Genomic DNA, 72089 nt, shown 5'->3' with positions numbered 1-72089 from the left:
TATTATAAGGTATTCCGTGGAGTTTCAGGACTTTTGGAATTGTGCAGAATAGGTCTCTAATATTTGCTCCTTTTGCAGCCCAGAATTCCAGCTGCCGGCATTCTCCCTCCTTATGTAAACCTTGTAAAATAAGAGAGAATAGCCATAAGTATTGTGACATAATGTGAAATAACAGCCCATAATACAATAAATATCGATATAAAAGCATGATGCAAAATGGACATATCAACAACCATAAGCCAAGGAGGTACGTAGTACTATGAATTCCATTTTCGCTCCATACCAATCGTTCTAAAAACTACTTACTACTTATAACGCGCCATTGAAAATCGGAACTCTTAACCCCTCTAAAAACGATATTTTAAACATGGCTACTCGATCTGTGGCAACTGGCGAGCCACCGCGCTCGAAGTCGTTCACCTATGGTCCCGACCATCAACTCCTACGGATCAAATTATCACGCGAGCTGACTATTCCTACAAAGGTGCTCCACCACGTACCCGGTACCCGCGAATGCAGCAATCGTGCACCTAGGGTTTTAGGGTTTATTTGTTAACGTCGCCTTTACGTAACACTCATGTGTGCGAGACAGCGAGAGGCCGACTGCGTGCATGCGCCTCTTCTCTTTGTATATGTACTCCACCGTTTGTCTGGTGTCCAAAAAATTATAATAACTACTAGCAATGTGCCAATGCGTTGCCACATGATCAAAGTGGATTAATACATATTCACCGATTTGATAGAGAAAAAAAGTCTAGTTTTGAAATACGTATATCACTAAAAATATGTTATGTTTCACTCAAAATATATTCCTTTGGCGGTTTTGATGAGATAAGGGAGGAATGTTGTTGGTTTCAAGATTCGAGAAGTGGTATATGTCTAATTTGTACTCTTACTAGCAAGATGCCCGTGCATTGCACGGAACATCAAGATCTTGTGAAAAGGATGAACGAGGGAAGGCCTTATCTTCAAATGTGGTGAAGAGTGCGGGTAAATTGCCATATTTTCCTTCCTATCCATCAGATATAAATCAGACGACCTACATTGCAGGATGGCAGGCCCACCTTCATCACCAACTCTACTTTTTATCCCTACTCTTATAAAAAGCATTGTTGGTGATGATCGTGTGCCTGCCATCCTGCAATATAGGCCGTCCGATCTATATCTGAAGGATAGGAAGGAAACTATGGCAATTTTGCAAAAAGATACCCACACCCCTCTCCACATTTGCAAATAAGGCCTTCCCTTGTTCATCCTTTTCCCCCACAAGATAAACTACTCATACAAATGCATCTTGATGTTCCATGCAACACATGGGCATCTTGCTAGTTGTTGCAAAAAGCCCATGTGTGTGTGAGAGAGAGGGAGAGTGGAGGAGGACGGAGTGCATGTGTGACAAAGACACAAGGAGTGTGTGTGTGTGTGTGTGTGTGTGTGTGTGAAAATAGGTATCAGCTTAAAATGAGGTGATAGTGTGTGTGTGCATGATCGAGAGGGCGTGTCTCAAGAAGGGAAGAAAAATCTACATAGATACAAGGGGCGGGAGAGAGACATGTATGCGATGGTGGAAGCACGAGTGTGCGGGTGTATAAACCTATCTAGAGGCTATCTAGTCGATAAATGTTTGTGAGAGAAATACGAGTCGGGGTGCGAAAGCGAGAGTTTTGTGTGTGTGAGAGAGAGACGGTAGTCGGGAAGGGGAGTGGAAGCAGGAGTTGTGTGTGTGTGTGTTTGTGAGAGAGAGAGAGAGGAGACGGTAGTCAGAGTTGTCTGATCGGTAAACAAATGAATAATGTCAGTCTGGGATGGAGACGAAAAGGAGATCGCAACAAATGTTGTGTCTACGGGAGAGAGAGGGAGAGAGTAATTTTAGTGGTATGAGTCATATGTAGAGACATATAGGGTGTGTGAGAGAATCCCATAGAGAGAAAGACAAAGTGAAAGACGAGTGGAGACTGTGTGTGTGGCGGTGAAAAAGAAAGCTTAGGTACCGAGTGATACCAGAGAACAGTAGAGACGTGAGAGATAATGAAAACCGTGTAATGTATAATGATAGGGAGAGTGTGACACTTCTCAAGGGAGACGTCGAGAGACCATGTTTGCGAGGATAGGAGAAACATGAAGTGAGCGTGCGGGTGAGCTGGAGAAAAGAGAGTGATAGCTACCTGAAGGAGCATGCATGCGAGAGAGATGGGCGTGAAAGGAGTGAACAAAAAAGGGATTCAAATATTTGAATTCGAGATGATGATACATGTAATCCATACTCGAACCAAAATTGATCTATCAAACATGCATACTCATATGAATTCACGCACATCTATGTTATTTAATATGTAGATATTACTGATCCATACATTTTAGTAGAACATAATTTGGTTAAAGTTTTTTGAATTCAACCTTAAGATTTCGAGATCGTTGTATTTGTAAACATATTATACATATAAAGGAGCAGAATTCTTTGTTGTGCTTTTGAAAGTATATATAAAAAATGATGTATATAGAATGTAATTCCAATTGAAAATGGATCCCGCCCGAAAAAATATAGAATACAAACGGGATTCGAATTGAGTTGGCACGGTAAATGTGCACTCTGCAAAATTTGAATGAAGCGGGAAAAGTCGCAGTAATCGCCCAAAACCAAAATCTGCGAGATGGAAATCACTACTGCCTATCCCTGCCACGCAAAGCCTATCTGCTGGATTTCTATAGGTTTTGATAGGGGTAGGTTTGTAATTTCACCCAAACGTGACGTAACCGCCTCTCACCCAGATTCATACACGGTGGGCGCCAAAACACAGTGTGTCCTCGGCCGAAATCGACTCCCTCCCCGATTCATATTCATACACGGTGGGCGCCAAAAACAAACCCTCGTCGGCAAATATTCGGTGTATGCGAGATTACCGTCCTATCCCCAACCGACTAATGTTGTTGTGATGTAGTAGAAATTTGAAACGGGGGCTAAGTTTGTAAATTTCCTCGCATTTGAGACAAGTGCGCCCTGAATACATGGTTCCCCCTTTCCTCTGTACCTCCCTTTTCCCCATTCGTACTCCGTGGGCGCCAAAACAACCTCTCCACCCCACCCTCCTCCGTCCGCCACCGTCCGCCACCCCATCCACCACCGTCCTCCTCCACCATGCCGGAGCTGATACCCCGACGCTGCCGTCCATTACAAGAGATCGACCTCTCTCATCCACGGCTTCGGACCGGGATCCTTGCATCCCGTCCTCTCGCTTCATCCCCGCCGTCGTCCACCTTGCCGGCGCCGCTCCCACGACCGTCTCATCCACCGCGCCCCGCTGCCACCGTCTACCCTCCTAGATCTGCTTCCACGCCGCCAACAACCATCGCTACCACAGCACTGTCAAATTCTCAACAGATGCGTACACGGCGCCGCACCAGAGGCAGTACTCTTTCGTATCTGCTCAACTTATTTATCGTAGCAAGAAAATAGATCGCCACTGCTTTACTCTGATTTCTTGTCTTGGTTGCGAAGTTGCCTTTGTTCGGTTTGCACCTTCAGATCCGTCATGGCACGCTCAACACTATACTCCCAATGCTTATGGTTTTCCCCTTTTATATTCCACACTAGTTAAATCACAGTAGACTAAATTTCAAAATTGGGTCAGTCGATTTTTCAGAGCTCGCCGGAGTTCGCCGGTGCGATCGAAGGGGCTCGGGTGGTTGTGGGGCCTCGCCGAACAAAGAAAACTCGATGCGGGTGGGGGTTGGGGCGGGGGTGGGGGTGGCGGAGGAACACAGACGATGGGGGCCGGTGGTCCGGCCGACGGCCCATGCGGTATTCTATATGGGAAGAATCAGAGACGAGGAAGAAGAAGGGTTAGGAGACGTAGGATCTTCATCCAACCGCCTGAAATGGTTGAGAGACAGTTGGGAGTTGCATTCTTAATGCGCTCTGGTTCATCATGTGTGGGCACTGCGCAACCAACATTTTATTATCCAAAATCTGCTTGCTCTTCTTTACCATGTTCCTCTTCCGCTCTTCTTTAATATGTACTCTCTCCATTCCTAAATACAAGTCTTTGTATAGATTCCACCATGGACTACATATGGAGCAAAATGAGTGAATCTACACTCTAAAATGTATCTGGATACATCTGTATGTGATCCATAGTGGAAATCTCTACCAAGACTTATATTTTGGAATGGAGGGAGTATGATAGTACTCCAGTATGTTCCTTGTACTGAAGATGAGTAGGGACATTTGCAGTGTAGAGGTCTATACGGTCGGTTGTGATGGACACTTTGAGCCTCTTTGATTCGTAGGATCTTGTAAACATAGGAATAGGATTTGTAGTGGCCTGCCCACTTGAATCCTATAAGAATAGCAAGGAAATGCGGGGAGTTGTGTCGCCTTTGAGAGTTACACTGATATTAACAGTACCGCACCTTCACTTGAAGAGAGCTGGTATCTGAAGCCTTTCTAGCCGTACCGGCAATACTAGCACATATATTCTAGCAAGTTCCACTTTGCTGATTTTACTCCGATGCTTAAGGTTTTCCCGTTATATCTACACTATGATCTGTGTAGCTGCTTTGTGTCGCACTAGCAGCAGTCCACTCTTGAAGCTAAACACTGCAATGACTTACAAAATTGGCACCAAGGCATTGAGTGCCATTCTGGATGCAATGAAATTCATACGCTCCCCACCTGTTGATTCTTGTACAGAATATGATCCTAATGACTATTCTAACCTCGAGGAGTCAAAGGCAGATGGCCTGTCCTGTTCATCCATCAAGGTGCATGTTTTAATTTGGCAATGTTTTATTGATTGCGGGTGTCTTGCATATGTTGTCTTGCATTTCTTCTACTTTGTTGCACCGCCATCTGCTTAGTTTACTCATCATATATGTCGAGATGCCATGCCCATCCATTATCAATACATATTCCATCTGTCATCATACCATGTTTTTCCACTCAAATGTTGTTCTTGTGCATCAGACATCAAAAAGGAAGAGGGTGATTGCCGAACCTGAAGGAGTACCAGCAAAGTCCTTGAAAAACGTGGTGGTGCCGAAGAAATCTGACAGCATCCCACTTATATTGGCTGTACAACCAGTGACACAAAACATAGGACCGACTCCAGCAGACTGTACCCATACTTCACTGGCCACACCACTAGCCCCACCACACAGGACCTGCACTCCAGCAAAAGGTATACCGATTTCATTTGCCATAGCAGCAGTTGTACCATAGAAAAATCCCATTCCAGCAAAAAGTACAGCAAGTCCACCGGCCGAAGACCTATCCCAACTGCAGAGACGGCCAATTCCTGCAGATTGGAACCCCATTCCATTTATTCCCAGTTTAAAAGACAATGCTTTCAATATTGTTAGGGACTACGTGCATATATTCCCATCATGGGAAGATTATTGTGAAGACAAACACCATTTTCACATCTTCTTGTCCAACTTATGTGTAAGTGCTATTATTCATGGTTATTATTTTCCTGTTTTCTGTTAATTGAACACATCAATGATTTGCATTACATTGTTGTAACTAGGCGAGGGTTAATCTGGATAGTCATGATGAGCAAAGCTTGCTTGTGCTTTTCAAGGAAGCATTGCAGCAGTATCGGTGTTACCTAAAGAAATCACACTTTGATGGCAAGTCTATAAACGAATTTCCGGTGAAGTCTCATGTGCTAAATTTAGAAGACATTGAATGGAAAAACCTTGTTATGCACTAGTCTCGTTCCCAGGATGAGGTACTGTCTATGAAATCACATGACAATTTGAACTTCTACTTTTCCGCATGTGACTTACGGATCTTTTTTGCAGGAAATCTGCTCGAAGAAGAATTCCGGTTTGACAAGAACGACAGGATATCGCAAATATGATGCCCGCTGCTTTGCTCTTGTTAGTACCTGTTGTCCTGTATCAATGTACTTACATACATACCTGGTTCATTATGTGACAGCAGTATGCATGATAGCTTGCTTATCAATTGTTCGCTCCAAATTATCTGATCTGTATGAATGGTTACATTAGTGTAAAATATATCCAATGCCAATGTTTTTTAGCTCTGCGTTGTTCTTGTAAGTACATGTTGTCCTTTATCAGTGTACTTATAATGGCAGGTAGTTGTTCATGTACCATCACTCTGTAGCTTATTTTCCTTTGCCCTCCATTTTCTACACATCAGATCTATATTTACTCTTACCATAAGATTGGTACTGAAGAAGTTTAGTTGTGCATTGCTCTTGGCTGTACCTTTCGCCTGTATCGCTGCACTTACATTTATAGCTACTTGGTTATGTAGCATCACTCTTCATCTTATCTTAAATATTCTCCATTTTTTCGTATATTATCACATCTATATTTACTCTTAACAAAATGTAGAATAAAGGCAATGCATTTGAAGAAGATTCTGTGGTAAACTTCTTGAATTGCCCCCCCCCCATCAGCATGGACAAGGTCTTTATAGAGCCTGTCTTCACCAATAATGTAAGTTTGTCCATCTCAAGCCTTTGAACTTTGTTGTATATATTTGGTTAGGCATGACTGCAACAGCTGTTTATTTTTGGTGTTTGCATCAAATTGCTTGTTTAAAGTTTATTATGTAGTTCATAAACAAAAGTTTGTCCTTTCTCAATTTAAGTTTTCAGTTGTACAACCAAGTTCCTCCTTCATACCATGTAAATTAAACTATATAGAGCAAGTGATCTTCTTTTGCACTGCATGTATGCTTCTGTTCTTCATCCGTAATCCAGTGGTGTGGTGAACCTACCCACTACAGCACAATGTCATATTCTGCAATATCTTAACTATGAACAATGTCATATCATTCTACTATTATTTAAACCGTATCTTTATTTGCCAATCTGAAATGGTATAAATTGACAGCACACTAACCATTGATACTTATGAGTTCTTGATCTGTAATCCAGTGGTGTCATGAAGCGGCCAACTCCTTCACAATGTCATTTCCTGCCATGTCTTGATCTGAACAATACCATATTGTGTTAATGCAATTTTAAACTGTGTCACTTTATTCGTCAGTAAGAAATGTGATGAATTGTCAGCACTGATACTTTGATGTGCAAAACCTATCATCTGTCTACTTGTTTATCTTTCAGAGTGAGGAAGTTATAAGTGTTGAACAAGCGCAGTCTCATCATCTTGCTTAGCTGCTTGCGCTGCAGCTCCCCAGCAGGGCTAACCTTTCTTGAACTCTATTGAAGTGCTGTCGGTTTTGTATATTATTTTGTTGGCGTGTTTATTTGCACTAGTGGCGATCTTTGATGCCCAGTGTATGTAATCTGCTGTCTGCTTGTGCTTTATTATCATAGTGGCGAACTTTGATGCCCAGTGGATGTAATATGCAGTAATTTCTTTATTGTATAGTCTAGGTTTTTTCTTATTCACAACGCTGCAGTTATTTTACTGTATATATATCCTGTCTTCGCAGTAAACCGGCCAAACCGTAAAATTACGGTACATAATTGGGCCGTCATGCAATCACGATGTAGGTTGGGCCTAAAACGTGCCGAACAGCTCACGGGCGGCAGCAGCCCAAAATGAACCCCGGCCCATGATTGTGCGAATCAAATCACGGGCTTTTAACAGGCCAAAATTGTCTCGGTCCTTATTTGGCCCAATCAGATATTGGCTGCGAGCAGGCCGGATGCAAACCGAGTCGTAGTTAGGCCCAGCTATATGACGGGCTTTTAACATGCCGAAATTAATATAGGGCCAAAATGTTAAACGGGCCCTTAACATGCCAAAACAAATATCATGCCGAATTACTAAGTGGGCCTTTATAAAGTGGGCCCAAAAGCATAGTGTCCAGTTGACGGGCCGAATCTGATATGGGCCATAATTGAGCCCAAAGCCTCTTAAAGGGCCGGACCTGATCTGGGCCGTAATTTGGCCCAGAACGTGGTAGGCTTTTAACGGGCCGGATCTCATATGGGCAACTATTAGGCCCGGAGCGTGGCAGGCCATTAATGGATCGGATCAAATATGGGCTGACATTTGGCCCAAAACATGGCAGCCAGTTAATGGGCCGGCCTACTAGGGTCCTCAAAATCTTGTGGGCCTACAGCTGGGCCGGCCCATTAATGTCGGCGAAATCTCGTGGGCCTTTAGCTGGGCTGGCCCATTATGATCCGCAAGAATCTTATGGGCCTTTACCTGGGCCGGCCCATTATGGCACACAAAAATCTTGTGGGCCTTTACCTGGGCCGGCCCATTATGGCCCGCAAAATCTTGTGGGCCTTTAGCTAGGCCAGCCCATTATGGTCCGCAAAATCTTGTGGGCCTTTAGCTGGGCCGTCCCATTATGGTCCGCAAAATCTTGTGGGCCTTTAGTTGGGCCGGCCCATTTAAACTTGATGGGCCGGTCCACGTGTCAACATATCATAGGCGCGTCTCGCCCATTGGATGAGTGACACCTGTGCCAACGCGGACCTCACACATGTCTCCTCCAGCCAATGATGATTTTACACGTGGAAAATCCCTATTGGTCGGGGCTGTTAACGGGTTATCGGATCCAAAACCCGACCCGATAGCTTAACGGCGTTTCGTTATGGTGGATGCCACGTGTCGGTCACCCTTGACGAAAGCACTTCTGTGACGCGCGATTTATCGTCATGGAAGTGGACACTTCCGACAGCATAGGTATGACTATCTTGATTCTGTCATAAAATCGTCATGGATGTACATGCATGACAGAAAACGCGACCTACTGTGACAAACACGTATCATCACGGAAGTGTATTTTTTTTGTAGTGACCATTTCCTTCTGCTCCTTGTTGGGTTCGACACTCTTGCTTATCAAAAGGACTATGATAGATCCCCTATACTTGTGGGTCATCAAGACTCTTTTTTGGCGCCTGCCGGGGAGTGAAGCGCCTTTGGTAGGTGGAATTTGGTAAGGAAAAATTTATATAGTATACTGAAATTTACTGTCACTTGTTACTATGGAACATAATCCTTTGAGTGGCTAGTTCGGGGTATCTTCACCCCGGCTGGTAGAGCAAAGAGTTGGTCCTCAACCTACTGAACCTATTGAAAATGTTTACTTTGAAATTCCTTCGGATATGATAGAGAAACTGCTAGCTAATCCTTTTACAAGAGACGGAACATTGCATCCCGATTTGCACTTAATCTATGTGGATGAAGTTTGTGGATTATTTAAGCTTGCAGGTATGCCCGAGGATGTTATCAAGAAGAAGGTCTTCCCTTTATCTTTAAAGGGAAAGGCATTTACATGGTTCAGGATATGTGATGATATGGTATCATGGAACTACAACCGATTGAAATTGGAATTTCATCATAAGTTTTATCCTATGCATCTGGTTCATCGTGATCGTAATTATATATATAATTTTTGGCCTCACGAAGGAGAAGAAAGCATCGCTCAAGCTTGGGGAGGCTTAAGTCAATGTTATATTCATGCCCCAATCATGAGCTCTCAAGAGAAATTATTATTCAAAAAATTTATGCTCGGCTTTCTCTCAATAATCGCTCCATGCTCAATACTTCTTGTACTGGTTATTTTATGATGAAGACTATTGGATTCAAATGGGATTTATTGGAAAGATTTAAATGCAACTCTGAAGATTGGGAACTCAACGAATGTAAGGAGTCAGGTATAACACCTAAGTTTGATTGTGTTAAATCTTTTATGAACACTGATGCTTTTCGTGAATTTAGCACCAAATATGGACTTGACTCTGAGATAGTAGCTTCTTTTTATGAATCATTTGCTACTCATGTTGATCTCCCTAAGGATAAGTGGATTAAATATAATCCTCCCATTTAAGTAAAAGTAGTTGAACCTATTAAAGTTGAAGAAAAGACTATCACTTATAATGTTGATCCTATTGTTCCTACCGCTTATATTGAGAAACCACCTTTCCCTATTAGAATAAAGGATCATGCTAAAGCTTCAATTACGGTTTGTAAGAGTAATACTAGAACACCTACACCCTCTGAGAAAATTAAAGTTGAACCTAGTATTGCTATGGTTAAAGATCTCTTGGCCGACAATATTGATGGGCATGTTATTTACCTTTGCGATGAAGCTACTAGAATTGCTAGACCCGATACTAAAAATAAACATAGACCTGTTGTAGGCATGCCTGTTATTTCTGTTAAAATAGGAGATCATTGCTATCATGGCTTATGTGATATGGGTGCTAGTGCTAGTGCAATACCTCATTCTTTATATGAAGAAATTATGCATGATATTGCACCTGCTGAGTTAGAAGGTATTGATGTTACAATTAAGCTTGCCAATAGAGATACTATTTCACCGGTTGGGATTGTTAGAGATGTTGAAGTCTTGTGTGGGAAAGTTAAATACCCTACTGACTTTCTTGTTCTTGGTTCCCCACAAGTTGACTTTTGTCCCATTATATTTGGTAGACCCGTCTTGAATACTGTTAATGCTAAGATAGACTGCAAAAAGGATATTGTTTTTGTTGGTTTAGGGGATATGTCTCATGATTTTAATTTTGCTAAATTTCGTAGACAACCCCATGATAAATAATTGCCTAGTAAAGATGAAATTATTGGTCTTCCTTCTATTGTTGTGCCTCCTAATGATCCTTTAGAACAATATTTGCTAGACCATGAAAATGATATGTTTATGAATGAAAGAAGGGAAATAGATGAAGTATTCTTTAAACGGGGATCTATTTTGAAACACAACTTGCATGTTGAAATTCTAGGGGATCCTCCTCCACCCAAGGGTGATCCCATGTTTGAGCTTAAACCATTGCCTGATACTCTTAAATATGCTTATCTTGATGAAAAGAAGATATATCCTGTAATTATTAGTGCTAACCTTTCAGAGCAAGAAGAGGAGAAATTATTGAAAACTCTAAAGAAGCACCGTGCTACTATTGGATATACTCTTGATGATCTTAAAGGCATTAGTCCCACTCTATGCCAGCACAAAATAAAATTGGAAAAAGACGCTAAACCGGTTGTTGATCACCAACGATGTTTAAATCCTAAGATGAAAGAAGTGGTAAGAAAATAAATACTAAAGCTTCTGGAGGCAGGTATAATTTATCCCGTTGCTGATAGTCACTGGGTAAGTCATGTCCATTGTGTCCCTAAGAAGGGAGGTATTACTGTTGTTCCTAATGATATGTCAGGACCCCGATTCCAAGTCACATCGATCTAGCCGGTAACACCTCATATCACATTGCGGCCTCACGCACGGTATCCCCACGGGTGTCGCCTTACCATGGCCCGGGACCGTTTGCACCTTTTGGCTCACGTATATGATAGTGTCGCTAGCATTCATATGACAGAGAACCCGGGCCGACATGGCTAGTCGTGAACCCAAAGCGGCACAGACCTATGGGGACAAGCATACATGAATCACATCGAGCATGTCGGTCATTAGCGTGTGAATCCGGGCTGTAGCACTGGGCTAACAGGACTCCGGGAAACCCGGGCTGTAGCAGGCTAGGCAGGACTCCGGATGTCACCGCATGACATTTCCCCAAAGGGACAGACATAGGAACGAAGTGAAACACATGCCGGCCAGTCAAGTGTCCTGAGCAGTAGTGCTGGGCTAGCAGGACTCCAGTGAACCGGGCTGTAGCGGACTACTATGGCTCGAGGAGCACTAGACTACATTTCCCCATAAGAAAGGCTGCCAAGGATAAACAACTAGATTGTCGGATCCCACACATACCAAGCATTTCAATCATACACACAATATGCTCGATATGTGCAAATACAACATGGCATCACAACAAAACTCTACAACTCAAGTACTTATTTAAAGGCTCCAAAGAGCCATACATAACATGTTCATACAGGTAGGGGTCACATGACCCGACACTCAAGTCATACAAGCATACAAGCACATGCAGAAGCAACTAGTCTGAGTACAGACACTAGAAAGAAAGAAGGCTTCTCGAAGCCTGTCTATCTACATAGGGCCCTCCATGGCCAGGATCACCACCTGGGTGGCTAGTCACTCGTCGACATCAAGGTCTACGTAGAACCCATCAGAAGGGGCGGTGTTGTCGTCTGAAAACAGTAATTAAGCAAACATGAGTACAAAGGTACTCAGCAAGTCTTACATCAGAACCTACTATAGATGCTCATTCTCAAGAGGGTGGTGGAGTTATTGCAGCAAGCCAGCTTTGACTCTTGGCTAAGCTATCCTACGAGACTCCACTAGTAAAATAGTTTTCGCACACGAGTCCACTACTCACCAACAAAATACTCCACCGGGGATCTTCCCTTGTCATCCTACGAGAGGGACATCCTCGGTACTCACACTTATCTTGAGTCTTTTAGTAGTATCCATTAACTTGTCTATGAACTGTATAGGCAACCAAGTAGTCCTTTACCGCGGACGGGGCTATTCGAATAGATTTATACCCTGCAGGGGTGTACTTCATCACACATGTTTCCACCACTTAGCGTCTGCACACGACATGTGCTCGGCAGACTTCAAGTGAAAACCGACGTGGGTGTAGACCATGACCTGACTAACCGCACAAGTCTCTAGTCCAGGTTTATCGCCTATTCAGGTTCCATCCGCAAGGAGATCCGGCCGGGGTGTCCTCAATGGCCCCAAACGATGTGTGCAGGGTTCCCGAGACACCAAACGGTCGACTCGGTACACCGTGCCATGGTGTATCTACCGCATCATAGCCCACCCCTAGGGTCAGCGCTACGCACGGCCGCCAACACATAACCTACAAACACCAGAAACTAGTTGCAACTCCTGGACAAAGGACGAGAGGGGTCATTAAGTCGAGCGGGGTCATATTTCAGGGCCCAGTGTGTGGTAGTAGCTGAATCTTAAATCACGCATACAGATCTCAGTTCTTATGGACGGCCTCAATGAAACAGCCCGCCATGTACTCCTACATGGCCTCTCATCGATACCTTTACCAAAACATGTTCAACAAATCCCTCACATTACCGACATAATCATTTCACTCTAGCCCATCACCCAGATGAACCAGACCTGACACAACTCTATGCATAGCAAGCATAGCAAGGTAGGAATCACATACATGGCTCAATCAACTCCTACACATGCTAGTGGGTTTTATCTAGTTACTGTGGCAATGACAGGTCATGTTGAGGATAAGGGTTCAACTACCGTAGCACAGAGCAGTTTGAATCGCGTTGTCTTAATGCAGTAAACAAGAGCAGAAGCGAGAACATGGGTTTGTATCAGAATGATCAATGGGTTGCTTTCCTGATGTAGTGGTAGTAGGGTACTGCCCTTTAGACGGATACTCAGGGTTATCCTCAGAGGCAGAACCTACCACGAAAGACACACCGAACATAATCAACAAATGACAATATGCAACAATATGATGCATGCTATGACATGGCAAAATGAATGTGTCTTGGCCTAATGCAAGCTAAGACAGAAAGGAATGAACTCATTTGAATCAAAGATTCAAATGTTAGTTCATTTAACATAGCCTTATTAGTGCATTCTCTTATTTTGCTTAAACAACAAGGTTAACTTGTTTTGTCATGCATGAAACCATTACAGATGGATAGATTGATTTTTTTCTGATCATTTTTCATATATAATTTGTTTGATTTGGAGCTATGGTTGATTTTCTATGATTTTTAGAAGTTTTGGCTATTTTCTGGAATTTCCTATATAAAAATAAATCCAGAAAAAGAATAAATGCGTCAGCACTACGTCACTATGACGTCAGCGAGTCAAAGGCACCAGGGCCAGTCAAACCTGACTGGTGTGCCCTGTCTGTCAGTGTCTCAGCTAATTAACAGGATTAAGTTAGTACTAATTAACTGTCAGTGGGGGCCTGGGCCCACATGTCAGTGACTAAACTAATTAAAATTAGTTAACACTAATCCTAAACTAATTAGCAGGCTGGCCCCACCTGTCATAGGCTCGGGGGGGAAGTCAACCTGGGCCCACGCGTCAGTCTACGGTCAAAAAGTGGTCAAACTCGCCGGCGTTTAGCCACCGGCGAGGCCAGACGCGGCGGAGCAACGCGAGTTTTGCACTCCGGCGACCAAAAGGACGGCGGAGACCATCTACGTGATGCAGGGAGTGAGCCGCATCGAGTGGTGGTAGTGGGTGGAGCTGGGGGGGCCGGAAACGACGGCGGTGAGCGCGTCCGCGGCGGTTAGTAAGGCCAGAGGAGGAAATAGACGGCGGGGAGCGAGGGGTTCGGTAGAGGAGCTCACGTCGGTTACAGAACGCGTCTCAGCGGGCTCGAGGGAGGTCGGACTATGTCGGGGCATTGCCGGCGATCTCGGTTGCTCGAGGTAGAAGACGACTGCGGTGATGACGTTTGGGGGCGTCCGGGGCGGCGTGGCTCGGCGGAGAGGACGAGGGGGTCGAGGCGGAGCCTCTAGGCCGGTCAAAGAAGCGAGGGAGAGGCGGTGGCTGCGGTGGTGCTTGTCGGCGGCGACGGCTGCGCTCGGCAGGGGATGGGGACAGAGCCAGAGGGGTAAGAGGGGCACGGGGAGAGTGGGGAGAGTGAGAGGCGAACGAGGGGGAGTGCGTGGCTCTCGTAGGCGCGCCCGGGGTGTCGGCAGAAGCAGGAGATGGCCGGCGTGTGGCCGCGGGCGCCGGCCACGCACCTCTCGTCCTCCTGGCGAGAGGAGGAGGACGACTAGCAGGAGCCAGTGGGCTGGGCCGAGCTGGGCCAGGCCAGGCGACAAGTAAGTCCTCTAACTCTCTCTCTCTTTCTGTTTGCTTTTATTTATTTCCTGCTATGTGTATTGAAATAGAATAAATACTATTTCATTTCCAAAAACTATGGAAATATTCAGAGACACATTTGGGAATATTCCCAACTGCCTAAAAATGCTTCCAAGATTATTTGAGCACTTTAAAATATTTATAGCATTTAAAATGCCCAAATTCAAATACTTATGGCTTGTTCAAAAAATCCAAAATGGCTCCATAAATTGCAAGACCATTTTTGGCAGAGGTTTTAGTCAAGACCAAAAATGGTGGGCTTTTATGAAGGGCATTTTGGGTTCATTGAAATTCCAATTGCTGGAAATTAGCATTTTCAGGGGAGGTGTTGGGGTTGATTAGCCCCCATTTCAAGTTTAAAATAAATTTAAACATGATGCACATGTTCATCCAATCCTAATGCATGACTAAAAGCAGGGATGTGACATGATAAAGATGAATTGATCCCACAAAGAATTGTTACAGGTTATAGAATGGTAATTGATTTCCGCAAACTAAATAAAGCTACTAAAAAGGATCATTACCTTCACATTTTATTGATCAAATGCTAGAAAGATTATCCAAACATACACATTTTTGCTTTCTAGATGGTTATTCCGGTTTCTCTCAAATACCTGTGTCAAAAGAGGATCAAGAAAAGACCACTTTTACTTGCCCTTTCGGTACCTTTGCTTATAGACATATGCCTTTTGTTTTATGTAATGCACCTGCTACCTTTCAAAGATGTATGACCGCTATATTCTCTGACTTTTGTGAAAAGATTGTTGAGGTTTTCATGGATGATTTTTCCGTATATGGAACTTCTTTTGATGATTGCTTAAGCAGCCTTGATCGAGTTTTGCAGAGATGTGAAGAAACTAATCTTGTCTTGAATTGGGAGAAGTGCCACTTTATGGTTAATGAAGGCATTGTCTTGGGGCATAAAATTTCTGAAAGGGGTATTGAAGTTGATAAAGCTAAAGTTGATGCTATTGAAAAGATGTCGTGTCCTAAGGACATTAAAGGTATAAGAAGTTTCCTTGGTCATGCCTGTTTTTATAGGAGGTTCATTAAAGACTTCTCAAAAATTTCCAGGCCTCTGACTATTCTCTTACAAAAAGATGTTCCTTTTGTCTTTGATTTTGATTGTGTAGAAGCATTTGAAATACTTAAGAAAGCTTTGATTTCTGCACCTATTGTCCAGCCTCCTGATTGGAATTTACCCTTTGAAATTATGTGCGATGCCAGTGATTATGATGTAGGTGTTGTTTTAGGACAAAGAGTTGATAAGAAATTAAATGTTATCCAATATGCTAGTAAAACTCTAGACAGCGCCCAGAGAAATTATGCTACTACTGAAAAGGAATTTTTAGCAGTTCTATTTGCTTGTGATAAGTTCAGACCTTATATTGTTGATTCTAAAGTAACTGTTCACACTGATCATGCTGCTATTAAATATCTTATGGAAAAGAAAGGTGCTAAACCTAGACTTATTAGATGGGTTCTCCTACTACAAGAATTTGATTGGCATATTATTGATAGAAAGGGAGCTGAGAACCCTGTTGCAGACAACTTGTCTAGGTTAGAGAATGTTCTTGATGATCCACTACCTATTGATGATAGCTTTCCTGATGAACAATTAGCTGTCATAAATGCTTCTCATACTGCTCCATGGTATGCTGATTATGCTAATTACATTGCTGCTAAATTTATACCACCTAGTTTCACATACCAGCAAAAGAAAAGTTCTTCTATGATTTAAGAAATTACTTCTGGGATGACCCGCACCTTTATAAAGAAGGAGTAGATGGTGTTATTAGACCTTGTGTACCTGAGCATGAACAGGAACAGATCCTATGCAAGTGTCACTCCGAGGCTTATGGAGGACACCATGCTGGAGATAGAACTGCACATAAGGTATTGCAATCCGGTTTTTATTGGCCTACTCTCTTCAAGGATGCCCGTAAGTTTGTATTGTCTTGTGATGAATGTCAAAGAATTGGTAATATAAGTAGACGTCAAGAAATGCCTATGAATTATTCACTTGTTATTGAACCATTTGATGTTTGGGGCTTTGATTATATGGGATTGTTTCCTTCCTCTAGTGGGTATACACATATTTTAGTTGTTGTTGATTACGTTACTAAGTGGGTAGAAGCTATTCCAACTAGTAGTGCTGATCATAACACCTCTATTAAGATGCTTAAAGAAGTTATTTTTCCGAGGTTTGGAGTCCCTAGATACTTAGTGACTGATGGTGGTTCACATTTTATTCATGGTGCTTTTCTTAAAATGCTTCCTAAGTATGATGCTAATCATAGAATTGCACCTCCATATCATCCATAGTCTAGTGGTCAAGTAGAACTGAGTAATAGAGAGCTTAAATTAATTTTGCAAAAGACTATTAATAGATCTAGAAAGAATTGGTCCAAGAAACTTGATGATGCATTATGGGCATATAGAACTGCATACAAAAATCCTATGCGTATGTCTCCATATAAAATGGTCTATGGAAAAGCATGTCACTTACCTCTTGAACTAGAACAAAAGGCATATTGGGCCATTAAAGAGCTCAATTATGACTTCAAACTTGCCGGTGAGAAGAGACTATTTCACATTAGCTCACCTGATGAATGGAGAACACAGGCCTATGAGAATGCCAAACTATTTAAAGAAAAGGTTAAAAGATGGCATGACAAAAGGATACAAAAATGTGAGTTTAATTTAGGTGATTATGTATTGTTATACAACTCTCGTTTAAGATTTTTTGCAGGAAAACTCCTCTCTAAATGGGAAGGTCCTTACGTTATCGAGGAGGTCTATCGTTCCGGTGCTATAAAAATCAACAACTTCGAAGGCACAAATCCAGGGTGGTGAATGGTCAAAGAATCAAACATTATATCTCAGGTAATTCTATAAATGTTGAAACTAATGTTATTGAAACCGTAACCCCGGAGGAGTATATAAGGGACACCTTCCAGAATGTTTCAGCCTCCAAAAAGGAATAGGTATGTGGTACGGTAAGTAAACCGACTCCAAAACAGTTCTAATAGCAATTTTTCTCTGTTTTGGAATATTTAAGAAAATAGGAAAATAAGAAGCAGTCCGGAAAGGACACGAGGCATCCACGAGGGAGGAGGGCGCGCCCTACCCCCCTGGGCGCGCCCCCCGTCTTGTGGGCACCTCATGTGCCCTCTGGACTCCATTTTCTTGCACAATACTTCTTTTGGTCAGTAAAAATTCATTATATAATCTCCCAAAGGTTTTGACCACCGTACCACGCGGTTATCCTCTGTTTTTGTTTCGAGCTGTTCTGCTGCAGATTTAGATCAAGATGTCTTCTCAAGAGTCGGCCGGGGAGAGCCGGGTGTCTCATCCGACACTGGGACGAGGAGCAAACAGTGATGCTGACCACTTTGGGCCATCAACGGAGGAAGAGATGGAGGCCAACTTGAAAAGGATAGATGCCATGGAAGAGGATCAAGAAGTTACTTCTCGTTTCTGAGCCGGATTCATGATGGGGGAACTATAGAGCTCAGCTATTCCAAACTTGGTCATCCCTTCCAATGTTAGATTTCTTTCTTATGAAAATATGAAAAAGAGTGTTACTTGTTCTCCCGTAGCTATGCAACACCCATGGGTGAAAGGAGCTTTAGCCGTCATGGGCAAGCTCCGTAAGGAAATAATGGACCTCAAGCAACTAGTTAATAAGCTCGAGGAAGAGAATCGCATCCTGAGGGGCATCATCGCCAAGAATATCACATCACCATCTCCGAAGAAAGAGACATAAATACATGGGTATGGGCACTCCCCTTGGCAACTGCCAAGCTTGGAGGAGTGCCCCGGTATCGTATCACCATCACACTTTTATCTTTACCGTTTCCCTTAGTTCAGTCCCTTTAGTTATATCTTGATCTAGTAGAATGAAGTTTTAGTATGATCTAGTTTTGAGTTTTGCTTTATGATCCTTCTATGTAATTGAGTCTGTGAGCTATATTTATAATAAAGATTAGTTTTGAGTCAAGGGCTTGGTTATCTTGCTATGATCTTGAGGAAATAAAAATAAAATAAGAGAGAAAGAATAAAAATAAATAAAGAGATCATATGGATCTTATGGAGAGTAATGACTTCACATATAAAGAGTATGATGAATAAAAGTTGTTGAGAGTTGACAAACATAGTTTTGGTCATCGTTGTAATTAATAGGAAGTAATAAAGAAAGAGAGGTTTTCACATATAAATATACTATCTTGGACATCTTTTTATGATTGTGAGCACTCATTAAAATATGACATGCTAAAAAGTTGATGTTGGACAAGGAAGACAACGTAATGGGTTATGTTTTCTTACATTCGAAATAAATTATATTGTCATGGATCATTGAACATGTTGAGCTTTCCTTTCCCCCTCATGCTAGCCAAATTCTTTGCACCAAGTAGAGATACTACTTGTGCTTCCAAATATCCTTAAACCCAGTTTTGCCATGAGAGTCCACCATATCTACATATGGATTGAGTAAGATCCTTCAAGTAAGTTGTCATTGTTGCAAGCAATAAAAATTTCTCTCTAAATATGTATGATTTATTAGTGTGGAGAAAATAAGCTTTATACGATCTTGTGATGTGGAAGAAATAAAAGCGACAGACTACATAATAAAGGTCCATATCACAAGTGGCAATATAAAGTGATGTTTTTTTGCATTAAGATTTCATGCATCCAACCATAAAAACACATGACAACCTCTGCTTCCCTCTGCGAAGGGCCTATCTTTTATTCTTGTCTTATACTTCATACAAGAGTCATGGTGATCTTCACCTTTCCTTTTTAATATTATCCTTTCGCAAGCACGATGTGTTGGAAAGATCCTGATATATATAGCTAATTGGATGTGAGTTTTCATGAACTATTATTGTTGACATTACCCTTGAGGTAAAAGGTTGGGAGGCAAAACTATAAGCCCCTATCTTTCTCTGTGTCCGATTAAAACTTCATACCCATAAATATTGCGTGAGTGTTAGCAATTGTGAAAGACTAAATGATAGTTGAGTATGTGGACTTGATGAAAAGCTCTTATATTGACTCTTTCTGATGTTATGATAAATTGCAATTGCTTTAATGACTGAGATTATAGTTTGTTAGTTTGCAGTGAAGTTTCAGATTCATACTTGAAATTGTGAATGAATTGTTACTTTAGCATAAGAAATCATATGACAATATATATATGGTGTTGTTCTAAGAATGATCATGATGCCCTCATGTTCGTATTTATTTTATCGACACCTCTATCTTTAAACATGTGGACATATTTTTTGATATCGGCTTTCGCTTGAGGACAAGCGAGGTCTAAGCTTGGGGGAGTTGATACGTCCATTTTGCATCATGCTTTTATATCTATATTTATGGCACTATGGGTTGTTATTACACATTATGTCACAATACTTATGCCTATTCTCTCTAGTTTTACAAGGTTTACATGAAGAGGAAGAATGTCGGCAGCTGGAATTCTGGGTTGGAAAAGGAGAAAATATTAGAGACCTATTCTTCATAACTCCAAAAGTCCTGAAACTCCACGGAAGTCAGTTTCAGAATATATAAAAAATATTGGGCGAAGAAAGCACCGGAGGGGGCCACCAACCGTCCACGAGGGTGGGGGCGCGCCCTACCCCCTAGGTGCGCGCCCTGCCTCGGGGGCCCCCTGGCAGGCCCCTGGTGCCCATCTTTGGCTATATGAGGTCTTTTGCCCTAGAAAAAATCTGAAGCAAGCTCTCGGGACGAAACTCTGCCGCCACGAGGCGGAACCAATCTAGGGCTCCGACGGAGTTGTTCTACCGAGGAAACATCCCTCCGGGAGGGGGAAATCATCACCATCGTCATCATCATCAATCCTCTCATTGGGAGGGGGTCAATCTCCATCAACATCTACACCAGCACCATCTCATCTCAAATCCTAGTTCATCTCTTGTATCCAATCTTTGTCTCAAAACCTCAGGTTGGTACCTGTGGGTTGCTAGTAGTGTTGATTACTCCTTGTAGTTGATGCTAGTTGGTTTACTTGGTGAAAGATCATATGTTCAGATCCTTTATGCATATTAATACCCCTATGATCATGAACATGAATATGATTTGTGAGTATTTACATTTGTTCCTGAGGACATGGGAGAAGTCTTGCTATAAGTAGTCATGTGAATTTGGTATTCGTTCGATATTTTGATGAGATGTATGTTGTCTCTCCTCTAGTGGTGTCATGTGAACGTCGACTACATGACACTTCACCATTGTTCGGGCCTAGGGGAAGGCATTGGGAAGTAATAAGTAGATGATGGGTTGCTAGAGTGACAGAAGCTTAAACCCTAGTTTATGTGTTGCTTCATAAGGGGCTGATTTGGATCCATATGTTTCATGCTATGGTTAGGTTTACCTTAATACTTCTTTTGTAGTTGCGGACGCTTGCAAGATGGGTTAATCATAAGTGGGATGCTTGTCCAAGGAAGGGCAGTACCCAAGCACCGGTCCACCCACATATCAAATTATCAAAGTACCGAATGCGAATCATATGAGCATGATGAAAACTAGCTTAACATAATTCTCATGTGTCCTCAGGAGCGTTTTCCTTTATATAAGAGTTTTTCCAGGCTTGTCCTTTGCTACAAAAAGGATTGGGCCATCTTGCTGCAGCAAGCAGCTTGATGTGTGAATAAGATAGGCCATCCTCCACCATTCCAAGTTTGTTAGCCAGGGGATTGTTCCACAATATTCCTCTCGTGCGTCCATTCTCATATTCATTTTAATCATGTTCAATACTTGACATGCATGAAAACATAAAAACAAGTGAGATTATCTTTGTAATGCAAAAGTGATTCTAATCCAATACTGCCTCCCTGTAAACCCCTTTGTGCTATCATTGTAATTCTTCTGAGAGATGCCATGCATGCTGTAATTTGGTGTGTGCATTAATATAGTGTGGCTTACTACTCAAAATATGAGAGCTCCAGAAGTGATGATACTTCGCGGATGACAGCTTCAACATATAGTAAAGAAGAACAAGTCGATCTGACCTAACAGATTCAAAATATACTAAGGGAGAACAACTCGACCTGACGAGTCGACCGCAAATGTCTTTGCTACTCTTCCCAACAAGGAACATACTTATTAAAGAAGAGAAGAGGATCATGTAGCAGAAGAGCAGAAGAGCAAGCAGATTGAATATATTACAAGTCTTTCTATACAATGTCTATTGCCCACCCATGATGAACCAGAGTGCACAGAGAAATACTATTCCTTCCGGTCTCTCCATATGTGGCTCACATGCATTTCAAAACTAAAGTAGGAACATTTAGCTGGACAATTAAACATGTCTCAGTTTTACAAATATCAGCATAATATCATATTCGAATTTGTACAACTAAGCCTGTTTAGCTCAATGGGTGGAGCAGTGCTATTATGACACGAACCACGTAGGCTGATCATGGTCATCATAAAATGGGGAAACCATAAGCATGATGAGTATAGTGTTGACCGTGGTAGTGGGATGACAGATTTGAAGCTGCAAACCGCGCAAAGGGTAGTTAGCAACCAATGTTTGCTTTGAAATAACAACTAAGATTTGGTATGGACAATAAAGTACAGTCAACAAGCGACAAACAAATGCAATTCTGTTGTCCCTCTATATGTCGCGTCATGCATTTGGAAACTCAAGTGGGACGTTCAGCTAACCAATTAAATGTGTCTGTTAACTAATATCAGTATCATATCACAGTCATATTTGAACAACTAAGCTTTGGAATTATCAGTGATGTTTCGTTTAGCTTGAAGGGTGGAGTACTGCTAGTACGACATAAAGCACCTACGCAGATCATAGTAGGGTAGATAAAAGGTGAAAACCCTAAGCATCAAGAGTAAAATCAGGAAAGTGGAACTAGCTGGACCATATGGGCTTGTATTGCCAGTACGACAAGAAAGGGTTCGGAAAGGCTTCGGCCCCAAAAGGGGCAGCTCTATTCAACTAAAGGCCCAATACTGTTACTATCAGTCTAGACTATCAAAGATGACATAGCTCCCAGCATTTCTCGGATATTATAGCAGACCATCTAGAATCATTGAAAGCATCCATCTAAAGCGACCCAATAGACCTGTCGACTGCAAATGTCCCTGCTCCACTTCCCGACAAGGAACATACTGTATGATACGTCTCCAACATATTTATAATTTTTTATTGTTCCATGTTGTTTTACTATCAATCTTGGATGTTTTATATTCATTTTATAGTCATTTTATATCATTTTTTTGGTACTAACCTATTGACATAGTGCCAAGTGCCAGTTGCTGTTTTTCCATGTTTTTTACATCGCAGAAAATCAAATATCAAACGAAGTCCAAATGCCACGAAACTTTACGGAGATTTTTTATGGACCAGATGGAATATATTGGGCCCTGGTTGCACCTGGGGGAGTCCCGAGGAGGGGAGAACCCACCAGCGCGCGCCAGGAGGCCCAGGCGCGCCCTTGTGGGTTGTGCCCACCTCGGGTGCCCCCCGGACCGCCTCTTTGCTCTATAAATACCCCAATATTCCCAAAACCCTAGGGGAGTTGACGAAATATTCATCCAGACTCTGCAGAGTCCAGAACCACCAGATCCAATCTAGACACCATCACGGAGGGGTCCACCACTTCCATTGGTGCCTCTCCGATGATGCGTGATTAGTTCTTTGTAGACCTTCGGGTCCGTAGTTCGTAGCTAGATGGCTTCATCGCGCTCTCTCTCTTGATTATCAATACAATGGTCTCTTGGAGATCCATATGATGTAACTCTTTTGCGGTTTGTTTGTTGGGATCGATGAACTTTGAGTTTATGATCAGATCTATCTTTTTATATCCATGAAAGAATTTGAGTTTCTTTGATCTCTTTTATGCATGATCTCTTATAGCCTCGTATTTCTTCTCCGATATTTGGGTTTTGTTTGGCCAACTTGAACTATTTATATTGCAATGGGAAGAGGTGCCCGATAGTGGGTTCGATCTTATGGTGCTTGATCCCAGCGACAGAAAGGGAACCGACATGTATGTATCATTGCTACTAAGGATAAAAAGATGGGATCTATATCTACCGCCATAGATAAACGGATCTCGTCTACATCATGTCATCGTTCTTATTACATTACTCCGCTTTTCCATGAACTCAATACACTAGATGCATGCTGGATAGCGGTCGATGTGTGGAGTAATAGTAGTAGATGCAGGCAGGAGTCGGTCTACTAATCTTGGACGTGATGCCTATGTAATGATCATTGCCTCGATATCATCATAATTATTTGAGGTTCTATCAATTACCCAACAGTAATTTGTTTACCCACCGTTTGCTATTTTTCTCAAGAGAAGCCACTAGTGAAACCTACGGCCTCCGGGTCTTCTTTCTCATATATTTGCCTTTGCGATCTATTTTTCTCTTGCTTTTATTTTCAGATCTATTAAACCAAAAATACAAAAATACTTTGTTGCACTTTATTTTATTTGCGATCTATTATCTATCACAAATTTATCTCCCGTCCACGCACCCTTTCTAGCGCCGTTACCCGAAAGGGACCGACAACCCCTTTAACACGTCGGGTTGCGAGGTGTTGTTATTTGTGTGCAGGGGCTATTTACGTTGTGTTGCTTGGTTCTCCTACTGGTTCGATAACCTTGGTTTCATATCTGAGGGAAATACCTACCGATGTTGTGCTGCATCATCCCTTCCTCTTTGGGGAAATACCGACGTAGCTTCAAGCGACATCAAAAGGAATTTTTGGCATCGTTGCCGGGGAGGATCTTCATCATAACCAGGTACCTAATCAAAAATCTCATCTCCTCGCAATTTACATTATTTTCCATTTGCCTCTCATTTTCCTCTCCCCCACTTCACAAAAATTTGCCATTTTATTCACCTCTCTTTTCTGTTCGCCGTTTTCTTACCAGATCTGTTTTTGTGTACTTTCTTGTTTGCGAAATCATGACACCTCAAAGAAAATATTATGATGTTCCTTACCCAAATATTTTGCTTGGAATTGAGAAAAGTACTAAGGAATATATGACTACACAATTTGAGCATAATAAGTATTTTACTGAAGAACTTAAGGAACACTCTATTGTGCTAGATGATATCACAAAACAACTTGATGATATTAGTAGAGAAGTTTGTAATCTTCAATCTAAGTATGCTTTTGCTGAAAGTTTGCTAGGAAAAATATCCGATGCACAAGCTACCTTAGTAAATCAAATGGCTGCTAACCAATCTCGCTAGAAGATAAAAGTGATGAAGATCTTAAAATGATTGGTGTTTCTTCTATTGATTCTTTGTGTAGTAAAGTTAAGAATGATGAAAAAGGGAGTGGAGAAGAGTCAACTTTAGGTAGAAGGCGTCCCAATATTTTGAAGGGTGAAAATCTTGTTGAGAAAAATGATGAAAGTGGGTTTGGAGAGGTCAAAACTTTAGCTAGTGATGCACCCACTCTTTTGGATTACAAAGACTTTAATTATGATAGTTGCTCTTTGATTGATTGTATTTCTTTGTTTCAATCCATGATGAATTCACCCCATGCTTATGAACAAAGCAAAGCTTTTACTAAACATATTATTGATGCTATGATGAAAGCTCTTGAAGAGAAATTGGAATTAGAAGTTTCAATTCCTAGAAAATTGTATGATGAGTGGGAACCTACTATCAAAGTAAAGATTAAAAAGTATGAGTGTTTTGCTTTGTGTGACTTGGGTGCTAGTGTTTTTACAATTCCGAAATCTTTATGTTATGTGCTTGGTCTTGCCAATCTTGAAGAATGTTCCTTGAATTTGCACTTGGTGGATTCTACTATTAAAAAGCCTACGGGAAGAATTAATGATGTTATTATTATTACAAATAGGAATTATGTGCCCATAGATTTTATCGTTCTTGATATTGATTGCAATCCATCTTGTCCAGTTATTCTTGGTAGACCGTTTTTACGCACTATCGGTGTCGTGATTGATATGAAAGAAGGCAATATTAAGTTCCAATCTCCTTTGAGGAAGGGTATGAAACACTTTTCTAGAACTATAAGCCACCTCATGAGTCAATCATGAGGGCATCTTATGGATCTCAAAGCAAAGATGACAAAACTTAGATCCTTGATTTATGCCTAGCTAAGGGTGTAAAACTATAGCGCTGGTTGGGAGGCAACCCAATGAATAAATTTTATTTTTGCTTTTTGCTTCCCTTTTTGAGTGTTAGCACAATTATGCTACTTTTATGATTGTGTTTTTTGTGTTTTAATTAGTGTTTGTGCCAAGTAAAACCTTTAGGATCTTCTTGGGCAATAGTTCTTTGATCTTGCTGAAAAAAACAAAAACTTTTACACTCACGAAATTAATTTTCATTTTTTACCAGAAAGCGATAGAATACCCATTCCAATTGCAGTAGATCAATATACAAATTTCTCAAGTAGTCCTAATTTTTCAGAGTTTTTTTAGTTACAGAAGTATTTGGAATAGTCATATTTCTACAAATTGTTCTGTTTTGACATATTCTGTTTTCTTTGTGTTGTGTGCTTATTTTGATGGCTCTGGTTTTCTTCGATGAGTTTTTGCCATAGAAAAGTTGGAATACAGTAGATATAATACAAAAACAAAATATGAATTGGTTTGATACATCACTTATAGTAGTGATTTATTATTCTTATACTAATAGATCTCACAGAGGCTTTGTTGAGTTTTGTGTGATTGAAGTTTTCAAGTTTTGGGTTATCTTACGATGGATGAAGGAAGGATGTAAGAGCCTAAGATTGGGGATGCCCCGGCATCCCAAGCTATTCTCCAAGAATGAGCAACCAACTAAGCTTGGGGATGCCCCGAGTGGCATCCCCGCTTTCTTCCAACAACTATCGGTATTTTACTCGAGACTATATTTTTATTCGTCACATGATATGTGTTTTGCTTGGAGTGTCTTGTATGATATGTGTCTTTGATTGTTTTATTTTGTGTTTTAAGTCATCAATCCTTGCTGGACGCACCTATTTAAGAGAGCCAAAATTATATCTTGACTTGTTAGAATTGCTCTCTATGCTTCACTTAATTTTTTATGAGCAATGGACTTGCTCTAGTGCTTCACTTATATATTTTTGAGCACGGTGTGCTTTTGTTATTTTCGAATAAATGCTCTCTTGCTTCACTTAGATTTATTCGAGAGTTAGTAAAATTTTGAAGAAATTCTCGCTTGCTTCACTTAAATTATTTTGAGAGAAAGAAAATTTGTTATGTTCATGATCTTCACTTATATTTGTTTGAGCTTATGAAAAGCAACACATGGAAATTAGTCCCAAAGTGATAGATATCCAAGAAGGATAAAGAAAAAATGTGTCATGAAGATCATTGGACAAAATAAACTTGATTCTTATAATAGTTTTGAGATATGATGATGTGATATGTGAGTCATCTTGATGAGTAATTGTGATTTAGTAGGAATATTGGTGTTAAGGTTTGTGATTCCCTATGCATGCACGAAATTCAATAATCATGCAATGAAATTATATCCTACTTGTGGTGCATTATTCGGTGTTAATTATGCTTAATGCTTGCTTATGAGATTATTCGCTTCTTGGTTGGTCGCTTCCCAATCTTTTTGCTAGACTTCATTTTGCACTAAGTATGACCTCTACTTGTGCATCCAAAATCCTTTAAACCAGTTTTGCCAAATGAGTCCACTATATCTACCTATATGCAGTATTCTTTTGCCGTTCTAAGAAAATTTGCATGTGCCATCTCTACTTTTCAAAATAAACTTCTCTTTTGTGTGTTTGTTTCGCTCGCGGAGCGGTGAGGGTGGCTAATATTTTCCATGCTAGATGTGTTATTCTCAAGATGAGTGTTTATTCACTTGTCATTGCACGAGAGTAAGGCAAAGGTATTAGGGATGCCCAGTCCCGAAATGCAAAAACAAATGAATTTACTTTATGTTGTCAAACAATAAATTCCTAGGAAAGTGTTGGTATGGAGGGCAACCGTGGATACGGTTAGCCATGGAAAGTGAAAGTTATGGTGGAAAAAGGAATAAACTTTATTTTCTGTTTGGGAACCGCCTATGATACATCTATGCATGGAAAGTATTGGGAACTCTAAGTCGTTTTCGTTGGTGGGATGGATACACCTCCCAAAATATTTTTATCTCAAATTTTTCGCTTCGAGCTCTGGCACCTCTACAAATCCCTACTTCGCTCTGCGAAGGGCCTATCTTTTACTTTATGCAATTTTTATTTTGAGTCTCCATCTTCCCTTATAAAAGCACCAACTAGGAGGCGATATGATCATGGTTAAGTATTGGGTGTAGTTAATATTCGAGTGTGTTTCATGAATGGATCAATGTTTAAGCATGATGGGCTAGGGATAACTCATTTTAGCATTGATATTTTGAAAGACATGGTTGCTTGTTGATATGCTTAAGTATCTAAATTATTATGTCAAAACTAGACTATTGCTTTGAATCACATAAAAGTCCAAATGTCCATGCTACAAAGAAAAGAATATGATATGACATGATGAACATCACTCCACATCAAAAAATATGTTTTTATCACTTACCTACTCGAGGACAAGTAGGAGTTAAGCTTGGGCATGCTTATACGTCTCCAACATATCTATAATTTTTTATTGTTCCATGTCGTTTTATTATCAATCTTGGATGTTTTATAATCATTTTATATCATTTTTGGTACTAACCTATTGACATAGTGCCAAGTGCCAGTTGCTGTTTTTTCCATATTTTTTACATGGCATAAAATCAATATCAAACGGAGTCCAAATGCCATAAAACTTTACAGAGATTTTTTATGGACCAGATGGAAGATATTGGGCCCTGGTTGCACCTGGGGGGAGTCCCGAGGAGGGGACAACCCACCAGGGCACGCTAGGAGGCCCAGGCGCGCCCTTGTGGGTTGTGCCCACCTCGGGTGCCCCCCGGACCGCCTCTTTGCTCTATAAATATCCCAATATTCCCAAAACCCTAGGGGAGTCGACGAAATATTCATCCAGACACCGCAGAGTCCAGAACCACCAGATCCAATCTAGACACCATCACGGAGGGGTTCACCACTTCCATTGGTGCCTCTCCGATGATGCGTGAGTAGTTCTTTGTAGACCTTCGGGTCCGTAGTTAGTAGCTAGATGGCTTCATCTCTCTCTGTTGATTCTCAATACAATGGTCTCTTGGAGATCCATATGATGTAACTCTTTTGTGGTGTGTTTGTTGGGATCGATGAACTTTGAGTTTATGATCAGATCTATCTTTTTATATCCATGAAAGTATTTGAGTTTCTTTGATCTCTTTTATGCATGATCTCTTATAGCCTCGTATTTCTTCTCCGATCTTTGGGTTTTGTTTGGCCAACTTGATCTATTTATCTTGCAATGGGAAGAGGTGCCCGGTAGTGGGTTCAATCTTATGGTGCTTGATCCCAGTGACAGAAAGGGAACCAGCATGTATGTATAGTTGCTACTAAGGATAAAAAGATGGGATCTATATCTACCGCCATAGATAAATGGATCTCGTCTACATCATGTCATCATTCTTATTGCATTACTCCGTTTTTCCATGAACTTAATACACTAGATGCATGCTGGATAGCGGTAGATGTGTGGAGTAATAGTAGTAGATGCAGGCAGGAGTCGGTCTACTAATCTTGGACGTGATGCCTATGTAATGATCATTGCCTCGATATCATCATAATTATTTGAGGTTCTATCAATTACCCAACAGTAATTTGTTTACCCACCGTTTGCTATTTTTCTTGAGAGAAGCCACTAGTGAAACCTACGGCCCCCGGGTCTTCTTTCTCATATATTTGCCTTTGCAATCTATTTTTCTCTTACTTTTATTTCAAGATCTATTAAAACAAAATACAAAAATACTTTGTTGCACTTTATTTTATTTGCGATCTATTATCTATCACAAATTTATCTCCCGTCCACGCACTGTTTCTGGCGCCGTTACCCGAAAGGGATTGACAACCCCTTTAACACGTCGGGTTGTGAGGTGTTGTTATTTGTGTGCAGGGGCTGTTTACGTTGTGTTGCTTGGTTCTCCTACTGGTTCGGTAACCTTGGTTTCATATCTGAGGGAAATACCTACCGCTGATGTGCTGCATCATCCCTTCCTCTTTGGGGAAATATCGACGTAGCTTCAAGCGACATCATTGTACTACTCCATCCGTTCTTAAATATAAATCTCTTAGAGATTCGAATGCGGACTACATACGGAGCGAAATGAGTGAATGTACACTCTAAAATATGTCTATATACATCTGTATGTAGTTTTATTGGAATATCTAAAAATACTTATGTTTTACCGAAAAAGGCTGTCGCCCCTCTTTATAAATAAAGCAACAATGAACAACATCTGGTACAAACACACGCCATCATAACACACACACGCACCCAAAGCAGTTTAGGAACGAAGGAAGTAATATACTTATTAAGAAGAACAGAAGAGGAACATGATAACAAAGAGCAAGCAAAATTCTCTACATTTTTCTCTACTCTTATACTCTTATCTCTACTCCTATAAAAAACAGAGTTGATGTGCCTGCCATCCTGCAATATGGGCTGTTTGATTTATATCTGGCGGATAGAAAGGAAACTATGGCAATTTTGCAAAACGATACCCACACCCCTCTCCACATTTGCAAATAAGGCCTCCCGCATTCATCCTTTTCTCCCACAAGATAAACTACTCGTACAAATGCATCTTGATGTTCTGTGCAACGCACGGGCATCTTGCTAGTCAGATAATACAATGTGTGTTGCCCACCCATGATGAACCAGAGCGCACAGAGAAATGCAAATCCATGTTGTCTCTCTATATGTGGCGCATATGCTTTTCGAAACGAATATAGAAACATTAGCTGAACAATTAAACATTCTCTTGTTTAGTAATATGAGCATCATATCAGATTCGTATTTCAATAACTAAGCTTTGGAATTATGAGTGGCATGTTATTTCGCTTGATGGGTTGAGGCCTTGAGGAGCAGTGCTAGCATGACACGAAGCACCTACCATGATGGTAGTGAATATAAAGGGGGGAAACCATAAGCTTTACGAGTATAGTGACCGTGCCATGGCGGATCTGAAGGTGCAAACTGGACAAAGGCTACTTCACCACCAATGTTTGCTTTCAACTAGCCACTACGATTTGGTACGGACAAGAAAAATATAGTAAACAAGTTATGATCTTTTTTTCGGGTGAGATCAATAACTTAAGCAGATACGAAAGTGTACCACCTCTCTTGTGACGCCGTGTAGGCCCCTGCTGATACGTTGAGGGTGTTGCGGGTGCGATGGTTGTCGGCGGCGCGGAAGAAAACTTTAGACGGCAGACGGCCGGGTCGGGGGATAAGTCATGTTGTCGTGGACGAGGCAGTCGTAGGAGCGGCAACGACAAGGTGGACGACGACGCTGATGAAGCGAGAGGACGCGATGAAAGGATCCTGGTCCGACGTCGTGGACGACGGGGTAGGGATAGTGGCTCCGGCAAGGTGGGGGATGGGGTGGTGGACAGAGGAGGCTGGCCGGAGTGGGGAGGTTGTTGTGGCATCGACAGTGTATGAATGGGGAAATGGAGGGGGAGGGGGATCTCAAACTTTGGGACGCTCTTGTCTGAAATGTGGGAACGTTACAGACTTAGCCCCTGTTTAAAATTCTGGACATCTCGTCGGTTGGGGATAGGACGGTAATCTGACATCTCCCAATATTTGCCGGTAGCGATTTCGGGCGAGGAGAGGGTGTTTTGCCTCCCACGGTTGGCGCCCACGGTGTATGAACGGGGCTGACATGTAGGGCAGTTGTGTCACGTCCGAGGGAAGTTACATATCTGCCCCAATGTAAAATATTTGCCTACATCGATTTCGAACGAGGAGAGTTTGTTTTGCCGCCCACCATGTATGAATGGGGAAATGGAGGGAGAGACACAGGTCTTTCGGACGAGTTTTAATCAAATGTGTTTTGTCGCCCACGTTTGGCGCCCACCGTGTCTGAATGGGCTTAGAGGCGGTCGTATCACGTCTGATTGAAGTTACTAGTCTACCCCTATCGACACCAGTGTAAATCAGGTCGATTAGGATGTGAAGTGTCAAGGGTAGACAATAACTTCCATCTCGCAAACACTTGCTTCGGGCAGCCGACAAATGATAGTGGGTGTTTTGCTGTTTCGTTCAAAATTTGGGAGAATTAGCATTCACGTTTACCCTGGGCACTGGCAACTAAATTCAAATCCAATTTGTATTCGATTATGAATATCCACACATCATTCTACGTTTTGTTATTTATTTCTTCAAAACCATGACAAAAGATTTATTCCACCTTTATATATGAATATGATTTAGAAATACCGTGATCTTTGAATTCAGTAGGTTGGATACACTTTGAGTCAAACAGTTATTTCATTCAATAGAATATGCTCACACGAAAAATAGTTCACCTTATGTCAATCATTCAAGTACTAAGGATTACCTCGCCTAAAAAATTCAGATCATTACAACACATGGACAACATAGGGGGTCTTACAACATAATCCACTGAGAGACATGATACAACATGCAGGTATACTAATCTAATGACAATTTTAACTAGTATCTAAAGAAGAACTGGGATTACCCTAGACTTCAGATAGCAGAAGCAGCAGGACCTCCTCCGTCTTCAAATGTAACATTCTTACTTTCTTCATTTCTTGGGTTGCTTGCATAATGCGTGCAACTAATTGCATAATTTCCAGCCTCAAGATCAATATTACCTCATTCATGGCAGCCACACCATCTCTTTCTGCCGCTAGTAGAGCCTCAAGAACTATAATATTTGTGCTCAGACTGCTCTCCAGTGGTGTTGCCTCGGAACTGCTACCAACTGGTAACATGGACGGCGCACTGTTTCCACAAATAGATTTTGGGGTTGTACATTGTGTTCTAGTGTGAACGTCCTGAAAGGTTTTCGCTGGACATAAGTAACAGATAGTCATCGCATGATCCAGGTAGTAAGCTTACATGGTAAATGACATACGAATTATTGCCGAGCATGGCAAGCTATATTTTAAATGGTTTGAAGCAGCATCAGCCGAAAACAAAATTAAAATGGTAAGATGAAACTAGGGATATAAGTGGCAAATAAACGACATTCGCCAGTCCCATCTAGTTAGTTTTTGCTAGCTCGCTAGTTCATTTTCCTCAAAAAAAAAAACTCTTTTGAACTATCATACCATTAGTGGACTTTAATTGGGATTAAACGGGACCCAGTTGACATCCCTAGTTGAAAGACAGTGTAGCACTGCTATATTTAAGTTGCCAAGCCATCTAAGTAGTTGAAATAATCTGAGAAAGCACTTAACAGTATGGCCTCATATAAACTACGAAGATAGTCTTTTGATGAAGTTCATAGGAAAAGTTAAGGAGTCAAATGAACTAGGCATGCATTTCTTTACGATAGTACAACATCCACTACTGACATATTGGCCAACTCAGGTATAGCCTAACAAGTAACAAACAAGCATTTGAATCAAGCAATACAACAAAGCGGGCAATTGAACTATTTGTAATTCTGTAGGATTACAGGTTGAGGGAACAAGCCAAGAAAGCAGCCCACATCATTACATTTCGCATGTACTAAAACACACTAGCTTACCATATGTTGTTGTGAAGCCTCGCTGCTGTTGCATTGTTCTTTGAAGATATCGTCAGCATCCCGTGGTTGCAAATCTAGTTGTTGTAGTTTATTCTGCACTCTTTATTTAGGTAAAATTAATTTTAATCGCATGAATTGGTTCAAATTGATCATCAATAGTTCAACCAAACTAATGAAAGAAGGATGTGTGCTTACACGACAATATATGTGCTTCACTTTATTTTTATGCTTGTTTGAGGTGCCAGCCCCAAAAGAACAAATATCTTGTTTGATGGGGTTGGCAGCTCCATAATTAATAGAAGCATCAAATTAGTCATGCAACTTAGGAAGATCAAGAACGCACAAAAATATATGAACTGAGGCTCGGAGCAGTGATGTAATAGTTAGCATCAGAAAATGTAGGGTAAAACAAACAAAAAGCAGCGAAACTACATGCTACTTTGCTGATGTGTAAATAAGCATAGAGAACATAAAGCAGTTTGATGCAACCAACACGTGGAATCAGAACAACACCATTATCATAAATATAACATGCAAAAAATAAAATAGTAGGCAATGATATCTAGGAAGTACAGTAATACTTAGGACAAAACAAAAGCATTGTAACTATATGTGCACTGGTTTGTAATTTAGCACATGTAACATGTTCACTGCTAGAACTATGGCCTTACAGGTGCAAACAGAATAACGCGTCTCATGAAAAATTGAATGATGCCCTAAAGAAATTCAAATGTGCGGCGTTTATACTAAGAAAGTGAACGTAGGCGCCGGCCGTTGGATAATAGTACCTGATTCTCGGCGGCGTATGGGTATTGTTGTCATACTTGATAGCTAAGGATCGCCGATGGCACTCGTGTTGCGGTTGAGTTTGGGCCGGTGTCGGCGTTGCTGAAGCGGCTCCGGTGCTTCGGTTGCGGCGCCTGTCAACATATAAGAAAGCTCATATGTGGTAAGTGAACAGTTCCACGATAAAGAAGAGAAAATCCGAAGGAGTACAAATCGAAATAACCTGATGAGGCTGCGACATCAGTAAAGCAGGGCCGGTGGAGTTGAATATGACGTTCGTGGAGCGGGTCTCGTGCAGTGGACGAAGGCGTCAGCGAAGCACATCCGGCGCGGCGTACAGTGCTTTCGGTGAGGCGGATATGTTGCGGCGGACGAGGGCTTATATGAAGGGCCAGCGATGGGGCAGACGAGGGAGTCGGTGAAGGGCCTACACTGTGGTGGACGAGGGCGCCGATGAAGCAGATCCAGTGCGGTGGACCATGATGGCGGTAAAGGAGATCTGAAGCGGTGGACAAGCCAGTCGCTGAAGCGGCTTCGGTGAAGTGGTGAGTTGGCAGTTGGGGGAGGACTAGATTCGATGGCTTGGCGTGGTTGGGGGGGCGGGGAAGGGGAGGGGCTCTGAGGAAAAATGTTGGGGGCCAAAAGGAGAAAACAATGAAATTACCAAAGCAGCCCTTTTTTGTTTATATGGCATGGGTAAAACAGGAATATCGCATAGTTAAATTTTCGGACGCGAGACATTTCCATCAGGTGCAGATGAGCCCGAAGTCAGAATTGGGTATTCGGTTTTTGTAGACATGGATATTCGGTTTTTTAAGCATTTTTGCAGATCGCAAGTGGCCCATTTAAAGTTGGGCTAGACTGGACCTTCTTCTACTAGCCCACAGTCCAGACGAGACGTGACCACTTGTTTATTATCGTCCCATTAGCTCAAAAAGAAAAATCTTGTTATCGTCCCATCGATTCCCCACCAGCCAAGCCCCTCGCTACCTCCGCCGCTCCTCGCCGGCGACATCGGTGAGCGTACGGACCCGCCCGTGGCCCCGAGATACAAATTCCGCCATCCCCGGAGGTCACCTTTCATCACCATCCGAGTTCTGGTGAGCCCGCCGTTGCTCGCCTGCTAGGCTCTATCCTTTTTGTTGTCTTACTGGCACTTGTTGGGGGTTCCTCCATTGGTAACACCTCAAGATTTGCTGATATTTTGCGGTTTGCCTGTTCGATTCCAAAAGAAAAGTCTGTTGTTGGTAGCTGCTTGGTAGATGGAGGCGCTCCTTTGATTCTAGGACCAGTCTCGGAGCCATAATGGGAAGCAAGGCTGTACATATCGCGTCGTGTCAGCGCGTGGTTACCCCATAGAATCATTCGATATGTAGTTGCTTCAATGGCACAACTTCATTGAACTCCCTAGGTTTCTGTGTTGTCTGAATCTAGTTAGGGCAATATGTTGTTTGATGTGGGTTGACGACCTAGTAATCGGTCCTTTTTTTTGTTGGAAAAATAGGAACAAAGTTGTAGCTTTGATTTTGAAGGAACATCGATTATCATTTCCATATATCAATTTAGTCTATCTGTGTGAGCATGTATTAATGTTTCGCTGATATCTTCGTATAGGCATTTTAGATATGCAGGGTTGTTATTAGTAAGTACTTATGCTACTTATGAGATCCGTGACGCAACTAAGTTGGTGGGTTGTTTCTTGTTTAGCTTGCCTCCTTGCTATTAGTTTGCCAAAGCATATCTTTCTTCGGCTACCACCCAGTTAGCGCCCTCCATTTTCCCGTCAAACCTTTGTTTTAAGCTTCTACTAGGCAACATTTCCTGACATTTATGTGTTGTTCATCCAGTGGTGCCTTAAATTGGTGAAATCGATACACGGCTATTGGAAACTTTAGAGTTTAGTCTCATCATATTCATGAGTCATCAAAAGCGTGAAGCCAGTTCTAGCAATGAAGATTGGGCATCAAAACGCCCAAAAGGTGCTGCCACTTCTACTGAAAAGGATTGTCAAGTAGAGACTGCTAGTTCTCAAGAAACGAATGGTGAAAAGAGAGACACCTCTCAAAAGGGAAGCAACTTGCCGCTAGACCCATGCATCTCGGATGAGAAATCCGCAACCATCTCGGAAGTTCCAAGTCAGCAAGAGATGATACTAACTAGTGTTGAAGCCGATGCTGCAGAAGACAAGGGCTGCAGGCATACAATGGAGGATGCCTGGGTGGTGCTTCCTGATGCTAGCATGGGATCTCCTGGAAATTTGAGGTGCCCCTCTTTCTCTTCATATTAATTACTTGCATGCAATGTATGTATCTAATGTAGGTAGCTTGATGCAGATCTGCACATTTTGCAATATATGATGGGCATGGTGGCCGCTTGGCCGCGGAGTATGCACAGAAGCACTTACACCCGCATGTTATTGCTGCAGGATTACCACGTGAGTTGGTCTGTTCACATTGTCTGCTTCTGTTCAATGTTTTCATTAATCATTAGTATGTTATGATGTATTTGTTCTGTCTTCAGTTGCTCGTACTGAGGGGTGCAAGCGGCATCCCGCTTCTTCCCATGAAACTCATCAATTAGTTCATAATCTGCTCATCACTTGCTTAAAATTAACACTACACTTGTACTATGGTATTGTCCGGTAGCCCGCCCTGCTTGCAATTTTTCTCGTGCAGATGGATTTTTTCTTACCTATTTTTTTCATTTTTTTTAGTGCTACACTCAGATGGTTTCTTTGCATCCTCCTTGGAATGGTGTTTCAGTGACACTTTTCCTAATGTTTTCTTCTGCTTCTTTGTCTATTCAACTACTGTCTCATTGGAGTTTTAGTAATTTCTATCCTCATTATTTTCTTCTCCTTCTATGCCTACTCAACTGCTGTCTCTTCTTAGTAATTTTTATCCTCATTTTTTCTTCTGCTTCCATACCTATTCAACTAACGTCTGCCTGGAATATCTTTGTGTGCAATGAAGGCGAAACTTTTCATGATAGCTTCCATTTATGATTATGCACTTCACATCTTCTCCTTTGGCCTGGTCGATGAGGAATTGATATCTATTAGATCACTTGACCATTTATTGCTTCTTGACATCAACTCCTCACTGAGTGCTAACTTTTGGACTTTCAATTTGTACAAAATTAAGTTTATGCCTTCTATTTTTCGTTTATTTTGATTAGGAGACCATTTCATGAGTAATTCATGTTCAAATTAACTTGCATGATTCTGATATTCCAGTTGTGTTTATTCTGTTGTTGGCCATTTAACTAATATTGATATATTGTCTTGCAGATGAATGTTAAAGTGGCAAAGAAGGCCATTATTGAAGGTACTCCCTCCGTTTCTTTTTTACTCCGCATATAAGATTTGGTAAAGTTTGACTAAATTTATATAAAAAAATATGAACATCTACAATATTAAAACTATATTGTATGAAAATACATTTTGTGGTGCATCTGATAATATTGATTTCATATTGTCAATGTTTATATTTTTTAATATAAAGTTGGTCAAACTTTACAAAGCTTGACTTTGACCAAACCTTATATGCAGACTAAAAAGAAATGGAGGGAGTATTTAGTACATGAAATTCTTCTCTTGTCTAGACTCTAGACCATAACAGCGCTAATGATAATAATTAGAAGAGCCCTTCTACTAGTTTCATCGCTGTACTTCGTAATTTTCATTATGCATACAATAAAAAAATGGTCTTTATCTTATTCAAGGATCAAATTGATTCTATATTTCTGCACTAACATGGAAGGCAGCCTTGGCCCTTATGGGCTGTTTGGTTTTCACCTGGGTGCGCCCTGCCATTCATGGGCGAGCCAATTAATTGATGCAGCATCTGGCCGCCCCGCACTTGCCAACTTTTTGGCGTCAAACTGAACTGGGGGAGCCGGAGTGGGCTGGGTGTACCAAAATATTGGCTCCCATCCAAACGGGAAGCCAGGCTTGGTCAACGACCAATTATTTGGATCGTCAGTTGAGGGCTGCAATCCAAACAGCCCCTTAATCCTTGAGCATGTTACATGCTGGTGAGGTTATCTTAGAATTCATAAGATATTTCTCAGTTTCTGTAACTGCCATTCTAGCATAAATGTATTGTATGGAAAATGGCAATGGGGATTGCCATCTTGTATGTGATTTTCAGCTTTTGAGTCGACATGATTTTAGTTCTGCTTTGCACTAGCATTTTGCCAGTACAGCATATTTTTTTTCTTCTGTGCTTCTATGGTGCCTTTTTGCTCTTTGGTTCTTCTTATTGCTCATTCAATGTTCTTCCATTTTAAGTTTGTTTGTTATTTTTATACCACTGATTTATCTTGACCTAATGCTTATTGTTTGTAGGTTTCCGTAAAGCTGATGAATCACTACTGCAAGAAAGTGCTAAAGGTAAGAAATTATGGTCTCAACTTTCATCATTTGTTCCTCTGCAATTTCCAGTCTTTGTGACGCCAGTTTGCCCAGGCACTCTTTTTCTGACTGGCTGGTTAGACTAACTTATAAAATGATGTAGATGGTATCCTACGTACAGTAGATCTTTCCTTGGCTCATAAGCCACCTCCTTGTGGTAAAAAACTGAAGCTGATGGCTGGTGCTTCGTGTGTGTCTAGGCAAGGAAGGGTGCTATAAACTTCTATAGTATTCCACTAGCGGACCAGTTGAGCTGGGCCAGCTTTGCAGCCAATCTCCACTATTATCTTTCTTCCTTTTACCTATATCTCTTTCTTCTCCCTTGCAATTGGTGGCTTTCTAGGCACTGCCTATGTGCATCTAGATGGTCACCGATCACCCCGCCCAAGAGCTATCACTTTTTCTGAACCTTGGCTGATGCTTTGAGCTAAAGATAGGTAAATCAACACAATGACATAGCGTGAGCCTCAGTTCTTAAAGTGACTAGGATAACCTCTTAGTTATGATGGCAAATTGACAATAGTAGACATTTTGTTGTACCAAGTAAGCAGGGCCTAGAAAGATGGCAGTGTCGGAAAACTATTATTTAAGTTTATTTCTTTCTTATTGGTTGCTTCTCTCATGATATTAATAGTACTCACGTGTCTTGTCTATAGGAAACTGGCAAGACGGCGCAACAGCTGTATGTGTTTGGGTCTTGGGACAGACGGTAAGTTTACAGTACCAGAGATTTTCTTCATTATGCACAACCTATTTTGCACCGTCATACTCTGGAATTCGTTTTGGTTATCCAGTTTGGAGTTTGTATGGAATCAGGGTCTATGAGATTATTTGTTCCTTTATTAAATATATACTTCCATTCACCCAGTTGGAGATACTGTTTCATCAGTGTCCCCTTGATTAATTATTTTTATATCACATGCCTACCTTCAAGGCAGCATAACTCTCGCATAATCGACCTTGACTAATCTACCAACAACATAATTAACTCGTTGGTTTCTCTTCTCATGCGCAACAAACTCTAATTATGTGGTGTTATCTTGTTGGTACGGAATGCTCGTGCTTGATTTGAGATGCATAATTTGTTCATTTTGCAAATTTTTACGTGTGAAATCTCAATCCTTAATTTTACACTCCCTCCGTTCCAAAATATAAGGTGTACTAGGTTTTTCAAAAGTCAAACATGTGCATGTTTGACCAAGTTTTGAGAAAAAAGTACCAATATCTACAGTACCAAATTTGTATCATTATATCCATCAACAACAACAACAAAGCCTTTAGTCCCAAACAAGTTGGGGTAGGCTAGAGGTGAAACCCATAAGATCTCGCAACCAACTCATGGCTCTGGCACATGGATAGCAAGTTTCCACGCACCCCTGTCCATAGCTAGCTCTTTGGTGATACTCCAATCCTTCAGGTCTCTCTTAACGGACTCCTCCCATGTCAAATTCGGTCTACCCCGCCCTCTCTTGACATTCTCCGCACGCTTTAGCCGTCCGCTATGCACTGGAGCTTCTGGAGGCCTGCGCTGAATATGCCCAAACCATCTCAGACGATGTTGGACAAGCTTCTCCTCAATTGGTGCTACCCCAACTCTATCTCGTATATCATCATTCCGGACTCAATCCTTCCTCGTGTGGCCACACATCCATCTCAACATACGCATCTCCGCCACACCTAACTGTTGAACATGTCGCCTTTTAGTCGGCCAACACCCCGCGCCATACAACATTGCGGGTCGAACCGCCGTCCTGTAGAACTTGCCTTTTAGCTTTTGTGGCACTCTCTTGTCACAGAGAATGCCAGAAGCTTGGCGCCACTTCATCCATCCGGCTTTGATTCGATGGTTCACATCTTCATCAATACCCCCATCCTCCTGCAACATTGACCCCAAATACCGAAAGGTGTCCTTCCGAGGTACCACCTGGCCATCAAGGCTAACCTCCTCCTCCTCACACCTTGTCGGGTGGTAGGTGCGATATATGCCAACGGGTGGCTTATCATTGTGGGAGCCAGTAAGACGTTGCCGGTGCCTGGAAGCGGAATGAGGCGAAGACATGCACGCCGGCGAATCTTACCCAGCTTCAGGGCTCTCCGTGGAGATAACACCCCTACTGCTGCTTTGCGGGGTCTCCGCATGATCACTAGATGAACGAGTGGCTACAAGATGCTCCTTGAGCTATTTGGCGAGAAGAAGAAGAAGGGCACGACTAGCTCTCCTCTCCTCTCTATGTGGTGTCTAAAACTAGCTCAGCTCCACCTTTTGCATGGGTGCCCCGGGGGGGTTATATAGGCCCACCCCCCGGGGTACAATGGTAATCCGGCTGGGCGTGGGCCCTAGCCGTCTGTGTCTACGCTCGCCGGCTTCTGCGCCGGCTGCCGGCTCCTTGGTCGACAGGCAGGCCCCACTGTCAAGGGCCTTGTCGGTGGCTGGTTACTGTTGCCTCAAACCTGGTGACGAGGGCTTCGCCGAGGTAAGCGTGGCTACAGTGCCGCCGCCCGGCGGGTGATCGCTGTAGCCTCACCTCGTCTTGTCTCCTTAATGGGGCCTCTCCTTCGAGGGAGGAAGCAAGCCGGCTGTGGGGAGCCGGCCCTGTCTTGGGCCGACTGGGGGAGGCCTGGCTGCCTTCGGGTGTCTCTCTGCCTGAAGGGGCCCACCGCCCGTGGGCCGCGCTGACAGCCCGTCGTGGGTGGCATCAGGGTCAACATGGCAACAGTGCCGCGCCGGACGGGTCATGGCCACCCCGTACGGCGCACTGTGCCAGGCGTGCTCCGGGATTCGGGGGTGGCAGGCTTTACTGTAGCCACGCCCCGCCACATCGCCGTTATGTGGATGCAGACTTCGAGGGTACGATCTTGACCGCTTTGTGGGAGTCGGCTTCTCGCGGCTGGCTTCTTGGAGCCGGCCCTCCCGCAACTTTCTTCGTGAGGGCTAAAGCCGGGCCGCCTTCCGATAGTCGGCCTGGGAGACAGCCGGCAAGGGGAAGGCGGCCCCACGTCTTGGATTCTTGAGGGCCGGATCGGCTCGTAATTTTTTTAGAAAGGCCAGGGGGAGCCGGCTAGGCTACCCGTGGTCGTTTACTCCGATAGTAGTCCCTGAAGCTGATCGAGCTTCGAGGCTGACAAAGGGACGAGAAGCTTGGTCAGCTTCCTATCCCGAGGAGCCGGCTTTGCTTATGCGCGCCGTCTTCGGAAAGCTCCGTATCTTGTAGGCGGGAACGTGGGTCGGCCTGCGAGCTGACCGCGCGCCACCCCGCGGGCCATGTGGCAAGGAAAGCCTGCCAACGCACGCGCGCGATGGGACGCCGCCGCAGGCCCGGGCCCGCCACTTCTAGGCCTCGGCCCAAGCGCGAATCTTCTGCGGCCCACAACGGACCGCTCGCCTTCCCGCGGCGGTTTCATTTCGTCATCAGGGCGCAATAATCGCGGGACGTGGGGGAGTGGACGCAGTTGATCCCACGTTCCCCCACACCACGCCTCCTCGGCTCCGCCGCGCGGGTCTATAAGTAGGGGGAGGAGAGGGAGCGGCAGAGGCTCGCACGCTCTCCCTCGCTCCACCCTTTCTCACCTTCCTTCTCCTTCCTTCCGCCGCCGCAACGACCCATTGCCGCGTCGCTCCGCCGTCGAACCTCTCGCTTCCTTCGGTCCCGCCGTAGCGGGGTCGTGCGCGTCTCCGCCGTCGCATCGCCTTGTTCCTCGCCGCGTCGCTCCCATGGCGTTGTCGAGCTCGTGGGACGGCTCCAACGTCCACGAGGACCACGTTGAGTTCCTCCGCCGGACGCGGCGTTTGCCGAGCGAGAACTACGTGCGGGTTCGTCGTGCGCCGGCGAGGGAGATTTCGCCGGCACCGGAGGAGGGCGAGCGGGTAATCTTTCGCTTGCACTGCCTGCGCGGCTTCGGCCTCCCGGTGAGCGGATTTCTTCGCGTTTTTTTTGAGTTTTACCACCTCCAGCCGCATCACCTCACATCCAACGCGGTGATGCTGCTGTCGGCTTTCGTCACCCTGTGCGAGGGCTTTCTTGGGGTTCTCCCCACTCTCGAGCTCTGGGGAGAATTCTTCCAGTGCAAGCTCGACACCGTTGTCGCGGGCGTGCCCGCCCCTTGCGGAGCCTTCATCGCCATGAGGCGGACGGGCGAAAACAATCCGTTCCCGCCCATCCCGCTGATCCAATCGGTGAAGCTCTAGCAGAAGTCCTATTTTTACGTGAAGAACGTCGCCCAGCAAGGCGACTTCGTCAACCTGCCGGCTTACGTAGCCGGCCCGCCGGCTGGGAGGCAACCCTCGTGGAGCTACCGGGCCAGGTCGTTGTCTCAGGCCGGGAACGCAGCCGTCGCCCGGCTCCGGGTGATGATCCAGTCGGAGGGCCTGACCGGAGCCGACCTGGTGGCCGCCTTCGTGGAGCGCCGAGTACTTCCGCTCCAAGGCCGGCCTCACATGATTTGTCAGATGAGCGGCCGCTTCGACCCGTGCCGGCTGAGCACCAGGGAGATGCCTCATGTTGAGGTGTCTTACATGGTGAACTACATCTCCAACTGCAAGCTCGCCGAGGATTGGCGATATGGCAAGGGGCCGTATTCTCGCGCCAACCCTCCGCCTGCTGTAAGTTTTTCTTCTTTTCTTCCTTTTTGTAGCCGGCCTCATGATAGCCGACTACTGATCAATCGGTTTGTCCTCAGCAGAACCCTCTTCTTCCGCCGACGGCCGGGGCCGCAGGGGTAGAGCGCCAGCTCCTCGCTGATCGCACGGTGGACGACGTCGATGATCCGGACCTGGGAGTGGCCGTCATGGAAGATGCCGTCATGGGGGAAGGCGACGAGGCAGGCGGCGCGGGGCTCGGGGCCGGCCTCGAGGACTGGGCGGACGATGACGAGGTCGAAGTCGTTCCGCACCGCCAGCCGGCGCTTGATCATCAAGGCGCGGGCCCGTCTGCCGCGCCGGCTGCCCGTGCCGGCGCGCAGAAACGCCGGGCCGCGTCGACCTACTTCGGCAGCCGGCGGAAGAAATCCAAGGGTTCCACGGCGGCGACCAAGCGGGATGAGGCGACCGTGAAGGCGGCCCGCTTCCGCAAGGCGGTGAAACAGCCGCAGGCGATCTCGGCGTAAGCGTCAAACGTCTTGTATTTTTTGTTGTCCTCTTCGATTGAGGCTCTTCTAAACTTTTTTTTGCTTGTCGGGCAGGGCACCGCTTTCCCTCGAGCGAGGTCCTGGCGGCTCCGTAGTCGGGCCGACTGGAGGGTCCTCAGGCTCCCGCTGCGTGGATCCCCGCGCCGACCTCATGGAGGCCACGGAGCGGAACACACGGGAGGCGCGGGAGGAGCGGGAGGCGGCGGAGCGAAGGACCGCCCAGGCGGCGAAGGAGCAGGCCGACGCGGCGGCCAAGGCCCGAGCGGAGGCGGCGACCGCGGAGAAGGAGGCGGAGGCCTCGCGCAACCAGCCTCCGCAGCTCGTCGTTCCCCTCCGCGCCGTGGCCCCCGACATCCCCGTGCCCTCGTCGGAGGAGGTCGACCGAGACCCACCGATGATGGAGAGGAGGGAGGACCACGTGGTCTTCGTGGAGGAGGCGCCGCAGACGGCGCCGACTGGAGCGGGCCAAAGCGGCCAACCAGCCGCGGCGCCAGAGCAGCCGGTCGGGGGCGAGCCGGAGGCAGGGGCCGGCCTCGAGGTGCAGCCGGCATTTCGCTGGCGCGCAGGGGGAGCTACCTTCGCGCCGGAGCCGCACAGAGCTGCGGGCGCCAGCCGGACGGCGGAGGCCCTGGAGGCGGCCAGTGCCAGCACGTCCGAGTGGACGCCCAGCGGGGGGACGGCCGAGCTGAACACGGCGGCCCAGGAGGTCCGGAACCGGCTTCAAGCCTAGGCCGCTTCGCTGCAGCGATATACCCAAGAGTTCCTCACGACGCGGGCTGTCATCCGGGTGAGCCTTCCGGCCTTGGTTGTTTTGCTTTTTTGATTTCTTCCGTGGGGGCGCGTCAGCGCACCCACTGGGTGTAGTCCCCGAGTTTCGAGTCGGCTGCTGAGCAGGCGGCTTGGAACTTACTAGGTCCTGACAGCTATCTTATTCTTGCATCTTGTCTGATCTTTCAGGAATACCATAACCTCCGCGCTGCTGCCTTCAACTCCCAGGCTCAGGAGCTGGGCCAGAAAACTGAGGACCTGACCAACAGCCGGAGTGCGTGCTTTGTCTCGTTCATCTCCTGTGGGGGCGCGTCAGCGCACCCACTGGGTGTAGTCCCCGAGATTCGGGCTGACTGCTGAGCAGTCGGGTCAGATCTTCTCTGACGACTTTTTTCTTATTGATTTTTCTTTTGTCTTCATGCTTGCAGGAGCCAATGCCGTCTTGAGGGAGTAGCTCAGCGGGGCCCAGACCGCCCTTCGCGCCAAGGAAGCCGAGTGCAACGCCTTAGTCCTGGAGCGTGACCGCCTGGCCAAGAAGTTGGCCGACCAGGAGGAGAGCCACAAGGCGGCCCTGAAGAAGGCGCAGGATAGTAAGGACGCCCTCAAAGCTGAGTTCGAGACCGAAGCGGCGGGTTGGGCTGAGGTAAAACAAGCGCTGAGCGAGGGCTACGGCCGGGTTGAGGATCTGATCGATGGTAAGCCGCCTTCCTCACTCCTTGCTTGCCCCTTGCCCCCTGATTTGTGTTCTGACTTGTGTTGTTTTTTGTTCTTTGTGCAGACTACTTCCCCGGCTCCTCCGTCATTGCCACCCAGACCATCGAGGCTCACCGCGAGGCGCGCCGGCAGGCGGGGGCTGAAATCGCGCCGGACGCGAGCCGGACGCTTGAGGAGCAACTCTTGGCGGTCCAAGCCCGGCTGCAGCCGGCTCACCGCATGCTCCGCCGCTTCCAGCGCGCCGGGGCGCAGGTGTTGGCCACCCTCTGGCCAGGCGAAGCGATTTCCCGCACCCCGAGTCGGACTGCCGACTGGCTGGAGGTTGTGGTTGGCTGCTTCGAGGCCTGGAAGGCATCGGCAGCCCGTCTTGAAGCTGGGCGGGCGCTGGAGTTCGTTCGAGCCTGGTATCCCGGGCTGAACTTGGACCAGCTGTGCATCTGGCGGCTGGAAGCCGACAAGGAGATGGAGGAGGTGCGGCCGGCTATCGCTCAGCGTGCCTCGACGATCGCCGAGTGCACTGACATCAGCGCCTTTGCTCCTGAGATAAATGACGACGGCGTTGCCCAGCCGGAGGAATGGTTCGGGCTGGACCCGGCAGAGGGTGAGGACTCGGCGGAGGAGATCGCTTCCAGCGATGAAGGTGAAGACGACGAAGGAGAGGAAGGCGAAGACGTCGAGCCGGCCGGTGAAGCGGCCAGCCAGCCTCAGCTTGACCGTGCCTCCAGCAACGAGGCGCGTGCTAGCGCGCCCTCTGCGGGAGGTGGTGATCATGCCGAGGCTCGCCAGCCGGCCACTCCTCCAGCCAGCACTGCCGTCTCTACCGACCTGCCCGACTCGCCAGTCGTTCCCTTGGCTTAATCTGCCGTCCTTGCTTTTCCTGCTTGTTACTCTTTGGAACAATTTTTATTAAACTTGCGCAGTTCCACTGGGGGTGTATTCAAACTATGTTGAATGCTGGTCTTTTGAAGGTCTTTTGTGTAAATATGATCGTGTGTGTGTTTGACTTTCATTCGCGTATGCTTTTTATCCTTAGGCTGTTTTCTTTGCCGCCTTCCCCTGGCTGCTGCCTTCCCAACTGGTAGCTGCTCTGCAGCCTGTGGCTAGGGAAGAACTTGGCTATATTTTTTTTGGAAGGCAAGTACTCGAGCTTTTTTAGATTGAAGCGAGGTGAATGGAAGCCGGCCGGCCGGCTTCTCTGATAATCGGTCGATGGTGGGAGAAAAACCGGCTTTTGTTATATTAGTTCGTTAGTCCCTAGCCGTTTTTTGTGTGAGCGTCCTTTTCTGCCTTTAACTCTTGCCAGCCGGACAGCCGGTTTTTCGAGTTGCGACTTTTGGCAAGAGAAGGCTTGGGTGCCGGCACACTACTTGTCTGACCGTGGGTAGGACTTCTAATATAACTCAAGGCGGCCAGTCCCCGAGCCGACTAGTCGAACCCGGTGCCGGACGAAAAAGTGAATGTAATGACATGATCATAAGCATGATACTCTTCATTCATAGATAAAAGATGGCAGTCCCCGAGCTCTCCTCGGGGGGCCTATCGTCTCGTACTTAGTACAAAAGTTAGCGTGATACATACTGCATTTCAACTGTAAAATCTTCGAAGGAGGTTGACGTTTCATGGTTGTTCCGACTCCTTGCCGGAGTCGTCTCTCTTTCGTACCTTCGGCTTCTTCCGGCTGTGGTAGCGGCGCAAGCCCTGCTGGTAGATGGCGGACCGGCTGAGGGCTAACAGCCGGCCTTCTTCCAGCAGGTCGACGCCGTCTTCTCGTGCTTCCTTGGCCTCCGCCTCCGTGTACATGGTTACCAGAGGCGAGTCGAACTCGATGTCAGTTGGGATGACCGCCTCGGCACCATACACGAGGAAGAAAGGAGTGAAGCCGGTTGACTTGTTTGGGATAGTGCACAGACTTCAGAGGACGGCCGGCAGCTCATCGAGCCAACAGCCGGCCGAACGTTCCAGTGGTACGACCAGTCGGGGCTTGATGCCGGAAAGGATGAGGCCGTTGGCTCGCTCGACTTGGCCGTTTGACTGCGGGTGGGCAACGGACGCTAAGTCCAACCGGATGCCCTGCGTCGCGCAGAAATGTGCCAATGCTCCCTTGACGAAATTCGTGCCGTTGTCGGTGATGATGCTGTGTGGCACGCCGTACCGAGTTGTTATATCTGTGATGAATGTCACGGCAGTCGGCCCATTCAGCTTCTTGATCGGCTTTGCCTCAATCCATTTGATGAATTTGTTCACGGCGACAAGCAGATGTGTCATGGCACCGCGTGCCGTCTTGAATGGGCCCACCATGTCCAGTCCCCAAACGGCGAAGGGCCAAGTGAGGAAAATGGTCTTGAGTGCCGAAGCCGGCATGTGTTGTTTGGAGCTGAAGACTTGGCACCCTTTGCAATGTTTAACTAACTCCTTGGCGTCATCTAAAGTGGTCGGCCAAAAGAACCCATGGCGGAAAGCTTTGGCGACGAGTGATCTTGAGGCCGCATGGTGGCCGCATTCTTCTTGGTGGATGTCTCTGAGGATTGCAATGCCCTTCTCTTGCTCGACGCATCGCTGGAAGACTCCAGTGACACTGCGCCTGACGAGCTCTCTGTTGACGATTGTGTATGCTCCGGTTCGGCGTTGGACTTGTCTTGCCTCTGTTTCGTCAGCCGACAAATCTTGGTTTATTAGGAAGTTGAGGATGGACTGGGCCCATGATGAAGCTGCGACTTCTTCTATTGCCAACACGGCTACTGCGACCAGGGCGGGCGGGCTGGGTGGTGAAATGCTGGAGTCGGCCGCCGCTTGTTGTGTTGGTGCAGTCCCCGGGCCGACTACCGCAGTCCCCGAGCCGGGTGTGGCAGTCCCTGGGTCGGGCGTAACTATGGAAGTCCCCGAGCCGCTTGTTGTGTTGATGGGGTGCTCTTGGAAGTAGGGCTTCAGCTTCTTGGCGGCGAAGTACACGCCATAGCACATCTTTTGGTAGTGCGGGTAGTTCTGCTTCGAGGTAGACAACACCTCACTCAAATAGTACACCGGCCTCTGGACCGGCTGGGCTCGGCCCTCTTCTGGGCGCTGGACTACGATGACGGTGCTGACCACCCTGCTGGTTGCAGCAATGTAGAGAAGCACGGGCTCTTTTTCTCAGTCGGCGCCGCCAGGACAGGCGACGTGGCCAGCATCTTCTTCAGCTCGTGAAAAGCTTGGTCGGCTTGGTCGTTCCACTCGAAGTGAGTGGTCTTCTTCATGAGGCGGTAGAGGGGGAGAGCTTTTTCTCCGAGCTGGCTGATGAAGCGGTTCAGGGAGGCCAAGCACCCGGTGAATTTCTGGACGTCTCGAAGTTTGGTGGGAATCGCCATTCTCTCAATGGCCTTGATCTTTACTGGGTTGCATTTGATGCCGCGTTCGGAGACCAGGAAGCCTAGGAGCTGGCCGGCTGGCACTCCGAACACGCATTTCTCGGGGTTGAGCTTGATCTGGAACCGGCGCAGGTTCTCAAATGTTTCCTTGAGGTCTTCCAGCAAGGTGTCGCGCTTCTCCGTCTTCACTACAATGTCGTCTACGTAGACGTGGGCATTTCTGCCGAGCTGCTTGAGGAGGCACTTCTGCATGCAACGCTGAAATGTGGCATCGGCATTTCTCAAGCCGAATGTCATAGTCAGGTAGCAGAAAGCTCCGAATGGCGTGATAAAGGCGGTCTTTAGGCGGTCAGCTGGATCTAGCTTTATCTGGTGGTATCCTGAGTAAGCATCCAAGAAACTCAACAGCTCGCATCCGGCCGTGGAGTCTATCAGTTGATCAATTCTTGGCAGGGCAAAGGGATCTTTGGGGCAGGCCTTGTTGAGGCTCGTGTAGTCTATGCACATGCGCCACTTGTTGTTCTTCTTTTGCACGAGGACCGGGTTGGCGAGCCACTTTGGAAAGAAAACCTCCATAATGAAGCCGACTGCCAGAAGCCGGGCTATCTCTTCTCCTACAATCCTTCTTTTCTCCTCCGACAGTCGGCGGAGGGGTTGTTTGACTGGTTTTGCGCCTTCTCGGACGTGTAGCTTGTGCTCGGTGAATTCCTTCGGAACATCCGGCATGTCCTTAGGGGACCATGCAAAGATGTCCCAATTCTCACGGAGGAAATCGGCGAGCTCGCCTTCCTATTTGCTGTTTAGGTTTGCCCGGATGACGGCAAACCTTTCTGGGTGCTCGGGGTCAAGAGGTATCTTCTTCGTCTCCTTGGCTGGCTGGAAAGATCCTTGGGCATCACACTCCTTGGGATCGGGGGACAGGGCCGGCTGTTTGCCGGCCATGACCACGACTCGGTCCAACATCTTCTTTTCTTCGGCAATCACAAGGGACTCGGCCAGCCGGCTGCTGGCTGCTGCGCACTCGGAAGATTTCTTGTAATCGCCGGCTATGGTGATGATGCCCTTGGCGCTCGGCATCTTCATCTTGAGGTGGACGACCAAGCAATGCATGGTAGGGGCTCTCCAGGTCCACCACTTCAAACCAGATCGCTTCCCGGCAGAAATGATCCTTGTTCCCAAAGAGAACATCAATCTTGATCTTGCCAATGAGGGCGCAGGACAGGCCAGGTACAATGCCATGGAACACAGTCCGAGTAGGCATGAGTTGCTTCGTCTTGACATTTAGCTTCTCCAGGGTGTCACGGTACAGGATGTTGATGCTGCTCCCGCCGTCTATCAGCACGCGGGAGAAACGGGCGGCGCGTCTGTCCATTGCAAGGGTGGCATCCAAAACCAACGCATAAGAGCCGGGAGATGGCATCACCTCTGGGTGGTCGGCCCGGCTCCAGCTGATAGGCTTTTCTGACCAGTGCATGTGCTCGGCGGGGCTGGTAGCGATCACGTTGACTTCCTGGTGCTCTCGGCGTCTGCTGCGCCGGCCTTCGGGCTGGCTTGTAAAGACGACATAGGCGGCATGCTCGTCGGGGAACTCATCGTGCACAGCTCCGACTGCTGGCCGAGCGGTCGGCAGCTGCGGAGCTGGAGGCGGCGGACCAGCAGGCGGAGGCGGCGCGAGCCCTTCGCCTTTGGAGATTCGGGTGAGCCAGTGGCACTTCCGGGTTGTGTGGTTGGACGGCTTCGCGCCGCTGTGGAACTTGCATGGGGCGTCGAGAGTTTGGACGGCTTCGCGCCGCTGTGGAACTTGCATGGGCCCCTCTGCTTCTTGGGTGCGGGCGGCCCTTCGGCTGCTCGTCTTCGACTGTGGCCACCTGCCGACTGGTGGAGAGCGGCACGGGGCCCTTGCGCTTGTGTTCGTTCTGGTACGGGCGTCGACCGGAGTCCCCAGCCGGCGTCTTGGGCGCCGGATTGAGTACCTTTCCGGACGCGTCTATCCGGAGTTCAGTCTTCATTGAGGAGTCGGCGGTGGCGTACTTGTCCGCTATGACCAGAAGCTCGTCGAGGGTAGTCGGCTCGTCGCAGAGGAGCTTGTGCTTGAGGAGGGTGCCTTCTCCGCACCCGGCAGTGAAGTATTCTATGGTTTGCACCTCGTGCACCCCTTCGCAAGAGTTGCGGAGCTCGGCCCAACGCGTGAGGTAGTCGCGAGTGGATTCGGCAGGGCCTTGTACGCACAAGGAGAGCTGTCTGGGCTTGGGAGCCCGCTTGTAGGTGCTGGTGAAGTTGCGGACGAAGGCTTCTGTGAAGTCTAGCCAGCTGTTGATACTGTATGGCTTGAGGCTGTTGAGCTAGGTCCGCGCCGTGCCTTGCAGCATGAGGGGCACGTACTTCACGGCAACGCGCTTGTTGCCGTTTGCTATGCGAACCGCTGTGGAGTAGTCGATCAACCAATCTTCCGGCTTCACAGAGCCGTTGTACTTGGGCGTGTCTGTTGGGAGCGAGAACCCTTTGGGGAAAGGCTCGTCGCGGATGTGGGGGCCGAAACAAGGCGGGCCGACATCATCTTTTTCTTCTAGCGCTAGGGATCGCGCTAGGCGGTCGATCCGATGGCGGGCGTCGTTCTCGCCGACTCCTTTGCGGCGACCTAGTCGGCCGCTGAGAGTCGGATGCGTGACAGGCGGTGGGGTGGGATACCTCTTCCCACGAGGCGGAGGCGGAGGCGGGTTGCCCCGCCGCTCCACGGCCCGGGAACGGCCTTCTGCGTCTCGCTCGATAGAGATCCGGGTTCGGCTTCGGCTGGCAGCCGGCTCTTTCTCGTATCGCGCGCGGGTTTTACCCGCAGTCGGCGTCCGGGACGTCGCGCTGTGCTCTCGGCGCGGGGGAGGGCTTTTCGCGCGGGCGTCGGCTTCGTGCCGCTGTGCGGCTGCATCGATTAGTTGCTGGATGCGTCTGGTCATGTTGGGGAGTTCTTCGGCCCCCAATCCGTCTAGCTCGTCTACGGCCGCCTGGGCGGCGCGCAGGTTCTCGAGTGGAGTGGCGTAGACTGGGCGGTCGACTCCTAGCGTGTCGGCGAGGGCAGCGCCGCGCTGTCTGACAACGCCGGCTCGGCTTGGCCCGCCTGGGGGCGGCGTGCCAAAGGCGGCGCGGTCGGCTTCGCGCTGGTGGGCCTCAGTGAGGCGTCTCATGGATGCCAACTTCCGGCCCTCCGCGAGGAGGGCGAGGCGGCGAGCCTCCAGTGCTTCGGCGTCGGCATCGGCCGGGAAGGGGATGGACAAGTCGTGGACCGCAGCATGCGGGGCGTCGAGGGCGTTCTCGCCAGAAGCGCCGCCGTGGCCGATGACCATCACCTCGGTGGTGGCACCGTCGCAGCCATCGGCCCGAGGAAGCGGGTCGTTGTAGGTCGTGACGTCGATGGGGAAAGCGTCGAGTGAGGCCATGTCGGAGTCGACAGGCATCGGATCGGTGGAGCCAACAGACTCCAAGTCCACAGCAGGCTCGCCGGAGACGTGGAGCTGGCCGAGGAGGTTGACGAGGTGGTCGGTGCCCGCGTCAGAGGCGGGCTCGTCGGAGATGAGGGTCTCGTCAAGGAGATCGGTGAGGCCGCTCGCTGCGCAGACGTTGGTGACGCCTTTCAGCGCGTCGTGGCAAGCGCCATTGGGCGTGCCGGGCTGGCTACGCTCGCTGGGGAGGAAGAGGGTTCCCGTCCAGAACAGGTCTTCGGACGACGGTGCACCTGGCCCCACGGTGGGTGCCAAATGTCGGGTGGTAGGTGCGACATATGCCAACGGGTGGCTTATCATTGTGGGAGCCAGTAAGACGTTGCCGGTGCCTGGAAGCGGGATGAGGCGAAACATGCATGCCGGCGAATCTTACCCAGCTTCAGGGCTCTCCGTGGAGATAACACCCCTACTGCTGCTCTGCGGGGTCTCCGCATGATCACTAGATGAACGAGTGGCTACAAGATGCTCCTTGAGCTATTTGGCGAGAAGAAGGGCACGGCTAGCTCTCCTCTCCTCTCTATGTGGTGTCTAAAACTAGCTCAGCTCCACCCTTTGCATGGGTGCCCCGGGGGGTTTATAGGGTACAATGGTAATCCGGCTGGGCGTGGGCCCTAGCCATCTGTGTCTACGCTCGCCGGCTTCTGCGCCGGCTGGTGGGTCCCGCCGGCTGCCGGCTCCTTGATCGACAGGCAGGCCCCACTGTCAAGGGCCTTGTCGGTGGCTGGTTACTGTTGCCTCAAACCTGGTGACGAGGGCTTCGCCGAGGTAAGCGTGGCTACAGTACCGCCGCCCGGCGGGCGATCGCTGTAGCCTCACCTCCTCTTGTCTCCTTAATGGGGCGTCTCCTTCGAGGGAGGAAGCAAGCTGGCTGTGGGGAGCCGGCCCTGTTTTGGGCCGACTGGGGAGGCCTGGCGGCCTTCGGGTGTCTTTCTGCCTGAAGGGGCCCACCGCCCGTGGGCCGCGCTGACAGCCCGTCGTGGGTGGCATCAGGGTCAACATGGCAACAGTGCCGCGCCGGACGGGTCATGGCCACCCCGTACGGCGCACTGTGCCAGGCGTGCTCCGGGATTCGGGGGTGGCAGGCTTTATTGTAGCCACGCCCCGCCACATCGCCGTTATGTGGATGCAGACTTCGAGGGTACGATCTTGACCGCTTTGTGGGAGTCGGCTTCTCGCGGCCGGCTTCTTGGAGCCGGCCCTCCCGCGGCTTTCTTCATGAGGGCTAAAGCCGGGCCGCCTTCCGATAGTCGGCCTGGGAGACAGCCGGCAAGGGGAAGGCGGCCCCACGTCTTGGATTCTTGAGGGCCGGATCGGCTCGTAATTTTTTCAGAAGGGCCAGAGGGAGCCGGCTAGGCTACCCGTGGTCGCTTACTCCGACACACCTAGTAGTACTGAAACCGCACATCATGTACTCGGTTTTAGTTCTACTAAGCCTAAACCCTTTCGATTCCAAGGTTTGTCTCCATAACTCTAACTTCCTATTTACCCTCGTCCGACTATCGTCAACTAGCACCACATCATCCGCAAAGAGCATACACCATGAGATATCTCCTTGTATATCCCTTGTGACCTCATCCATCACCAATGCAAAAAGATAAGGGCTCAAAGCTGACCCCTGATACAGTCCTATCTTAATCGGGAAGTCATCGGTGTCGACATCACTTGTTCGAACACTTGTCACAACATTATCGTACATGTCCTTGATGAGGGTAATTGTGTTTCTCCAAGGCCCACCACATGACATTCCGCGGTATCTTATCATAGGCCTTCTCCAAGTATTTTCATATTTTATTCTGTATTGTAAATTTTGATATTTTATTCTATAATCTTGGTCAAACGTACACAAGTTTGACTTGCATGAATATCGATACACCTTATATTCTGGAATGGAGGAAGTACTATATAATCGTTGCAATCTATTTTGCATAAGCGGTTCTTTGTTGACATGTTCCAGGTTGTAGTTGCGAATGCTGGGGATGCTAAAGCAGTATTAGCTCGTTCTACTTCAACTGATGGTGAAGGTGTGGTGGCTGACACCAAAAGTCCACTGAAAGCTATTGTTTTGACAAGAGAACACAAAGCCATCTTTCCACAAGAACGCTCGAGAATCCAGAAGGTGAATAGCTTTATGGTTCCAACATTAATTCAGTTCCCCCTCATAAATTATGTTTTGCTTCGTTTTGTATGTTCCCAATGAAACAGCTCCCTGCTTGGTGCCAATGCAAGGATGTTGTATCATTTTTTTTGGCACCATAAGTTGTCAAATCAGATCTGATTGGCAATTATACCAAATTGAAGCCTGATATTATTCTAGTTTGTTCACATGACTTTCTCGAACAGTTGAATATTAGCATTTTGGTTGTGCATCCAACCTATGCCTAGTTGCCTTGCCCTAATTGCTACCAATTGTTAGCGATAGGAATTAGCTGATTTGTGATAAGAAGTACAAATTTGTTCTCCTGTAGTCCATTTGCTCCTCTATTGGTTTTCTTCTGTGGTCTCATTTGCTCCTAATTTTACCACTGCTCTCCGAATGCCGTATTTGATGAGCACCTTACCATTGCATATCAAATGTTCATTTTGATGTGTCTTGGCTCACGGTTAATTTTACCTTGTTCTCGTACAAAGGCTGGAGGTTCTGTTGGTCCTAATGGAAGACTACAAGGGCGCATTGAAGTATCTAGATCTCTTGGAGATCGTCACTTTAAGAAGGTTTACTGATGCAAATTTATTTGCTGATATTTTTTATTCTGGTGTTCCATTTGTGTATATGGAAAATATATACTGTTGGAGTATACCACTTTCCTCCTCCTTTTTCTTAAGCTATAGGAATTAGACCCTCAATTCCCATGCCCATCTACCAAATAGATGACATTTCATAGTATAAGTTATTTCATCACTCAATGGAACTCCTTTGTGAGTTCCAGGAGCATAGGATCACTAATAATGACCACAGAGATGTATCTGTTTGCTTAGAAATAATTATGCTTACAGTTATGCCCACTTTTATGTTTATTCTAGATCAAGTAGTTTTGTTTTTCTTTGGCAGAAAGATCAAGTAGCGAAGTTTTTTATTTCTGGGATGCTAGTAAACCCTAGTATTAAACTATCAGTTATATTTTATCACTTGGCCATCCGTTTGCAAGAATGCAATAATGGAGGTACCCATGGGAGAGTTCATGAAAACACAGATCTGTTGTATAGAGTTCACATCCATTGGGTACAACTTTGGACTTGCATTTCTAATTTATGTCAGTCGCTAGTTCTTACATTATGTTGCTCACATCCAAATCTGTTGAAGACTCAAACACTCTGCATTTGTATGAGGTACCCACATTACAGAGATAATTTTACAACATTTGCTAAAGGTTCTATCTATGTTTTGCGAAGACATAGACTGTCTTGTCTTTGCACATGAAGCTGTGTCTAGCCAAAATACCCAATATTTTTATTCATCACCACATCTATCGGAAAAGAAAAAAAAACGTGTTCCACTGCATGCTTAATCCAAGCTCCTTAAGCACGCTTTCTGAAAGCTACTCCCTCCGTTCCTAAATATAAGTCTTTTTGGGCATTTCGAATGGACTACAACATATGGATGTATGTAGACATATTTTAGAGTGTAGATTCACTTATTTTGCTCCGTATGTAGTCACTTGTTGGAATCTCTAAAAAAGACTTATATTTAGGAACGGAGGGAGTAGTTATGTTAACAATGTTGTCTATAAATGGAGCATCAACATATATCAATCAACTATCGTGCAGGTGGGGTTGATTGCAACACCAGATGTCCATTCTTTTGAACTCACAGTGAAGGACCATTTCATCATTCTTGGATGTGATGGCTTGTGGGGAGTATGTTTATTTCCCGTTTCTTTGCTATATTAGTTTTTGCTTCATTTTTATTTCTTCAATCATATTTGTGGTGAGTCTTAACTTTCTATGTGAACCCAGGTGTTTGGGCCAAGTGACGCTGTTGAATTTGTCCAGAAGCAATTGAAGGTGTTATTTCTTCAAACTAATCTCTATAACTCTAAATACTCACTATTTGTTTCTTGTAAAAAGGACCGGAGGGAGTACATTTGTTTCTTGTACCCACTATTTTCTGCTAGTTATCTCTTCTGAGGTAAAACTGATTAGATTTTGATTGGACGATGCCGAAATTAAATTGGAAGCCTATTTTGTAGTAAAATTCGTGTTACTCATTCTCACATGGATGAGATTGCCTGTGTATATATGGTAGAGCTCCATGGTCTCATGATGTAGCCGTGACCTAGGGGAGCTCTTGGGCCAAAGGTTGGCAAGTGGGCGGACGCAGGCGCCTAGCGCAGTATTAATAACTGGGGTTTTGGAAGGGAGAATTTCTTGGGAGAAGACGTCATAATTTAGACTTGTACTACTTTGTATTATTATATAGGACACACATGACTAACCCAGTTCTTATGTAAATTCGAACTCAGGCATCATAACCTTTGTTAACACGACTCTTTGCTAAATAGGAGACGTCCTCAGCCACGCTCGCGGTGCGGCGCCTGGTGAAGGAGGCTGTCCGCGAGAGGCGGTGCAAGGATAACTGCACTGCTGTTCTGATCGTCTTCAAGCACTAGAATTGTTTGGCTGTTGCAACAAGCTTCTCACAGAACTGAACCCGAGAAGAGAAATTTGCGAAGAGCAATATGTGATTCAAGCCTTCATGATTTCCGTGCTCTGGCAAACGATTGTGCGTGTCCATGAGAACACTGTTAGTGCACTATCTGTACTTCGTTTTGACATTTTTTTTTTTTGCTTTTTCCAACCTTGATTCTTGTAGCAAAAGCCCCTCTAAACTGCTATAAAGAAATGTTACTTGGCCGGTCTCATGTGACCCAAGTCTCTTTTACAGCTATTTACAAGGTCTGACCTGCTTCTTTATTTTATTTTTTCCATCGAGAAGACTAGATCTTCAACCAATGCATATATAGGAGTAAGTGAATCTTGGATTCTGATCGAATTGTCAGTACTACGTGTAACTTAATCCTTGATATATGTGCTGAGAATAGATCCACGGTCCACATAATGATTTTATGGGGAAATGCGGCATCTCAAATCTTGTATTCCTCCTTGGGAGGATTACACAAGATCCTGAAGATGGGCTAGTCAGGCAGGTACCAAGAGTATAGTACTTTCGTTTCATGATGTAAGATGTTTTTTTCACACTGACATTATGGGACGAAGGGAGTAGTTTTTTCTCTTACTGTTTGGCCTATGCTTTCTTTACGGCATTGAAGTACCAAAATGGTACTTTATGAAGCACCAGTGTAGTAAATTCATATGTTGGAAACACATTTTTAGTTGTTCGCAAAGAAGTAGTAGATAGTTTTTTTATCCGAAAAAGATCAGATCTATAAAGCATCTTGAACATAATAAAAATACATCGAGACTCTAAGACCACCGACCACTACTGCCGTTGGAGCGTGATGTCGATGCCGCTCCCATATCAAAGCCGGTTTTGACTTTGTTGATGACAGCCGGAAAGTCTTCGTACATGTGCCCTTAAGGACCAATGCCCTGGAGCCGCAGTTGTCGCCATTGAACTCTTGCATAGATCTGAAGCACCTGACCCAACTCTCGCCACATGACGAGAAACCCTAACGTCACCACCTTAGGGAGACGGTAGGAATCTACGCCGAAGCTCCGTTGAATAAGGCCTAACGGATGAACTCGAGAAGGATCGAAGCCTCGAAGACAAATTCAAAGAAGAAGCGCTGCCATCCACCTAAGCGCCGTACCTGCGAGGACTAAAAATTCTAACCTAAGCAGAAAGGAGGCGAATCCACGGACTCGCCGTTGAAGTCTAAAGGGAAAAGTTTATCGGAACTACATAGGGTTAGAGTAGAAAACGTGAGGAAGTCCTGAAGTAGCAAATAGTTACAAAAGCTTATTAGCCTTTTGTACAATCCATGTATCTCTCCACTTTGTTACTAGTGCTGCGTGCCAGATGTGTTTGATTTAGTTTAAGGACCGATTGCCACATTAGTGTGCATTTAATTGTTATGAAAAAGACACCATTTGTCAATAAAATCATGGCCAGGGAACATTTTAGTTCAAGAACTCTTTTTTCTTTCTAAGAAAACTTCCAACCTATTGGTCAAACATCATGACTGTATAACGAACATAAGAAGTAATACAAATTACATTCATGTCCGTAGATCATCTAGCGACGACTATAAGCATTGGAGTAAGTCGAAGGAGTGCCGTCGTTATCGCCCCTCCCTCACTAGAGCTAGACAAACATTGTTACGGAGACAGTCGAGAAGTTGCCGTGCTAAGGTCCCAACAGACCAACACACTAGAACAACATGTTGAGAAACGTAGCATGTAATTTCAAAAAAATTCCTACGCTCAGGCAAGATCTATCTAGGAGACGCATAGCAACGAGAGGGGGAGAGTGTGTCTACGTACCTTCGTAGACTGAAAGCGAAAGCGTTTGACAGTACGGTTGATGTAGTCGAACTTCTTTTCGTTCCGACCGATCAAGTACCAAACGTACGACACCTTCGAGTTCTGCACACGTTCAGCTCGATGACGTCCCTCGAACTCTTGATCCAGTAAAGTGTTGAGAAAGTAGATGAGTTCCGTCAGCATGACGGCGTGGTGACGGTGATGGTGAAGTGATCCGCGCAGGGCTTCACCTAAGCACCGCGAGAATATGACCGAGGGTGTAATCTGTGGAGGGGGCACCGCACATGGCTAACAGATGTTGTTGTGTGTTCTAGGCGCCTCCCCCCTTCATATATATGGGTGGGAGGGAGAGGGAGGAGCCAAGGGGGCGCACAAGTAGGAGGAACCCTAATTGGGGCCCTAGTCCTATTCGCCCCCTCCCCCTAGCATAATTTCCGGAAGAGGGAGGAGGGAAGGAAGGGGGAGGCCGAATCCCTCCCCTTCCTTTCTCTCTTCCCCTCTTTCCTCCCCCTCCAGGTTCGGCCTATATAGGGGGCGCATCAGCCCATGCTGGCTGCTGCGTTTCCCCTCTTGGCCCATTAGGCCCATAAATTTGTCGGGGGTGCCCGGAACCCCTTTCCGATGACCCGATATGTATCCGGTATCCCAGAACACTTCCAGTGTCCGAATACCATCGCCCTTTATATCAATCTTTACCTCTTGACCATTTTGAGACTCCTCGTCATGTCCATGTTCTCATCTGAGACTCCAAACAACATTCGGCAGCCAAATCAAAAAACTCGCATAATACTATATCGTCATCGAACGTTAAGCGTGCAGACCCTACGGGTTCGAGAACTATGTAGACATGACCGAGACACCTCTCCGGTCAATAACCAATAGCGAAACCTGGATGCTCATATTGGTTCCTACATATTCTACAAAGATCTTTATCGGTCGAGCCATTATGACAACATACGTTATTCTCTTTGTCCATCGGTATGTTACTTGCCCGAGATTCGATCGTCGGTATCTTCATACCTAGTTCAATCTTGTTACCGGCAAGTCTCTTTACTTGTTCCGTAATACATCATCCTGCAACTAACTCATTAGTCACTTTGCTTGCAAGGCTTCTTATGATGTGTATTACCGAGAGGGCCCAGAGATACCTCTCCGATACTCGGAGTGACAAATCCTAATCTCGATCTATGCCAACCCAACAAACACCTTCGGAGATACTTGTAGAGCATCTTTATAATCACCTAGTTATGTTGTGACGTTTGATAGCACACAAGGTATTCCTCTCGTATTCGGGAGTTGCATAATCTCATAGTCAAAAGAATATGTATATGATATGAAGAAAGCAATAGCAATAAAACTGAACGATCTATATGCTAAGCTAACAGATGAGTCTTGTCCATCACACCATTCTCCTAATGATGTGATCTCGTTCATCAAATGACAACACATGTCTATGGTTAGGAAACTTAACCATCTTTGATTAACGAGCTAGTCTAGTAGAGACTTACTAGGGACACGGTGTCTTGTCTATGTATCCACACATGTATCAAGTTTCTGGTTAATACAATTCTAGCATGAATAATAAATATTTATCATGATATAAGGAAATATAAAATAACAACTTTATTATTGTATCTAGGGCATATTTCCTTCACAACAATCACTGCCAACAAAGAGAAACATAGATAAAAAAAATCCAAACTGAAGACACATGAATACAGACAACGAAGACCGGAAACACAGATCCATCACGCCTCCATGGTCTAAGAGCAACTCTAGCAGACCCCGCATCCAGCGCGAACCCGCATAATTCCGGCGATTATACGGGCTCGACCCATTATTCTGGCCAGACCAGAGCCCGCATCGGTGTTCGGCTCGTAAATATTTCCGCCGCAGTCCGCAAACGCTACCCCCGAGCCAGTATAACTGCGGGTTTGCGGGGCAGATACAGGTCGAAACCCTATCCCCCTGCAGCCACGTTTGCCCTCAATTCCCCACCGCGCCGCTCGATTTGTCACCGCCGGCGAGCCTTCGACCGCCATGGACGACTCAGGGGATGAGGCGGAGCGCCGCCGCCGCGCCAGATCTGACGGCCGCGCAAGCGGGGGGCACGTCGGTGGCTCAACCGCGCTATCCGGTCGCCGCCGGCCTTCAACCGCCGCGAGCTCGAGGACTTCGATCTTGAGCTCGCCCGTCGCCGCCACGCCTCCTTCGGCAACTGGTACGCGGGGAGCTCATCCGGCCACTGGTCCGCGGGGTGCTCATCCACGGGCGCATCGAGCTCGCGGCTCGTTCCGGTGAAGAGGGAGCCAGAGGAGGCGGTGAAGAGGGAGCCGGAGGAGGCCGTGCTCGATGCGCCGCTGCGCCGAGGCGTCATCGGGACCGAGGACTACCTCCCCCTGGAGGAGCTCCTCGAGCGCGTCGTCCTCGAGCGGTCGGCAAGGGAGCAGGAGGAGATGGAAGAGCGCATCCGGCGCGAGCTCGAATATGAGTGGCTCTGCTTCGAGACGGGTGTCACGGCATCACAGGCGCACGCATCGAAGGAGGCTGACGTGCGTGTGATGAAGGTGGAGCAGGCGAAGCTCTACATCAACCTCGACTCCGATTCCTCCGACTCCGACTGATCGCTGCCGGTGGGCAGCTACCGCAGGAGCTCTGGTGAGCTTAATTTTGTTGTAGTGGTGCGGTAGCGTAGGCCCTGTCTAGCATCTCTGACCTTTAATATGTATGTATGTGGAGTGTACGAACTTATGCAAAGAAGAACCATCTATGCAAGTGAGCTCCGGCGAGCTGCTGCTTAAATTTCTCGCGTGAAACAACTTTTTTTAAATATTACGAGTTTGTTTGCGGTTTCTGTTCTGCCGCCGCATTTTTTAGCCTGCATAAGCGCCCTCGTGCAACCTGCAAACACAGTTTACAGTTCGGCAAAATGCGGGGACTGCTAGAGTGTTGGGGAACATAGTAATTTCAAAAAAAATCCTACGCACACGCAAGATCATGGTGATGCATAGCAACGAGAGGGGAGAGTGTGTCCACGTACCCTCGTAGACCGAAAGTAGAAGCGTTAGCACAACGCGGTTGATGTAGTTGTATGTCTTCATGATCCGATCGATCAAGCACCGAACGCACGACACCTCCGAGTTCTGCACACGTTCAACTCGATGACGTCCCTCGAACTCCGATCCAGCCGAGCTTTGAGGGAGAGTTCCGTCAGCACGACGGCGTGGTGACGATGATGATGTTCTACCGACGCAGGGCTTCGCCTAAGCACCGCTACGATATGACCGAGGTGGATTATGGTGGGGGGCACCACACGCGGCTAAAAGATCTAAGAGATCAATTGTTGTGTCTAGAGGTGCCCCCCTGCCCCCGTATATAAAGGAGGGAGGGAGAGGCCGGCCCTAGAGGAGGCGCACCAAGTGTGGGGAGTCCTACTAGGACTCCCAAGTCCTAGTAGGATTCCCCTTTCCTTTCCAGAGTAGGAGAGAAGGAAAGAGGGGGAGAGGGAGAAGGAAAAGGGGGCTGCAACCCTGTCCAATTCGGACCAGAGGGGGCGCACGCGCCTCCTTCCTTTTGGTCTCTCTCCTCTATTCTCGTATGGCCCAATAAGGCCCAATACTTCTCCCGGTGAATTCCCGTAACTCCCCGGTACTCCGAAAATACCCGAATCACTCGGAACCTTTCCGATGTCCGAATATAGTCGTCCAATATATCGATCTTTACATCTCGACCATTTCGAGACTCCTCGTCATGTCCCTGATCTCATCCGGGACTCCGAACTACCTTAGGTACATCAAATCACATAAACTCATAATACAATCGTCACCGAAACTTTAAGCGTGCGGACCCTATGGGTTCGAGAACTATGTAAACATGACCGAGACACGTCTCCGGCCAATAACCAATAGTAGAACCTAGATGCTCATATTGGCTCCCACATATTCTACGAAGATCTTTATCGGTCAAACCGCATAACAACACACGTTGTTCCCTTTGTCATTAGTATGCTACTTGCCCGAGATTCGATCGTCGGTATCTCAATACCTAGTTCAATATCGTTACTGGCAAGTCTCTTTACTCATTCCGTAATACATCATTTTGTAACTAACTCATTAGTCACATTGCTTACAAGGCTTATAGTGATGTGCATTACCGAGAGGGCCCAGAGATACCTCTCCGACAATCGGAGTGACAAATCCTAATCTTGAATACCTTTGGAGACACCTGTAGAGCACCTTTATAATCACCCAGTTATGTTGTGACGATTGGTAGCACACAAAGTGTTCCTCCGGTAAACGGGAGTTGCATAATCTCATAGTCATAGGAACATATATAAGTCATGAAGAAAGCAATAGCAGAATACTAAACGATCAAGTGCTAAGCTAACGGAATGGGTCAAGTCAATCACATCATTCTCCTAATGATGTGATCCCGTTAATCAAATGACAACTTATGTCTATGGTTAGGAAACTTAACCATCTTTGATTAACGAGCTGGTCAAGTAGAGGCATACTAGTGACACTATGTTTGTCTATGTATTCACACATGTATTATGTTTCCGGTTAATACAATTCTAGCATGAATAATAAACATTTATCATGAAATAAGGAAATAAATGATAACTTTATTATTGCCTCTAGGGCATATTTCCTTCAGTCTCCCACTTGCACTAGAGTCAATAATCTAGTTCACATTGCCATGTGATTTAACAACAATAGTTCACATCTTTATGTGGTTAACACCCATAGTTCACATCAATATGTGACCAACACCCAAAGGGTTTACTAGAGTCAGTAATCTAGTTCACATCGCTATGTGATTAACACCCAAAGAGTACTAAGGTGTGATCATGTTTTTCTTGTGAGATAATTTTAGTCGACGGGTCTGTCACATCCAGCTTTTAGTCAACGGGCCTATCACATTCAGATCCGTAAGTATTTTGCAAATATCTATGTCTACAATGCTCTGCACGGAGCTACTCTATCTAATTGCTCCCACTTTCAATATGTATCTAGATTGAGACTTAGAGTCATCCAGATCGGTGTCAAAGCTTGCATCGACGTGACTCTTTACGACGAACCTTTTGTCACCTCCATAATCGAGAAACATATCCTTATTCCGCTAAGTATAAGTTTGACCGATGTCCAATGATCTACTCCTAGATCACTATTGTACTCCCTTGCCAAACTCAATGTAGGGTATACAATAGGTCTGGTACACAATATGGCATACTTTATAGAACCTATGGCCGAGGCATAGGGAATGACTTTCATTCTCTTTCTATCTTCTGCTGTGGTCGGGCTTTGAGTCTTACTCAATTTCACACCTTGTAACACAGGCAAGAACTCTTTCTTTGACTGTTCCATTTTGAACTACTTCAAAAACTTGTTAAGGTATATGCTCATTGAAAAACTTATCAAGCGTCTTTGATCTATCTCTATAGATCTTGATGCTCAATATGTAAGCAGCTTCACCGAGGTTCTTCATTGAAAAACTCTTATTCAAGTATCCTTTTATGCTATCCAAAAATTATATATCATTTCCAATCAACAATATGTCATCCACATATAAGATTAGAAATGCTACAGAGCTCCCACTCACTTTCTTGTAAATACAGGCTTCTTCAAAAGTCTGTATAAAACCATATGCTTTGATCATACTATCAAAACGTTTATTCCAACTCCAAGAGGCTTGCACCAGTCCATAAATGGATCGCTAGAGCTTGCACATTTTGTTAGGACCTTTAGGATCGACAAAACCTTCTGGTTGCATCATATACAACTCTTCTTTAAGAAATCCATTAAGGAATGTAGTTTTGACATCCATTTGCCAGATTTCATAAAATGTGGCAATTTGCTAACATGATTCGGACAGACTTAAGCATTGTTGTGAGTGAGAAAATCTCATCGTAGTCAACACCTTGAACTTTGTCAAAACCCTTTTCGACAAGTCTAGCTTTGTAGATAGTAACACTACTATCAGCGTCTGTCTTCCTCTTGAAGATCCATTTATTTTCTATGGCTTGCCAATCATCGGTCAAGTCAACCAAAGTCCTACACTTTGTTCTCATATACGGATCCCATCTCAGATTTCATGGCCTCAAGCCATTTCGCGGAATCTAGGCTCACCATCGCTTCTTCATAGTTCGTAGGTTCGTCATGGTCAAGTAACATGACCTCCAGAATAGGATTACCGTACCACTCTGGTGCGGATCTCACTCTGGTTGACCTACATGGTTCAGTAGTAACTTGATCTGAAGTTACATGATCATCATCATTAGCTTCCTCACTAATTGGTGTAGGAGTCACAGGAACAGAATTTCTGTGATGAACTACTTTCCAATAAGGGAGCAGGTACAGTTACCTCATGAAGTTCTACTTTCCTCCCACTCACTTCTTTCGACAGAAACTCCTTCTCTAGAAAGGATCCATTCTTAGCAACAAATGTCTTGCCTTCAGATCTGTGATAGAAGGTGTACCCAACTGTCTCCTTTAGGTATCCTATGAAGACACATTTTTCTGATTTGGGTTTGAGCTTATCAGGATGAAACTTTTTCACATAAGCATCGCAACCCCAAACTTTAAGAAACGACAACTTTGGTTTCTTGCCAAACCACAGTTCATACGATGTTGTCTCAACGGATTTAGATGGTGCCCTTTTTAATGTGAATGCATCTGTCTTTAATGCATAACCCCAAAACTATAGTGGTAAATCGGTAAGAAACATCATAGATTGCACTATATCCAATAAACTACGGTTATGATGTTCGGACACACCATTATGCTGTGGTGTTCGAGGTGGCATGAATTTGTGAAACTATTCCACATTGTTTTAATTGAAGACCAAACTCGTAACTCAAATATTTGTCTCCGCGGTAAGATCATAGAATCTTTATTTTCTTGTCACGATGATTTTCTACTTCACTCTGAAATTCTTTGAACTTTTCAAAATGTTTCAGACTTATGTTTCATCAAGTAGATATACCCATATCTGCTCAAATTTTCTATGAAGGTCAGAAAACAATGATACCCGCCGAGAGCCTCAACACTCATTGGACCGCATACATCGGTATGTATTATTTCCAACAAGTCAGTGGCTCACTCCATTGTTCCGGAGAACGGAGTCTTAGTCATCTTGCCCATGAGGCATGGTTCGCAAGAATCAAGTGATTCATAATCAAGTGATTCCAAAAGCCCATCAGCATGGAGTTTCTTCATGCGCTTTACACCAATATGACCTAAATGGCAGTGCCACATACTAATTGCACTATCATTATTAACTTTGCATCTTTTGGCTTCAATATTATGAATATGTCTATCACTACGATCGAGATCCAACGAACTATTTTCATTGGGTGTATGACCATTGAAGGTTTTATCCATGTAAATAGAACAACAATTATTCCCTGACTTTAAATGAATAACCGTATTGCAATAAACATGATTAAATCATATTCATGCTCAACGCAAACACCAAATAACACTTATTTAGGTTCAACACTAATCCCAAAAGTATAGGGAGTGTGCGATGATGATCATATCAATCTTGGAACTACTTCCAACACACATCGTCACTTCATCCTTAACTAGTTTCTGTTCATTCTGCAACTCCCGTTTCGAGTTACTACTCTTAGCAACTGAACTAGTATCAAATATTGAGGGGTTGCTATAAACACTAGTAAAGTACACATCAATAACATGTATATCACATATACCTATGTTCACTTTACCATCCTTCTTATCCGCCAATTACTTGGGGTAGTTCCGCTTCCAGTGACCAGTCCCTTTTTAGTAGAAGCACTTAGTCTCAGGCTTAGGTCCAGACTTGAGCTTCTTCACTTGAGCAACAACTTGCTTGCCGTTCTTCTTGAAGTTCCCCTTCTTCCCTTTGCCCATTTTCTTGAAACTAGTGGTCTTTTCAACCATCAACACTTGATGTTTTTCTTGATTTCTACTTTCGTCGATTTCAGCATCACGAAGAGCTTGGGAATTGTTTCCATTATCCCTTGCATATTATAGTTCATCACGAAGTTCTAGTAACTTGGTGATAGTGACTAGAGAACTCTATCAATCACTATCTTATCTGGAAGATTAACCCACTTGATTCAAGTGATTGTAGTACTCAGACATTCTGAGCACATGCTCACTAGCTGAGGAATTCTCCTCCATCTTGTAGGCAAAGTACTTGTCAAAGGTCTCATACCTTTTGACATGGGCATGAGTCTGAAATACTAATTTCAACTCTTGGAACATCTCATATGCTCCATGGCGTTCAAAACGTCTTTAAAGCCCCGATTCTTAGCCGTAAAGCATGGTGCACTAAACTATCAAGTAGTCATCATACCGAGCTTTGCCAAACATTCATAACGTCTGCATATGCTCCTGCAATAGGTCCGTCACCTAGCGGTGCATCAAGGACATAATTCTTTTGTGCAGCAATGAGGATAATCCTCGGATCAAGGACCAAGTCCGCATCATTGCTACTAACATTTTTCAACTTAGTTTTCTCTAGGAACATATCAAAATAAACAGGGGAGCTAAATGCGAGCTATTGATCTACAACATAGATATGCTAATACTACCAGGACTAAGTTCATGATAAATTAAAGTTCAATTAATCATATTACTTAAGAACTCCCACTTAGATAAACATCCCTCTAATCATCTAAGTGATCACGTGATCCAAATCAACTAAACCATGTCCGATCATCACGTGAGATGTGATACGTCTCCAACGTATCTATAATTTTTGATTGCTCCATGCTATATTATCTATTGTTTTGGACATTATTGGGATTTATTATCCACTTTTATATTATTTTTGGGACTAACCTATTAACCGGAGGCCCAGCCCAGAATTGCTGTTTTTTTTGCCTATTTTAGGGTTTCGAAGAAAAGGAATATCAAACGGAGTCCAAACGGAATGAAACCTTCGGGAACGTGATTTTCTCACCGAACATGATCCAGGAGACTTGGACCCTACGTCAAGAAATAAAGGAGGAGGCCACGAGGTAGGGGGCGCGCCTACCCCCCAGGCGCGCCCTCCACCCTCGTGGGCCCCCTGTTGCTCCACCGACGTACTCCTTCCTCCTATATATACCTACGTACCCCCAAACGATCAGATACGGAGCCAAAACCCTAATTCCACCGCCGTAACTTTCTGTATCCACGAGATCCCATCTTGGGGCCTGTTCCGGAGCTCCGCCGGAGGGGGCATCCATCACGGAGGGCTTCTACATCAACATCATAGCCCCTCCGATGAAGTGTGAGTAGTTTACCTCAGACCTTCGGGTCCATAGTTATTAGCTAGATGGCTTCTTCTCTCTTTTTGGATCTCAATACAATGTTCTCCCCCTCTCTTGTGGAGATCTATTTGATGTAATCTTCTTTTTGCGGTGTGTTTGTTGAGACCGATGAATTGTGGGTTTATGATCAAGATTATCTATGAGCAATATTTGAACCTTCTCTGAATTCTTTTATGTATGATTGGTTATCTTTGCAAGTCTCTTCGAATTATCAGTTTGGTTTGGCCTACTAGATTGATTTTTCTTGCAACGGGAGAAGTGCTTAGCTTTGGGTTCAATCTTGTGGCATCCTTTCCCAGTGACAGTAGGGGCAGCAAGGCACATATTGTATTGTTTCCATCGAGGATAACAAGATGGTTTTTTTTATCATATTGCATGAATTTACCCCTCTACATCATGTCATCTTGCTTAAGGCGTTACTCTGTTTTCATGAACTTAATACTCTAGATGCATGCTGGATAGCGGTCGATGAGTGGAGTAATAGTAGTAGATGCAGGCAGGAGTGGGTCTACTTGTCTCGGACGTGATGCCTATATACATGATCATACCTAGATATTCTCATAACTATGCTCAATTCTATCAATTGCTCAACAGTAATTCGTTCACCCACCATAAAATAATTATGCTCTTGAGAGAAGCCACTAGTGAAACCTATGGCCCCCGGGTCTATCTTCATCATATTAATCTTCCAATACTTAGTTATTTCCTTTGCTTTTTTACTTTGCTTTTGTTTTACTTTGCATCTTTATCACAAAAACACCAAAAATATTATCCTATCATATCTATCAGATCTCACTCTCGTAAATGACCGTGAAGGGATTGACAACCCCTTATCGCGTTGGTTGCGAGTTACTTGCTTTGCGCAGGTACAAGGGACTCGCGCGTAGCCTCCTACTGGATTGATACCTTGGTACTAAAGAATCAAGGGAAATACTTACGCTACTTTGCTGCATCATCCTTTCCTCTTCAAGGAAATCCAACGCAGTGCTCAAGAGGTAGCAAGAAAATTTCTGGTGCCGTTGTCGGGGAGTCTACGCAAAAGTCAACATACCAAGTACCCATCACAACCCTTATCTCCCGCATTACATTATTTGCCATTTGCCTCTTGTTTTCCTCTCCCCCACTTCACCCTTGCTGTTTTATTCGCCCTCTCTCTCTCTATCCTCCCTCTCTTTCTCTATTTGCCCGCTTGCTTTTTGTTTGCTTGTGTGTTGGATTGCTTGCTTGTCACGATGGCTCAACATAACACTAAATTGTGTGACTTTACCAACACCAACAACAATGATTTTATTAGCACTCCGATTGCTCCTCTTATCGATGCTGAATCTTGTGAAATTAATGCCGGTTTGCTGAATCTTGTCATGAAAGATCCGTTTTCTGGCCTTCCTAGTGAAGATGCCACTACCCATCTAAATAGCTTCATTGATTTGTGTGATATGCAAAAAAAGAAAGATGTGGACAACGATATTGTTAAGTTGAAACTATTTCCTTTTTCGCTTAGAGAACGTGCTAAAACTTGGTTTTCATCTTTGCATAAAAATAGTATTGATTCTTGGAACAAATGCAAAGATTCTTTTATCTCTAAGTATTTTCCTCCCGCTTAGATCATTTCCCTTAGAAACGATATTATGAATTTTAAGCAACTTGATCATGAACATGTTGCACAAGCTTGGGAGAGGATAAAATTAATGATACGTAATTGCCCTCCTCATGGTTTGAATTTGTGGATGATTATACAAAATTTTTATGCCGGATTGAATTTTGCTTCTAGAAATCTTTTAGATTCGGCCGCGAGAGGCACTTTTATGTAAATCACTTTAGGAGAAGCTACTAAACTCCTAGATAATATTATGGTTAATTATTCTCAATGGCATACTGAAAGATCTACTAATAAAAAGGTGCACGCGATAGAAGAAATTAATGTTTTGAGTGGAAAGATGGATGAACTTATGAAATTATTTGCTAGTAGAAGTGTTTCTTCTGATCCTAATGATATGCCCTTGGCTACTTTGATTGAGAATAATAATGAATCTATGGATGTGAATTTTGTTGGTAGGAACAATTTTGGTAACAACGCATATAGAGGAAATTTTAATCCTAGACCTTATCCTAGTAATCTCTCTAATAATTATGGTAATTCCTACAACAATTATTATGGAAATTATAATAAGATGCCCTCTGATTTTGAATCTAATATTAAAGAATTTATTACTTCACAAAAGAATTTCAATGCTTTGATTGAAGAAAAATTGCTTAAGATTGATGAGTTGGCTAGGAACGTTGATAGAATTTCTCTTGATGTTGATTCTTTGAAACTTAGATCTATTCCTCCTAAGCATGATATCAATGAGTCTCTCAAAGCAATGAGAATTTCCATTGATGAGTGCAAAGAAAGAACCGCTAGGATGCGTGCTAAGAAAGATGCCTTCATAAGAGCGTGTTCTTCTAGTTCCTATGAAAATAAAGATGAAGATCTTAAAGTTATTGATGTGTCCCCTATTAAATATTTGTTTTGCAATATGAATCTTGATAATGATGGGACTAAATATGATCCACCTTTACCTAGAAGGCGTTCCAAAAATTCGGAGTTTTTAGATCTTGATGCTAAATTTGATGAAAGTGGGACTGAAGAAATTAAAACCCTAGATGTTGCTAAACCCACTATTTTGGATTTCAAGGAATTTAATTATGAAAATTGGTCTTTCATTGATTGTATTTACTTGTTGCAATCCGTACTAAATTCTCCTCATGCTTATAGTCAAAATAAAGCGTTTACTAAACATATCGTTGATGCCTTGATGCAATCTTATGAAGAAAAACTTGAGTTGAAAGTTTCTATCCCTAGAAAACTTTATGATGAGTGAGAACCAACTATTAAAATTAAGATTAAAGCTCATGAGTTCTATGCTTTATGTGATTTGGGTGCTAGTGTTTCCATGATTCCAAAGACTTTGTGTGATTTGTTAGGTTTCCATGATTTTGATGATTGCTCTTTAAACTTGCACCTTGTGGATTCCACTATTAAGAAACCAATGGGAAGAATAAATGATGTTCTTATGGTCACAAATAGGAATTATGTGCCCGTAGATTTTATTGTTCTTGACATAGATTGCAATCCTTCATGTCCTATTATTCTTAGTAGACCTTTCCTTAGAACGATTGGTGCAATTATTGATATGAAGGAAGGAAATATTAGATTCCAATTTCCGTTAAGGAAAGGCATGAAACAATTTCCTAGAAATAAAATTAAATTACCTTATGAATCTATTATGAGAGCCACTTATGGATTGCCTACCAAAGATGGCAATACCTAGATTTATCCTTGCTTTTTATGCCTAGCTAGGGGCGTTAAACGATAGCGCTTGTTGGGAGGCAACCCAATTTTATTTTTATTCCTTGATTTTTGCTCCTGTTTAGTAATAAATAATTTACCTAGCCTCTGTTTTGGTTGTGTTTTTTGTGTTTAATTAGTGTTTGTGCCAAGTAGAACCGTAGGGAAGACTTGGGGAAAGTCTTGATATCTTGCTGTAAAAAGCAGAAAATTTAGTGCTCACGAGAACTGCTGCCATTTTTATTTGGAAAGTGATATTTAGTTAATTATTTTTGCAGATGATTAATAGATAAATTCCTAATGTCCAGAAATTTATTTTAGAATTTTTGGGGTTCCAGATCTTGCGCTAGCTACAGATTACTACAGACTGTTCTGTTTTTGACAGATTCTGTTTTTTCATGTGTTGTTTGCTTATTTTGATGAATCTATGGCTAGTAAAATAGTTTATAAACCATAGAGAAGTTGAAATACAGTAGGTTTAACACTAATATAAATAAAGCATGAGTTCATTACAGTACCTTGAAGTGGTCTTTTGTTTTCTTTCGCTAACGGAGCTCACGAGATTTTCTATTTTAAGTTTTGTGTTGTGAAGTTTTCAAGTTTTGGGTAAAGATTAGATGGATTATGGAAAAAGGAGTGGAAAGAGCCTAAGCTTGGGGATGCCCATGTCACCCCCAAGATAATCTAAGGACACCTAAAATCCAAATCTTGGGGATGCCCCGGAAGGCATCCCCTCTTTCGTCTACTTCTATCGGTAACTTTACTTGGAGCTATATTTTTATTCACCACATGATATGTGTTTTGCTTGGAGCGTCTTGTATGATTTCAGTCTTTGCTTTTTAGTTTACCACAATCATCCTTGCTGTACACACCTTTTGAGAGAGCCATACATGATTTGGAATTTGTTAGAATACTCTATGTGCTTCACTTATATCTTTTGAGTTATATAGTTTTGCTCTAGTACTTCACTTATATCTTTTAGAGCACGGTGATGGATTTGTTTTATAGAAACTATTGATCTCT

At 45.1% G+C, this 72089-nt stretch overlaps 1 protein-coding gene and 1 long non-coding RNA gene across 3 annotated transcripts; both read left to right on the top strand.

Annotated features, from left to right (window-relative positions):
• Positions 1-35076: 35076 nt before the first annotated feature.
• On the top strand, positions 35077-57026 carry LOC119301279 (probable protein phosphatase 2C 67). Of its 2 annotated transcripts, XM_037578226.1 has the most exons (11): positions 35077-35232; positions 35980-36394; positions 36466-36574; positions 37422-37458; positions 38481-38525; positions 39203-39255; positions 53945-54106; positions 54619-54702; positions 55756-55845; positions 55945-55992; positions 56490-57026. In XM_037578226.1, exons 2-11 carry the CDS (start codon positions 36048-36050, stop codon positions 56595-56597), a joined length of 1083 nt encoding a protein of 360 aa, XP_037434123.1. In that variant the 5' UTR covers positions 35077-35232; positions 35980-36047; the 3' UTR covers positions 56598-57026. The 2 variants fall into 2 exon arrangements, with proteins under 2 accessions (XP_037434123.1, XP_037434124.1); XM_037578227.1 differs by lacking the exon at positions 54619-54702.
• Positions 44190-44917, top strand: LOC119301280. Its single transcript, XR_005146998.1, has 3 exons — positions 44190-44457; positions 44628-44712; positions 44867-44917. It is a non-coding gene; the product is annotated as an uncharacterized LOC119301280 (long non-coding RNA).
• Positions 57027-72089: the final 15063 nt, after the last annotated feature.

The sequence above is a fragment of the Triticum dicoccoides genome, chromosome 5A, assembly GCF_002162155.2.
Source record: "Triticum dicoccoides isolate Atlit2015 ecotype Zavitan chromosome 5A, WEW_v2.0, whole genome shotgun sequence".
NCBI lineage: Eukaryota > Viridiplantae > Streptophyta > Magnoliopsida > Poales > Poaceae > Triticum > Triticum dicoccoides.
Note: the sequence above shows the minus strand (reverse complement) of the source record. Positions and strands in the feature narration are given on the sequence as shown.

What these genes read in the sequence shown, in the direction of transcription:
- LOC119301279 (XM_037578226.1), top strand. Translation starts at nt 36,048, where the DNA reads ATGAGTCATCAAAAGCGTGAAGCCAGTTCTAGCAATGAAGATTGGGCA. An exon ending in AAAGAAGGCCATTATTGAAG is followed by an intron (nt 37,459 to 38,480) that starts GTACTCCCTCCG and finishes TATTGTTTGTAG; the next exon opens with GTTTCCGTAAAGCTGATGAA. An exon ending in GATGTGATGGCTTGTGGGGA is followed by an intron (nt 55,846 to 55,944) that starts GTATGTTTATTT and finishes ATGTGAACCCAG; the next exon opens with GTGTTTGGGCCAAGTGACGC.